This window comes from Amborella trichopoda, chromosome 13 (genome assembly GCF_054954075.1).
Source record: "Amborella trichopoda isolate Santa Cruz 75 chromosome 13, AtrichopodaSantaCruz75HAP2 v2.0, whole genome shotgun sequence".
Classification (NCBI taxonomy): Eukaryota; Viridiplantae; Streptophyta; class Magnoliopsida; order Amborellales; family Amborellaceae; genus Amborella; species Amborella trichopoda.
This window is the reverse complement of record NC_142348.1, coordinates 41859865-41927269: the sequence shown is the minus strand read 5'-3', so window position 1 is coordinate 41927269 and position 67405 is coordinate 41859865. Positions and strand designations below refer to the sequence as shown.

The 67405-nt window shown below is 35.5% G+C and overlaps 2 protein-coding genes and 1 long non-coding RNA gene across 7 annotated transcripts; 2 read left to right on the top strand and 1 right to left on the bottom strand.

Annotated features, from left to right (window-relative positions):
* Positions 1 to 20968: 20968 nt before the first annotated feature.
* LOC110007957 (uncharacterized) lies at positions 20969 to 24089 on the bottom strand. Its single transcript, XR_002282347.2, has 4 exons — positions 23719 to 24089; positions 22666 to 22803; positions 21616 to 22472; positions 20969 to 21299 (listed from the first exon to the last, which is right to left on the bottom strand). It is a non-coding gene; the product is annotated as an uncharacterized LOC110007957 (long non-coding RNA).
* A 4978-nt stretch (positions 24090 to 29067) lies between these two features.
* Positions 29068 to 54807, top strand: LOC18442456 (Transcriptional coactivator/pterin dehydratase). Of its 5 annotated transcripts, none has more exons than XR_016046979.1 (9): positions 29069 to 29310; positions 29404 to 29468; positions 33837 to 33928; positions 40813 to 40898; positions 40986 to 41109; positions 43969 to 44037; positions 48356 to 48473; positions 48637 to 48744; positions 54371 to 54807. XR_016046979.1 is itself a non-coding variant. In XM_006852671.4 (8 exons), the coding sequence occupies exons 1-7, from the start codon at positions 29263 to 29265 to the stop codon at positions 48445 to 48447; spliced, it is 576 nt and encodes a 191-aa protein (XP_006852733.2). In that variant the 5' UTR covers positions 29068 to 29262; the 3' UTR covers positions 48448 to 48473; positions 48637 to 48946. The 5 variants fall into 5 exon arrangements, 2 of the variants coding, with proteins under 2 accessions (XP_006852733.2, XP_088711161.1); XR_016046978.1 differs by lacking the exon at positions 54371 to 54807 and adding an exon at positions 51869 to 53835; XM_006852671.4 differs by lacking the exon at positions 54371 to 54807 and having other exon boundaries at positions 29068 to 29310; positions 48637 to 48946.
* On the top strand, positions 52028 to 53835 carry LOC105421284 (pentatricopeptide repeat-containing protein At2g42920, chloroplastic-like). Its single transcript, XM_088855034.1, has one exon. The coding sequence runs from the start codon at positions 52028 to 52030 to the stop codon at positions 53690 to 53692; it is 1665 nt and encodes a 554-aa protein (XP_088711160.1). The 3' UTR covers positions 53693 to 53835.
* Positions 54808 to 67405: the final 12598 nt, after the last annotated feature.

Sequence of the window (67405 nt, the reverse complement as noted above, 5' to 3'; positions counted from 1 at the left end):
AGGTAACACATTTTTCTCTTTGCTGCTCGAATCTCATCTCAAAAAAATGGTCGTAACTCATCTTTCACATCCCATCGTGAATCATAGACCTGTTGTCGCAAAAGACCATCACGTACCCTCATCGCATGGGGTTGTATGTTCATGGCCTCAAAAGAGTTCTTCAAATAAGTTGCTCCATTTTGTAACTATACAACCAGCACCAAACATTTGGGTTCCATAGGTAAACAACATTATAGTCTGTTGTTTTATTTAGCATGTCAAATACTAGCAAGTGCTCCCACTGGAATATTTAATTTATCTGGATCTCGATCTTTTTCAATCTCACCTCATTCTTCAGGTGATAAAAACATGGTTTTATATGCTTGGAGTTCTTATGGAATCATGGCTCATTTAATACGCATATCATCATCGTGATGTCGTAGAAAATTCTTAATGCCTCACAACACATGAGGTGAAAGTCAAATCAATTAAGAAATTTATTAATCCATACGGCCTCCTCAATCACCAAACAGCACGCCACATACTCTGCCTTCATGGTGGAAAATTTCGTCACATCCTGTTTCTTTGATTTCTAAGAAACTACACCCGCTCCAAGCATGAACACATATCCAGATGTAGACTTCGCATCATCTGGATCTGTGAGATAGCTTGCACCTATATATCTGAATATCCAAGTAGCTAAAAAACCGTGGGACTATAGCAGCTCCCACTCAATTATTGCACATACAACATATACATTATCAACATTCTTATGCATATATCATGAGGTAGCATATCAAGTCTCATGCAATATGTAATTCAATACCAGTTGGTTTCACAATATGCAAAAACCTTCATGAACGACAAATATTCAACCACACTAGACATCTTGGTGGTAAATTCATACCAACCAAGTTATCTTATCAACACAGCATGTGTTAGGGAAGCCCAGCATGATGGCATTCCTACAACATTCCTTATGGTTCAAAGTCTTAGGTAATCGAGAATTTTAAATAATTAGAAACATGGGTTAAAACATATAGGTATTTAAAACAATACATGATAGTTTTTCTCCCACTTTTATAAATACTTTCAAGACACAATGTTTTTCTTTTTTAAAAAAATTGACTTGGTATATATATATATATATATGCATCCACAAGTAATAGTTATATAATAGTATGATGGTTTAAAATGATTTTCATAAAGACTTAATGAATCTTGCAAGACTATGTGGTTTTTTCAAAACCATATTCATAGACTTAGGTTTTTTTTTTTTTTCAAATCATCCAATTTAATTTTAAAATATATTATTAGCCTTCATAAATCATGTTACTGCATTCACCTTTAATTTCCGACCAAGTCAAGGTCATGACCACAAAAACAAATCATATATACCATCTTATAATTTTATCCAAAATAAAGTATGACTAAATAATGTCTATTAAAGCTTTGACAAAATACTTCTTTTTTGGCAATTATGGAGAATTTATCAAGAGATCATCATCACATACAACACATCATATTATAGACATTATCGAGAGGATGGTCACTAAGACCGAGTTCCATCAGAACGCTCCATTTGTGCTTACATATTTGAATGAACCACACCCATCTCTCGTGTTTCATCCTTAGAGCTCAAAGCCCTTGATCAAATCACATCTCCATGTGTATCACTACCTCAAGTAGTTCATACTTAAGTACAAGGAGGCACAAAAATACAAAGTATTCAAAACCGACACTTTCAAATTTGTTAGTACTTATCACTTAATATCCATACACTTCATACATATCATAAAATAATTAGCCAAAATATAACCAAAGCACATTAAACAAATTTATTGAATCATCTTTCCCTATATGATCTTACCGTATAATGTGGGATAGATTTCATACCTCAGTACCTAGGCTTTCTTGATTCATCGCTTTTACTTGTTTGACAAACTTTGTGATCTTGAAAGTGCACGCAACTGATGGAAAATATATTAGTCATCGGTTTCATATGTCACGAAGTGTCCATCTCTTCGGTACTTGGATTCTCCTGTCTTACACCGTGAAGAAAATATCTTCTTCATCCCATTATTTCAAATATCACAATTTCGATTCTCCCACTAATATTTAACAATTCTATGCTACCACCAAGTCTCTCTAGATATCCCTTCATTTCAAAGAAACCAAGATGCTTTTATATGTATTATATTTCTTCTCCTTTCTGTTATTTTCAAATCGAATGCTCTTCATATAAAGTTTTTTATCTTACTAACTTTGTATTACATCTCTCTGAAGTTGTACTATAATAAACCATACTCATGGCAGACTATAAAGCCTTTAAAAAAGAGTCTTAAAGGTCTCTATAATTGGGAATTCAAGGATGTGTCTTAACATGCCACATCTTTTAATTTACTGCAGCATAGAACATGAGCATCCCATGATAAAAATATGATATCTGTCAACTCATAAAAAGTTTATCTCCCAATCCTTTTGAGTAGTGAAATAGACTCAAAAATATAAAATAATGATCAGTTCCATTCCTAAATCATGCTATATAGTAAGTCTTCGTTTCAGTGACATTCAGGTCACAATGCAATTTTTTCAGCAGAAAATCATATTGAGCACCTCTCAATAAAGAATTGTATTTCTTAATTCTCAAAGAATTTCTTCTAGAAATATTTTATGTTGGAAACTAGACTCAAAACCAAATCATAACATCATAGTTTGAATCTTAAATAATACTTTCCTTCAGAGAAATAAATAAGTGACATTCACATCACAAAATAAATCATACTGCAGAATTCCAAGATAAATACTATCTAGTAAAATTGTATTTTCTCTATACCATCATAGAGTTTCCATTTCAAACCAATTTTGTTTGTAATTAGACACATAATAGTAACACATATATTTTCACAAACCTTAGATCACTCTGTTAAGTAGGCTTGATAAATTTAGATATTCATGTCTTCAATGAATAACATACCAAATTGCAGAAAATTCAGGATAACTTCTCCTCGATCCAAAATTTTTATTCCTCTCGTCCCATAGTTATTTCTCTTTCAAATAAATTTTATTAGAAAATAGACTCAAAATAGAAATCTATAAATTTTATGTGGACCATAAAACATTCTGTTAAGTATAGAAATAAAATCATGACTTCTAAGTCATAGAAATAGTTTTTGTTGTAGAAAACAACATTTACACACCATTCAATAAATTGATCATATATTTCAAACCACAGGGAATTTCTTGATGAAACATTTTTTGCTTAAAAGTAGACTCAATTTTGTGCATAACCATAAAATTTCAGTAAGAAATAAAATCATATAATTGGTAGGAAAAATCACGGAACTCAATAGACAGTTCTTGGATTTTACAAGGAGAACTGACACCCTTCATTGATGATTCCATAACTCTCAATTCCTTTAGGAACTCCCACTGAAAGTTTTCAGGTAGATCCAACTCTTACATACACAAAATATCATTGAAGTTTGTAATAGAAAAATACATCATTATCTTATTCATATCACTACTCCAAAATAACCAAGAATACTTATTTTACAGAGTGCCTTTTCGGTGTTGGAGTATTTCAATAATTCTTAACCATGGATATATTTATTGACTACAAAGGTCATTAGTTTTCTTATATCACATTCCCAAGCTTCATCAAAACTCAATAAAGGAAAAGATAACTAATAGCATCAAGTATCAATAGCTCTGATACCAATGAAAAAAAGATCTATGTGATCTTTTACCGGGAAATACTTTTTTTTTTTCTTCAACCTTTTCTTTTGGCAAAAGACCACTTGCATATGATCTTTATTATAATAAGATAAATTTCAAAATAAAATCAACATAACAATACAACCAAGATCTTAACAACTTAATGCCATTGAAACAACTGTGCACTATGATTGAGAATAAAAGATAAGATTGCAAGAAATAAAAGGAAGAGTACCGGAGATTACCTCAACCAGGCTTATTACACCCCCAGACCGAGTCACCACCATCCGATGGCGCGGGATCATCGATCTAGCTTCAATCTCGAACCGGGAAAGCAAATTTCGGCCAAGCCGTACTAATGGAACATGAATCCCTTTGATCACAAACTCAAACCATAGGTGAATTCTCTTGACAACCTAATTTGAGAGAAATGGATTCTCTTTTTGCTAAACCCTTAGCCATAAATCCATATTTGAGAGATAGGAGAGAGAAGAACTCCACAACCTAAACCCTTAGGTCCTTTTACAATGTGAGAGAGAGATCAAACAAGAGAGAGAGAAACTTTATTCAGAGAGAGAAATAGAAAGATAAAGTGTAGATATTTTGGGTAGAGACAATCTCTTTTTATAGGCTTTAAATAAGATTAGGGTTTTTTATGGTTTTCTTTGGCTTGCCTCTTCTTGTGAGATTAAACATAGACTGTCGATCAAGGGTGACTTGTGGGGTGAGAGATCTGAGTCATCCATTCCACAGATGGGGCATCGACATTATGGAAGGTGCATGGACCATTATCCCCCTTTCTTAAACTATTTTCATATCAATAGAAATTAAATAAATTAAATCTAATCAAAATATTGTGCATACCATAAAATAACACAAGTCTACTCAATCTTTCCACAAAATCTTTCAAAGATATATCAAGTCAATATTTAGTCAATATCTTCCAACCATATGGCCACATGCCATATCACTAAAAAATAGAAAAGAGAATTAGGGTGGGGCTTGCCACCCATAGGAGGCACTCATGGGCCCCACCTTTTAAAAATATGGCAGACCCATATGCACAATGGGCCCCCATGATATTTTTATATATTTAAAATTAATAAAAAGATTTTAGAATATTATTTGAATATTTAAATAGTTGTAAAATCAATATCTTTAATTTCATAAATCCAAAACTTATAAATAAAATATCCAGGGGTTCATAAAAATTCAGATAATAATCTTTAAATAATTTCCATCTTAAAACAAACACAATTAAATTAATTTGATGGGAAAATGATCCATATGGTTTAGGAATCAACAATAATGGGGTACTCCATCTTCAACTGTAGACTACATACCACACTTCCTTTATCAGACCGACCCAGTGTTCTCCATGACCCACAGTCTAAGCAAGGGCTCATTAGCGCAATCCCAGTCTGTGGATTTCAGGTCCTCCCCTAGAGACGAATCAAGGTCATCTAGACCTGATGCGACCATAGCTCCTATGGTGCATAAGGGTATCTCTCGTACATACATAAGCTTCACCCTAAAAGGTGGATTTCTGGCTTTCTCAAACGATCTATCGATATGCATGCCGTGTGATGGTACATGGATGAGGTTTTTGACCCCTATCTCTGTAGGCCACCATCATACACAAGGGTTACACAGTCCATCGGCTCACTCATCCGGGCATGTTCTCCGACCTCATCAAGGGCTAACTCATAAACCCTCATCGGTTTGTTCTTCATGCCAGGCAACATGAGTTTTTTCCAACCGACTGGCCTAGATCGTTCAGCACAGATCGACATCAACAAACCATCATTTGCTTAGTATGGTCCACGAGGGACGACATTCCCATTGAGTTCATGTTTCACTATATCATTTCATTTTATAGGCACTCATAAGGCTTTTAAAGGCCACATTAACCCAACAGAGAGAACATGGGGTACTTTTGTGTTCATGCAAAATGTAGTTCCCATGATATGTCACAAATGTTTTACCGATTTCTCATCATCTGGGAAGGATCTCAACACAGGACTTGGTGCATTGCAATCATAACTCGCTAAGCATTCTAACGCCATATGGTAAACCACAATCAAGAGGCAGATCAGAGGCCGTTTTGAGGAAGAAAAGTGTCTGATTTTGTGACAAAAGCTGAATTGCATAGTTTTTCAGCATTAAAGAGGTCAAATGTCACCTGAACGATAGAGTTTTTGGATGACTCTCAACGCAAAGTGACCGGGACGGTGGGATCTTTCAGTTTTTGGACTCAAATAAGGAATACCGGCAAGAATTAAGTGGAATGAAGTGAAACATGTAAATGAAAAAGAGCACGAAACTCTAGATTCTGATAAGGGGCAAAACATTCATCAGATATTGGTGTCTTGGCACCAAATTTAGTGCAAAACAATCGTCTTATACCGATTTACTTTTCGGGAGCAATCGATCACCCATTCTTGCACCAAAAGATGGAAATTAAGGACCCTATACTCTGGATATGGATTGAGGCTCCATTTTTAAAGACCAATAATGAAAGTGGGTGTAATGTAAGCCATCAATAAGGTTGGATTGTATGGCTTGATCTTATGTGTCATTTCCTTTATTTATTAAAATATTTTTGGAGTAAAAAATTTTCACGCATTCACAGTCAATCGAAACTTCCTCTGCCAATTCTATGTAGCAAAGACAATCCTGGAAAATAGGTCCTCACTACTCAGGTAAACAAAAGGGGATCGGATGATTTTATTTGACCCTTAAATTTTTTGCAGTATGGGATTGTGTGGGATCCGAAGTTCTGAACTCATACCCAAATCCGACTGGGCCCGTCTCAAAATTTAAAAAATCTATGTATTTAACTATTTAAATATATTTTATATATTGGGACCTGAAAAATATTACTAGACCTAGATCTAGACCCGAATAGTGTTCAGGTCTATGATTTGGACCTCGACCCGACCCACCGAATTGATTTTTTTGACCCATACCCGAAACAGGTCTACCCCTTAGGTCCTAAGTCGGGTCCGGGTCCATTGCCACCCTTCCATTTGTTCAACAGGACATCTCTCTCCAAAAAGCTTTCTCACAACAATATTCCGAGAGTTGGAAAATCAGCTTTGTACCATTTCTTTTAATTAAAAAAAAAGCATATTCAAGGTAGGGACCTGCTTTTCCAAGAAATACAACTAATTTGTATTACAACATTCTGTTTTTTCACCAAACAAACATGGGAAACTTGCATGCTAAAAGCTGTTGCTCTTTCCTCACGGTTTGTTCCTTTGCTTCTCAGCAATATTTTCTCTCTCTACCTTCTTTGGCTCTCTCTTTCTAAACAAGTTGGGTTTCTTGTGTATGAGATATGCAGTGGGTGATTAAAAGTAAATGGGTTCGAACGATAACAGCCGTCCGATTCCATAATCCAAAAAATGGAAAAAACAGGTCACATTAGCCTATTCAACTCCAAAAATTGAGTGAGCAACTTCAGGAAAAGTGATCAAGAAAAGCAAAAGGATGATTTTTCATCCAATTTTTTAGCAATTCAGAGTTCAGACTGGTTATGTGGGGGTGATGGAAACAGAAACGTCTCAAGTGATTCCTTTTTTTGGAATGTTCAAAGTTCAAACCAATGGTTTAAAAACCGGATCGGTGACCCGGATCGGGCTTTCCAAAAACCGATCCGGATCGGCGAATCGGCGATCCGGATCGGAATCGGGTGAATCGGTCAGAATAAAGCTTCAAAAAAATCCGAAAAAATTATTAAAATTCATTATAAATATTGTTTTTTAGGAATTCAATAAAAAATGAGGGTACTCCATTAAGAATTTTCATGTTTTTGAATGAATATGCGAATATTGATATGTTCTTTCCCTGCATGAACCGCCATTCAACATTTAATTTACATCACACAAAAGGATAAACATAGAATTATCATGGAATAAGTATATCAACATACATGGACTACAATAAAGCATAAAATTAGTAACATACGATCTAAAAATAAAATGATAGACGACGTTGTTGTTCTTCTTGGTCACGCTGGTGCCATTGATTGAATTCGTTTGACAATTCATTGATTCGATCTAAAAACGAATCATCGATATTAGCGGGCGTCTGACTATTTTCAAATCCCTGAGTGTTAGTGTTTTGTTGTGTTCCCAATCCAAAATCCCCGAAGCTTGTCCATCCTTCATGCTCACCTGCACTGTCGTGCTCATCCCTATACTGTTGCTGTTGGGACTCGATATGTGAATAATATGGCTGGGATAGGGTGGCCTCAGAATCATCATCTCTCTCATTTTCTCTTAGACCCCCTTCCCACTCTCCCTCATTAGGTGCAATATCACCGACATATTGTGGATACATTGGCTGACTGCTTCCTCTTTCATGCCGCTCATCACTTTCTTCAATATCTTCATCACCGATAGCCTCAAGGAACGCTCTCTTGTGTAACACTGGCTCCTCCTCTTCTACTACCCATCGGTCTGCTGTGTCTGTGACAAATATTGTGTCTAAGTCTATCGGCCCATAGTCTTCAAGCTTCCTTCTTATTTGTCGCTCTCTAAGGTTTAAATTATAATGAACGTAGACTAGTTTATGAAGCTTCTCAGAAGCGAGTCGATTCCTCCTAGTAGTGTGCAACCATTGGAACGTACTCCAGTTGCGCTCACAGCCAGTAGCAGAATATGTCTGGGAGAGCACCTTGATTGCTATCCTCTTTAGGTGAGGTGCATCAGTACCATATATCTCCCACCATTCAGCTGGATTAAAATGTAAAAAGCATTGTAAGGGCAAGAACAATTTATAAGATTAAATATATGAATAAACAAAATATTAGCGAGGGGATAACCTGAATCCATCATAGTTCGAGAATTTCTGGCAAGTCTAGTTCCGAAGGATCCTATAGCATCCCTATACATAGCAAGCTAAAACAAATATATTACGTTTTAGTGCATTATTCCTCACAAATATAACAACTCAATGAAGTTCTTACCCAAACATTAAATAATACCTCTTGTATTGCTGCTACTTGGTTTCGATGGCTTCTCTCCAACCTTGCAATAATGTATCTGACCCCTTCCATAATCTTGTGGGGTTGTTCAGGTGTCAAATAGAAAAATTTTGGGTTGAAGTAGTAACCTAAAAAATATATAGGTAGAAAAATGTCATTTACAATTTCATAAAAAAATGATTTAAACTGAAACATTGTAATGATATAAATATATATTTACCAGCATAATGAATTGGACGTCCGAATTTGGTGTTCCACCTCTTTTCTATAATCTCGATCACTTTGCTAGCAAAATTACACTTCTCCTCAATAGCTGATTTCGCCCTCTCAATACCTTCATAAAGGATACCCATGGTAGCTTTCTTATCAGCATCCACCATTCTTAACACCGTGACCAAAGGGGCAGTGGCTTCTACAACACTGGAACATCGAGACCAGAACAGCCTATTTGAGATTATGTTGTCCACTTTTATACCGGTAATGGACTTCGAGAGGCAGTCATTTAACCACTCTTCACAAGTAAACAATCTCTTTAATGCACCTTCAGATTGTCGAATGGAGTCCACAGCTAAGTAATCGGTCGCAAAGCGGGTTATGGCAGGCCTGATTATCTCTTTTTTCTTAGAGTGTTCTCTAAAAAGAAATAATATTTTCAAGTGGTTGTATATAAATCTCGACACCAACCTTGCTTCATCTAGAGTCTCCTTCACAATTTTGATCTCATCGATTTCCTCTAACATAAGATCGATGCTGTGTACAGCACACGGGGTCCATACTAGATGCTTCCTCTTATCCATCAACTTGCTGCCCGCAGAAACACATGCACGCGCATTGTCCGTAATAAACTGGACTACATGCTTATCCCCCACCTCCTCCACTATCTGATCATATAGTCGTACGTAGAAGTTTGCATCCTTCTTCGTCCCTGATACGTCTTTGCTAGACTAAAAAGCTGTACCTTTTGGGGAATAGGCCAAGAAGTTTAAAAACTCTTTTGTGCTAACTTTATTCAACCAACCATCACTCATGAGAGTAATTCCTGTCCTTGGCCAACTCTGTTTATATTCTTCAATCCACTTTTTAACTTCCTCTACCTCTTCGTCTAATATTGGCCCACTGAGCTCATATGCCGTCGGGGGTTTTACCCCGGGCCCGGCTCTCTAGATTGCACTAACCATAGGTGGAAAACATGGGCTATTGGCTGCATCAAAGGGAATCCCTTTATCGTAGAACCATTTACCAACATATCTCCCTAACATGTTTCTTGTACCTTTAACCATGCCTTTTAGGATCATCTGTTGTGACTTAGGCGTTGAGAGAAATGGGTCTTTACGACCATGACCTGCAATACTGGCACTCTTAGGTAACTTAGAAACAATTTCTTCAACAACTGATTCTTCTTGATACATATTGCCACCAACCCCTCCATACATATTTGAGCTGGGCTCGCCATACATGCTCGAGCTGGACCCGCCATGCATATCTGAACTAGGCCCACCATGCATATCGGAGCTAGGCCCACCATGCATGTCTGAGCTAGACCCACTAGGCATTCTAAACCCACATTCCCTCTGATATTGTTCATGTAAACTTAATCTTGTGGCCATGTCCAGCTCATTATTATATTGCTCTTCTAGGTCATAATTATATTGCTCTTCTGTATCATTCCTGCTTGATGGTGTATATAAACTAGCTATCTCCTCATTCATCCTATGTTTGGCAATTTTTTTACCTTTGCTAGCATTAAGAATTGCCACCATCTGTTTTTTTACATTACTAGGGACACTAGTGCATGCAGAAACTTCTCCCTTAACCCCTGCCAAGTGTTGCTTGAACCTATGTACCCCACTACTTATCACTCTTTGACAGTAATTACAAATAATTTTGTCTTTCTTGTTGGGATCAAGTCTGACCCCATGTTGCCATGCAGGGTCTTCTGTAGATCTTGACATGATTCAACTGTTTTAAGATGTAAAAAGTTTAAATTAACCTGACAGTTCAAAAAGAAAAATAATCACCATATGTAGTGATAATATGTTGCGGTAGTTCATGTAGTCATATTCGTTGTTATTTGTTATTGCAAAATACCTTTTTTGACAATAATATTTTAGTACATATCAATTACAAACATTTAGAATAATACAAAATGCAAGCTCCAAACATGGCTACAACTCAATTATCAAGAACATACATTTTTTGCATTAAAAAATTAATAATAAAAACAATTCTTCAAAGAGCCGGCTAAGATCAGTCATTTCAACTAAAAAATCCATGAACAACAGATAAAAAAAATACAGTTTTGTATTGAAAATATAATAACATGCATTTTTTTGCATAAATAATCCATCAACATACAATTTTTTCAACAAAAACTTTAACAATAAAAATTTAAAATATGGTTTAATACCTCATGATAATTAAAACCTTGTCACGATTTTCACATCTTTTCGGAAAATCATCAAATTTCAAAAAATTCGATCTTGAAAAAAAAAAAAAAAAAATTACAGCAAACTCAAACAATAAAAATTAAAAATTGGGTTTAAATGTTTAATACATCATGATAATCAAAACTTTATCACGATTTTCACATCCTTTCGAAAAATCATCATTTTTCAAAAAATTCGATCATGGATAAAAAGAAATAAAAAAAAAAAAAGTACAGCAAATTTTCAAAAAATTCGATCATGGATTAAAAAAAAAAATTAACAAATTTTCAAAAAGTTTGATCATGGATTAAAAAAAAAAAATCATATATTTTCTAAAAATTCGATCATGGATTACAAAAAATTCGATCATGGATTACATAAAATTCGATCATGGATTACATAAAATTCGATCATGGATTACAAAAAAAAAAAAAACATAAAAAAACAAAAAATTCGATCGTGGATTACAAGAACAGAAAAAAACAATTCGATCATGGATTACAAAAAATTCAATCATGGGTTACAAAAAAAAAAAAAACACAAAAAATTCGATCATGGATTACAAGTAAAAAAAACAAACATTTCGATCATGGATTACAAAAAAGTCGATCATGGATTACAGAAAATTCTATCATGGATTACAAAAAATTCGATCATGGATTACATAAAATTCGATCATAGATTACAAAAAAGTCGATCATGGATTACAGAAAATTCAATCATGGATTACAAAAAATTCGTTCATGGATTACATAAAATTCGATCATGCATTACAAAAAAAAAAAACAAAAAATTCGATCGTGGATTACAAAAAAAGAAAAAAACAATTACATCATGGATAACGAAAAATTCAATCATAGATTACAAAAAACTCTATCATGGGTTACATAAAAAACAAAAAACAAAAAATTCGATCATGGATTACAAAAAAAAACAAACATTTCGATCATGGATTACAAAACATTCGATCATGGATTACAAAAAATTCTATCATGGGTTACAAAAATAAAAAATAAAAAATAAAATTCGATCATGGATTACAAGAAAAAAAAACAAACATTTTGATCATGGATTACAAAAAATTCGATCATAGATTACAAAAAATTCTATCATGGGCTACACAAAAAAAAAAAAAAAAATTGTTCTTCACAGAGTCGTTTTACATAAGCGATTTTAACTCAAAAATTCACCTCCAAGTGAATAAATTACATCCAATTGACTATATTTTCTGATAAACAACAATATAAGGAATCAAAAACCTAAATTTTTAACACATTATTTCTAATATATCATGAAAACAAAATCAAAAGGCGGAAAAAAAAAAAAAAAAACAGCGGAATTTGGTTCCGCAGACATCTCACTGTTCATATCAAATTTCTTGCTGTAATTGACCAGATTACGTAAAATTGAAAATTTTAAATCATACTAGACACAATAAAGATTAAAAACCCTAATTATTGAACTCATTTTGTTCAAAATATGCCGTGAAATAAATCAAATGGCGGAAAAAAAAAAACCCAAAGTTCTTACCTGTTTTTGTGAACCGAAGCCTTCAATCTCCGAAAAACTATGTTTTTCTCAACGATTATCACAAATTAGTAACAAAAGCTTTTGATTCACAGCTTTAAGAGCAATATGCCTACGAATTTTGAAAGATTCATGCCCTATTTGGCATGAAATTTCAGAAATGGCGGAAACCCTAAACCCCGAATTTTTCTTGATCCAAAAACAACCAATTTTTCCACCATTTAATCCTTGAAAAAGCTGAATAAAGCTGTTTACAGCCTGCAAAACAGATCACATGCCGAAAAAAACAAAAAAAATGATCAAAAAATGACAAATTTGAAAAAATCCGTGAAGAACACTGTGCAACCCGTGTTCTTCACGGACTCGCCGATTCCGCACAGTGAATCGGCGAGTCACTGTGCGGAATCGTCCGGTTCTCTCTAGAACCGGACGATTCCCGGTTTTTGAACCGATCCGGTACCTATTTCGTGAATTTCGAGTCGAACCGGGCGAGTCCGGTTCGACTCGGCGATTTTTAAAACGCTGGTTCAAACCTCTCAAGTAATTGCTAAAGAAGTTTTACAAGACCGATTATGTAAGACAATGTGGGCTATATAAGGAGCTTGGTGTTTTTCGTAGAAATTGTTGACTTGAGAAAGAATCTCTAAAATCGAAAAAAAACAAGAGTAGGGAAGAAGTTGTTGATCTTTGGAGTTGCGAAAAGTTTTATTGAAGATTATTAAAATGAAAGGAAATTCTCATTTAATGGCCATAAATTCTTAAAAATTATTAATGGGTCAAAATACCTCAATTAATATTAAAAAAATATATCTTATTATCTTTTATTTTTAACTTCTATATCTCATCACACCCAAGAATTGAAAATATTACTTGTAAGAAAAAAGACTCCATTTTTTTTATCTTTCAACCCCTTAAACCTTTTTTACCATGTATCATTGACCTCAACAATTTATAAAATGACTCTATATCTCTCTCTAAAACCCAAACTCCATCTCTCTCTCTCAAACTCCATCTCTCACACATAAGAAGGTGTGCTCTTGTTCGAGCTCAAACTAAACCCCTTGGCACGTAAACTCACTAAGAAGCGAAGAGAGAAATAGAGTTTTAGAGAGAGAGAGAGATGGTGTTTGAATAAGGTGTTATTTTAGTGTTTGTTTGAGTAAAAAATTTATGGTAAATAATATCCAAGCGAATGTAAAATCTAAAAGATTGAGACTTTTTACTTACAAGTAATATTTTCAATTCTTGGGTCTCATGAGATATGGAAGTTAAAAATAAAGATAAAGAGATATTTTTCCTCAATATTATAGGTTCTAATTAATTTTTTGACGTATCTCATTCTAAATTATTCTAAATAAACTAAAATCGTCTATGTTCATAATTGGAAACATAGCAAGTATAGGCAATTTAGCAATTTGACCCACTTAAAAACCCCATATGCTGCTTGTTCAAAGCAAGTTGGATTGCTAAAATCTCTTGCTTAGTCATGGTAAATAAAATTGCTAAAATATCATTGGGAAAAGTTTATATAGAGCCGAGGCTCTAAACAATCAAATTAGAACCTACCTTAAAAATTTCACTAGAAGAGGTTGTTTTGATGTCTAAATATCCTCAAATTGATCATCTTGATATCAAGATACATAGACATAAAAAAAAAATTGGATTTCAAGTTTTGGAAACAGTTTATTTTGTAACGCATTTTTGGAGCGTTAATGTTCAAGACTTTTAAGTTTTGGTAGATCTGTCGATTTGCACTATTTTTTAAGCTTTAAACTTTATAAATAAAGATGAAAATATATTTTAAAGCCATCACAGAGTTTTCTAATATTGAAACCGTATTTCTCGACGCTATTTAAAGGTAGGCTCTAATTTGATTGTTTAAAGCCTAAGCTCCATACAAACCACACCCTCATTGTCATTTGCATATTTAGGATTTTCACCCTCATAGGCAATTTCAAAAAGTAATGATTTTGCTTATCCAGGACTCCCAACCCTGATTAAGTTTTTGTCACGTAACTTAAAATTTCATTTTTCTAATTTGAGAAATTAGGGAAAATCAATGTTCACACCATTGTACCTCCTAATTTCAAAGGCCCTGCAAAATGAAAACACTTAGAGCCATTGTCTCCTACTCGCCCAAACTAAAAATTACCTCAAAAACCTTTTAAAAGGATTGTATATGATGAGACTATTTGTCTTTATTGTGAGGAGGTCTTGTATATGATGAGACTATTTATCTTTATTGTGAGGAGGTCACAGTTAGATAGTGTTCAAAAAATTGTTAATCCAAGTCACAATTGCCCCAACAAAATTGGAAATTAGAAATCGTACAGAGCAATCCGGATCTTCATATATAATAATCAGGATCTGGGTTTTTCCATTTCTTTTTAATAAAAATTAAAATGGTGACCCATTATTGTGGGTGAAGTCACCCGGGGGTTCCTTCCGCACCACGTATACCTGTCTCTCAACATCATTGTTTGGAGCGCCCCATGAGCATTGAGCTTTTGAGCGCAAAGTGAGGACCATAACTTTCCCGAAATCCTCCGATGTGGGATAACTCCAACATCCATTTCAAGTGTGAACGTACGGAGTGTGCATTCAATTAGCTCATTTGAACCGCCCCAGCTAAGGAGAAGCTTATGATGACAAAATACCTTCCTTTCTCTAGCTTTTCTTTCTCTCTACTTCATGCCATTTTTTCAATTTTTTTTTGGTTACAACAATAAACATGCTTGGAGTGGGTAACGTAGGGTAACAAACATGCCACCTTTTTTATTTTTTTGAATTTTGATATTTTTTTATTTTATTTTTTAGAGTAAAAATCTTTTTTATTTATTTTTTAACGTCATAATAATAAAATTTATAGGGGGCTTTGTTTTTGTTTTTAATCACATGACATGGAAGCATTTTCTAATAATTTTTTAATCATATTTATTATAATATTATAAATAATAATTGTACATTGATAACAAAATCCTGTATTTTAGTTATTAATTTATTTACCTTATGAATTATACAATGTATTATTTTTTCTTATAGTTGTAAATAGGATTTTAAAATTAAATAATATTAAAAAATATTTTAGATTTGTTCTTATTTATATAATAAAATAATTATAAAATATAAACCAACGATTTCAATTTCAGTAAATAATATTATAGTTAGTTAGGTTGTGATAATTTTGGATGAGTAAAGCAAATTAATAAATATTTGATACATTGATGTGATACAAATTTCACTTTATATGAGAAGTTATAATTTTTAATCTTATAATACAGAAGTGTTTTCTAATAAATTTAAATTATTTTGTTACAATATTATAAGGGTGCAATTTGTATAGAGCGTAGACTCTAAACAATCAAATTAGAGCCTACCTTCAAATAGAGTCGAGAAATGTGGTTTCAATACTGAAAACCTTTGTGATAGCCTTAAAATATATTTTCATTTTTATTTGTAAAGTTTAAAGCTTCAAAAATAGTGTAGATCGACAGATCTATGAAAATCTTGAAAATTGCCAATCCAAAAATGCGTTACAAAATACCCTATTTCTAAATCTTGAAATCAATTTTTCTCTCATGTCCAAGCATCTTGATGTCGAGCTGATCAATTTGAGGATATTTGAGCATCAAAACAACCTCTTTTAATGAAACTTTTGATGTAGGCTTTAATTTGATTGTTTAGAGCCTCGACTCTATATAAACTTTTCCCAAATTATCATATTATAATACAATTAATAATTATGCAGACATCTAGACATGAAAATATCTCAGTATTCACCTATTTTTACAAAGTAAAGAAAGTACGTATGCAATACTCCTAATTTCTTTTTGAAACTAAAAGAACACTATTTTTAGAGTTATATTTATTTTTTGAAAAAAATTGGGACCAAAATTGTCCATTCGACTGATTCTCCGATCTGACACACAGATCCATTGATCAGACATGATTTTTGAGGTGAGTGATCCAGATCACCAATTTGTTTTTTTGACCTTGTAGTGATAAAATGTGAATTTCAAATGTTTTTTATGTGTTTCAATAGAATGGAAATATCGAAATATAAACAAAAAAGTTACACATTTTTCTCCATGAATTTGGGAGGTAAATATGGAGAGATAAAATACATGATGCTCTCCATGAATTCGAGAGGTAAATTTGGAGAGATAAAATACACGATTTTCTCCATGAATTTAGGAGGTAAATCTGGAGAGATAAAATTGACTTTTGAATAAGTCTAATACTCCCCCTCAAGTTGGAGTGTGGAGGTTCTTGATGCCCAACTTGGCAAGTGGGAATTTGAAATTTTCTGGATCCAACGTCTTGGTAATGATATCAGTCACCTGGTGTGAAAAACCAACAAAACATATCTGAATAAGGCCTTGTTGAAGCTTTTATCGTACAAGATGACAGTCCAGTTCTATGTGCTTTGTGCATTAATGATGGACTAGATTAGCCTCAATGTAAACGGGCGCTTGGTTGTCGCAATAAAGAGCCATAGACTCATTACGAGAAATACCGAGGTCTTGAAGTAAAAATTTGAGCCATTGAAGCTCACAAGAAACTGATGCCATAGACCTATACTCGGCCTCCGCAGATGAACGTGAAACTGTGATTTGTTTCTTGGTTTTCCAAGAAATTGGAGAGGCGTCGAGGAAAGTGCGGTATCTCGTAGTAGACTTATGAGTCATTGGACAACTGGCCCAGTCAGAATCACAAATAGGTTGTGACATGAAGTGAGATGGAAGCAGATAATAAAATACTTTGGCCAGAACTGCCTTTGAGATATCTAAGTAATTTGAAGGTAGCATCCATAGGAGGCTTGCAAGGTTGTTGCATGAATTGACTGAGAATGTAAACTGAATACACAATATCTGGCCTTGTTATCGTCAGATAAATGAACTTGCCCACAAGTCGATGATATGGAGAAGTATCGCCAGGCAATTCACCATCCGAATTGTTAAGTTTTAAATGTTGTCCCATTGGTAAGTTACTAGGGCACGCTCCAAGAAGTCCCACGTTGTCAAGTATATCTAAAATGTATTTTCTCTGTGTGAGATAAATACACTTAGATGAACAAGCCACTTCAATCCCCAAAAAATATTTTAGGGGACCCAGTTCTTTGATATGAAACTTACTATGTAAATACCACTTAATAGTCTCAATGGAATCAACATCATTACCAATGATTATAATATCATCGATATATACAAGAATAAAAACAGAGTGGGATCCTGAAATCTTGGTGAAAAGTGAGTAATCTGCCTTAGATTTCTGCAAGCCATTTATGTGAAAAGCAGAGGAGAACTTAGCAAATCAATTTCTTTAATGCTTGGTTTATGCCATATAAATATGTATTTAAACGGCAAACTTTGCGCTCCCCTTCTCTGGAAAAACCGGGAGGAATCTTCATATAGACTTCATTGGCAAGGTCCCCATGTAAGAAGACATTATGAGCATTGAGTTGTTCAACATACCATCCTTTTATAATGGCTAGAGCAAGCAGGCAACAGACCGTGACCAATTTTGCCACTGGGGCAAATATCTCGTGATAGTCGAGGCCCTCCATTTGCGTATAGCCCTTGTTAAGTGGGATTGAGTTTTGAATCACAACGTGATCTTTTCATTAATGGAGAGAAAATATATAAGATGTAAACAAAATTGTTCCCTAATGAATAGGGATACAAATATTACATGGTAACAACTAAAAGAGACTCAGTCTCTCTAATTTGAAATTCAAAATCTTGATATGCTGGCTTTTGTAACTATAATACTCCACTTCAAGCTGATATGTGTGACAAAAGAACACCCAACTTGCTTAACAAAAATATAAATTGTTTTTTACCTAAAGCCTTAGTCAAAATATCAGCAAGTTGATGCTTTGTAGGGACATAAGAAGTGGATATGAGACCAACTTGAATTTTTTCTCTGATGATCTGGCAATCAATTTCAATGTGTTTCGTTCTTTCATGAAACACAAGGTTGGCTGCAATGTGTAGAGCGGCTTGATTATTACAATGGAGGTGCATTGGTTGTGGATGGTGAATCCTCAAATCTGAAAATAGAGTTTTTAGCCAAATTAATTCACAAGTAGTGGTTGCCATTGAATGATACTCAACCTCTGCTGATGACTGAGACACCGTAGATTGTTTCTTTGTTATCTAAGAGATCGAGTTGTTTCCAAGATAGGTAATATAGTCAGTCGTTGAATGCTGGGTAGTAAGGCAACTGGCTTAATCAAAATCACAATATGCAGAAATTTGGAATGAGTTTTTAGATGAAAGAATGATCCCTTGGTTTGGTGTACCTTTGAGGTATCTAAGAACGCGATGTGTCACTGCAAGGTGTGGCTCTCTTGATTGATGCATATATTGGCTGAGAATGTGGATGGCAAAGTTGATGTCTGGATGGGTTATGGTGAGATATATCAATCTACCAACTAGCCTCCTATAGGATTCTGGGTTGCTTAGCAATTTTCCATCTTCAGAGGAAATCTTTAGGTTTTGTTCCATTAGAAGATATAAGGGTTTGGCCCCCAGAAAACCAGTCTCCTGTAGAATGTCAAGGACATATTTTTGTTGGGTGAGTAGAATTCCTTGAGACGATCTTGCAACTTCAATTCCAAGAGAAATTTTTAACTTTCCTAGATCCTTGATATTGAAGCGTTGCATGAGAAAGTGTTTGACTTTTTGTATTTGATTTCCATCATTTTCTGTGAGGATGATATCATCAACATATACTAAGACAATAGTGATGAGATTTCCAGACTTCAAGGTGAATAGAGAGTTATCGATAGTTGATTGGTTGAACCCAGCATCTAGTAGAGCAAGAGAGAACTTTTGAAACTAGTTTCTTGAGGCTTGTTTTAGCCCATATAGAGACTTTCATAGCTGGCAGACTTCGTTATCCCCTTCTCGAGAAAAGCCTGGTGGAATTTTCATGTATACGTCTTCATGTAAATCGTCATTCAAGAAGACATTGTTGACATCGAGTTGAAAAAGAGACTATTGCTTAGATGTTGCAACTGCAAGAAGACCTTTGACGGTAACTAATTTGGTGACGGGTGCAAAAGTTTCATGGTAATACAATCCCTCTGTTTGGGTATACCCTTTTGCAACTAGGCGCACCTTGTACCATTCAATGGTTCCATCTGCCTTATATTTGATCTTGAATACCCATTTGCAACCAATGGGTTGTTTAAAAGGTGGTGGAGATTTTATGGTTCAGGTCTTGTTTATTTCAAGGGCTTTTATCTCTACTGCCATGGCTTCACGCCAAATTGGGTCCTTCACAGCCTGAGAAAAACTTGTGGGTTCCTTGTGAGAACAAATAGTGGAAATGAAGGTTTTGTGGGATAAAAAAAATTGGGTTAACCAAGGTAAGGTTGGATAGGATACTCTTTACCTGAGAAAGAAGGTTCTTGCTGTGATGGACTGTAGTTGACAGTGGAGCAAATGTAATCCTTAAGTTTGAATGGCTTAATATGAGAACGTGAAGATCAACGAAGAGAAGATAGAGGCTCTTTGACGGGTTGGTGAAGTCCTGCATCTTGTTCAAGATTGGATGGTGGTAAAACACTTGAAACAACAGGTTCATCATTTGACAGACTAGGTGTATTGTTGGTGTCAAGTTCTTGTATAGGTTTTGGAAGGACAACATGAGTATGGTTATGCTCGGATGGCATGGCTTAGAAGAGAAACTCTTCCTCGCGAAAGATGACATCTTGACTGGTAAAAATAGTTTTAGTATCGAGATCAAATATACGATATCCTCACTGGCCCAAAGGATATCCAACAAAAATGGATGGTTTTGAGCACGAAGCAAAGTGTCATTGTTGTGCATATAACAAAGACACCCAAATACTCTAAGATGCTCATAGGTGGGTGGCTTTTTCATGAGGACTTCATAAGGGGTTTTTCCAAAGATAATTGATGTTGGCATTCGGTTAATGAGGTAACAAGCTGTTAAAATGCAATCACCCCAAAATTTGATGGGTACATTCGCTTGAAACCATAAAGCACTAGCAGTCTCTAAGAGATGGTGGTGCTTACATACATTGAATGATGCCGTTTTGTTGCGGAATATGGATGCAAGTTTTTTTGGTGCATAATGCCACAATTATTAAAAAAAATTTGCATGACATTAGATAAAAACTCAACACCATTATCAATTCGAATTTGGCGAACCTGATAATGAAACTGAGTTTTCACCATATTAATAAAATAATAAAGGAATTTATAGGTTTCTGACTTATATTTCATCAAATATGTCCATGTGCATCCTGAACAATCATCAACAATAGTAAGAAAGTAATGTGCTCTAGACTGAGAAGTAGTGGAATAGGGTCCCCAAATGTCACAATGGATTAACTCAAAAGGAACGTCACATTTACTTGAACTAGAGGGAAAAGGAAAACGAGATTGTTTTGCAATAGTGCAAATATCACAAAAAAAAACATCACATGAAGAAAATGAAAAAAGATAATCATAGCTCAGATGAAAACTAGAAAGCTTATTTCGGGATGGATGACCAAGCCTTTTGTGCCAAATGAGAGGAGATATAATAGTTGGCTTTGTCACTGCGGCAGCAACAGGCAGTTGGGTGAAGTAGTAAAGTCCATCACGCATTTCCTCTATTCTAATCAGCCTCCTCGAGGTCAAGTCCTGAAAGACACAAAATGTACAAAAGAAGGTAATTGTACAATTAAGAGAATTGATGACTTTGCTCATAGACAATAAGTTAAAAGAAAAATTTGAAACACACAAAACATTTTCTAATTCAATGGAAGGGGATAGAGAAGTTTTACCATATGTGTTACAACAGTCTTACTTCCATTGGGCAAGCATACCGGCTTATTTTGATGGCTAGTAATAGGTAACATTGAAGATGATAGATGGGGTGTGAAATGGTGGGATGCTCTAGAATCTAGTACCCATGAATTATGAGTGGTTTTAGAAGCAGAGAGACAGAATAACATACCTTCAAATTTTGCATTGGATGGCTAGGAATCAATGCTTAGTAAAGACAGAAGTTGCTGATATTGACTTGGAGAGAGAGCAGGTAAAGGTGGTGTTCCTCTCGACTGTGAAGTGTAGTGAGAAGAATTGGCAGCAGAGTTGGCATTATTAGCATGTCTTCCTCCCCTTTGGTGATGATTATGACGTCCATTTAGATGTCATTTCTAATTTCTTTCAGGATACCCATGAATATCATAACACTTGTCACGAGTGTGACCTGACTTTTTGCATTGGTCACACTAAGGACATTCTTTGAAGCGGTCACTGTGAATATCATAACATTTGTCACAAGTGTGACCCGACTTTTTGCAATGATTACACCAAGGGCGCTCTTTGAAGCGGCCTTTCACTTGACTGTTGTGGGAACTATTGACGGCGAGAGCAGCAGCCTCAGAGGAAACTAATTGGTGTGCTTGGAGGCCCTTGTGTCTTTCTTCTTGAAGGACGAGAGAGTAGACCTTTCTGACATTGGGCAAAGGTTCCATTGAAAGGATTTGAGTCCGAATAGTCCCAAAGGATTCATTTAGGCCCATCAAAAATTGATAAACTCTTTCGGTCTTTTGATATTCATGATATTCCTTAAAAGATCCACAAGTACAAGTAGAGATCTTCGAATATGAAGTCAATTCGTCCTATAACACTTTCAGATAAGAGAAATAAGAAGCAAGTGACATGCGTTCCTGCTGTAAGGTGGCAATGAGACACTTGATTTCGTAAATACGTGGCCCATTCCCTTAGGAGAAACGGTCCTCAAGATCGAGCCAGAGATCTCGGGCCGTCTAAGCGTAGACTACGCCGTCAGCAATATCTTGCACGAGGCTATTATACAGTCAAGACATAACCATCAAATTACATCTTTCCCATACTCGAACTTCAAAAAGTGGAGCAGTTGGTTTGGGAAGAGTAACATCTACAAAGCATAACTTGTTTTTTGCTCCAAGAGCAATTTTCATGGCTCGTTTCCAAGTACCAAAATTATCACCAACAAGAGCTTGTGAGACAAGAACATTACCGGGATTATCTGACGGATGCAGGTAGTAATGAGATGGCATATTGGTGACGACATTTTGATTGTTGTTTTACTCTTGGTTGCCCATTGTCATGATGAAAGACCATAGATAGATGATTTGGGACTACAACCGTAACACTTCTAGAAACACACAGAAAAACTTTAGAGACTCGCGAGTGCTTAAAGACTGCTATCAAAGTTTGAGCATTGTGTGTGTGAGAGAGAGCAACAAATCTTTTATTGGATCTTCATTACCAAGATGCCATGGGTCGTTTGGCTGCTTTGGACAGATGATCATATATACTCTAGAGAGAGAGAGAGAGAGAGAGAGAGATCGGGGAGAAAATAGAAAGTGTGAGAGCCTAGATAGAGAGAGAAAGGGTTTCATGGGCTGATAAGGTCGAAGAAGAAGAGGCCATAAACCTACAACACCAGCAACAAAAACATGAAGAGCAACCCATTAAAAGGCCCAAGCCCAACCCCTTTGCCACCACTGTCAGCCACAAAAAGCATGAGAGTGAGTGTTTATCAACATGATAACACTCCAAAGTATTTCTCACAGAAGAAAAGCATAAGGGAGAATTTCTCTCAAAGCAATAGCAACCTTATACCAAACCCATGCAAGAAAATGGCCCCAACAACCAACCAGCTCAGCAAAAAACAAACATGGAAAATAAATTTCACTCAGACTAAAAGCATGAGAGAAGATTTCTATGAGAGAAAGGGCATAAGAGAGAAAGAAACTTGAGGTCACAAGAAAAAAAAACAACTTGGTTGAGAGGGGAAAGCCATTGAAGATCCAAAACCCAATTGAGAAAGAAAGAAACTATCATGAAATCCACTCAAAAGCCACGAAAATAGAAAATTCAGGGGTTAGAACATAAACCCATATGAGGAAAGCAAAGAAACTGAAAGAGTTAGCATTAAAGAGCTCCTTTGTTTTCAATTGATGACTTTTGTAGGGGATCCATGGTCCACTGAACTCTAGAAAAACTAAAGAGAGATAGAGAAAGAGAGAGACATAGATTCTTTAGAGAGAGAAAAAGAGTATTGTACTTGGTGATTGGAAGATCGGTGGAGGCCACTGGTAGAAGATCCCCAAGCGAAGTTTCTTCAAACAAATTAGTCGTTTCTATCTCTAATATTTCGTTTGCAAAAAATGGCGTCGGTTGAAAACCTTGAGCCTCATGTAGACATGATTGCCTCCTCTAAAGCTCCCGTGGGGGTTGCAGTCGCGGCTGAGAAGCCACCTTCTAAACCTGTGAAAGAGAAGAAGGCAAAGGTCCCAAAGGAGAAGAAGCCCAAGACTACTGCTCCAAAGAAGCACAAGGCCTTGAGATCTCTCCAAGTCTGTATTAAAGAAAAAAATGCCCACTTGATCGCTCTGATACCATGTTAAGTAGGATTGGGTTTTGAATCACAACGCGATCTTTTCATTAATGGAGAGCAAATATATAAGGAGTAAACAAAACTGTTCCCTAATAAATAGGGATACAAATATTGCATGGTTACAACTAAAAGAGACTCGGTCTCTCTAATTTGAAATTCAAAATCTTGATGTGCTGGTTTTTGTAACTATAATAGCCCTTAGCGAGTAGACAGGCTTTATACCATTCAACACTTCTATCAACATGGTATTTAACTTTGTAGATCTAGTTACAGCTAATCGCATGTTTGTCAGGTGGGAGAGAGGTAAGGATCCAAGTATGATTATCTTCAATGGCTTTAATCTCCTTGGCCATTACCTCTCGCCATTTTGGGACTTGGACCGCTTGAGAGAAGGTAGAAGGTTCAGGAATGGTCTAAATAGCTGCAATGAAAGCTTGATGGGAAGGTGAGAAATTATGAAAATCCATGAATTTGGAAAGAGGAAAAATTGTATTTATAGTGCATATCGCAAAAGGAGACGGTGTGGATTGGGTGCGGAAGGAAGGTTGAGAAAAGAAACAATAATAGTCTTTAAGATGGGTAGGTGGTTTATGGGCTCTAGTGGATTGGCGAGGTTGGTATTTGATATTATTAGTGAATAAAGGAGAATTGGACAGCTCGGTGGGTGGGGTACATTGGGGTAAAGTGGAAGGGAGGGAAGATTGTAGTAGCAGGTGCAAGGGAATGTTTTGAGAATGAAAAGAGTGTGTTGGGTTCGAAATGGGTGATGTGGGCCATGGTCAGGGGCAGGTAAATGTAAGACATGGCTGGGGTTTGTGGCATGGTGTTGGATGTTGGCATATGGGAAAACATGCTCATGAAAAATGACATCACGACTGGTGTAAGTTTGATGGGTAGCAATATCAAAGATTCAATAGCGCTTTTGAGCAAAGGGATAACCGATAAAAATACTCGGTTTTGCACGGTAATCAAATTTGTCACGGTGATGAATATTATATGTAGAACACAAGCAACCGAAAACACGACGATTGTTATAGTTGGGTTTGGCATGGAATAAAATTTCATAAGGGGACTGATTATGCAATAGAGGGGATGGAATGAGGTTGATTATACAACCAGCTACGAGGACACAATCTCCCCAAAATTCAAGGGGAAGATTTGCTTAAAACCGTAAAACACATGTAACTTCAAGTAAGTGACGTTTACGTTCTACTTCATCATTTTGTTATGGTGTAGCAACACAACTGTGTTGGTGTATAATTCCTTTTGAGCCATTGAAGCTCAAAAATTCTCGGTGCTTGGTTTTGAGAGAATCATTCTCACAGTTCAACCCAAACATCATGTGATGAAACACCATTGGTGATGCTGTTAAAAATGTCTCCAGAGACGGCCTAAATTAACCAAGATGTGACCATATCATTGGCCCTATGGTTGAACATAGAAGAATTCGTAGTAGGTTGAGGGAGAGAATCATCTATGAAACCTAATTTGTTTTTCACATTCAATGTCATACGCATAGCACGAGACTAGTTGTAATAGTTGTCGCCAGCAAGAACTTTGGAGAGAAGAACAGTCCCAGGACTATCCGAATGGTGAATGTAATATGGGGAAGATGAATAGGCATTCGCAGATATTCCAGAAAGAACATTGGAAAACCCTATCTCAGGATATGGGGGTGGTGGGGATTCATGAGAAGAACCCAATGGGAGAGTAGGTTCTGTCATGATGGTTGAAGAGGAAGGAGAGCAGAGAAAGGAAAGCCAAATAGAAGAAGGGCAGCCCGCAGAGAGAGAAAGCAGACTCTAGGTAGCAACAACACCAGCGGAGAGAGAACATCATGCTGTTATTAGAAGTTTAGAGAGAGAGAACGATAGCCAGTATGGAGAGATTTATTGGATTGGCTGGAGATGCTTAAACCAAAGAGATCAAGGGGCAGAGATAAGAGAGATTTGGGGGCAGAGAACCATGCTCTGATACCATGATAAAATGTGAATTTCGAATGTATTTTCTGTGTTTCAATAAGAGGGAAATACATAAATATAAATAGAGAAGTTACACGATTTTCTCCATGAATTTGGGAGGTTAACTTGGAGAGATAAAATACATGATTTTCTTCATGAATTTGGAAGGTAAATTTGGAGAGATAAAATTGACTTTTGAATAAGTCTAATATGTAGTCTTATTTATTAGATGTCAAATTAGATGGCTTGGGCTAATCACAAAATCTAAATTTTTTTTTTTGAATTTAAATCTTTTTAATGACTCTCTTACAATCTTCCAATTTGAAATTTAAAGAATAAAAATAGTTATGACCTCCTTATAGAAAAAATAAATAATTTTTGTATACTTTTCTAACCAAAATCTAGAGTTAGTGTGGGGTTTCGGGGTAAGTTGGTGAGATGCGGTGAGAGGGAGGCCACGTGCGCAAAGCCCTCTTCTCCTATGACACCATGGAATGCCTTGTGCTCTCAAATAAAGGTGTGTACTGGTTCCACTTAGAAAGGCTAAACATCAAGGGGCCTATTGGATATATGGAAAAAGATTGACAAATATTATTTCTTTGAAATATATTTATAGGGAAAAGTATTTTTTTATAAAATAAATTTCTGAATTTTGGATAGTACATGGATGTATAACATTGGAGAACTAGTATTCATATTGCTGATCCTAATTAATTAGAAAAAAGCTAAAATGATGATGATGACAGAGATGTATAACATTTTCATGAAATTTTTTTATTGTTTTAAACGATTTTTATTTTATTATTTATTATAATGCAATCTTTTATTAAATTTGAGATAGTTGCGTTCTTTAAATTTTTGAAATAGTTTCTCTCTCTAAATTTTTTTAAGTACTATCTCTGTCTAAAATTCGATATATTTTATCTCTTTAAAATTTTTTGAAACTCTCACTCTAAAATTTGATATAATTTCTCTGTAAAAATTTTTAAGATACTTTCTATCTCTAAAACTTAAAATATGAGATAGTTTCCTTTCTAAAAATTTTCAAGTAGTCATTCTCTCTAAAATTTAAAGATAGTTTCTCTCTCTAAAATTTAAAATTTGAGATAGTTTCTCTTTCTAAAAATTTAGAGATAGTTTCTCTCTATAACATTTCAAGTACTTGCACTCTCTAGAACTTAAATTGAGATAGTTTCTCTCTTTAACAATTTTGATATAGTTTTTCTCTCTAAAATTTTTGAGATAGTTTATCTCTCTGAAATTTTTTAAGTACTTTCTCTCTCTAAAACTTATAATTTCAGATAGTTTTCCTCTCTAAATTTTGATATAGTTTATCTCTTTAAAATTTTAATATATTTTTTCTCTCTAAAATTTTAATATATTTTTTCCCTCTAAAATTTAAAATTTGAGATAGTTTGTCTCTCTAAAAATTTTCAAGTACTTTCTCTCTCTAAAACTTAAATTTGCCATAGGTTTTTCTATTATTTTGAGATAGTTTTCTCTCTAAAAATTTTGAGATAGTTTCTCTCTGAAAATTTTTATGTAGTTTATCTCTCTTAAACTTAAAATTTGAGATAATTTTCCTCTCTAAAATTTGATACAGTTACTCTCTAAAATTTTAAGATACTTTCTTCTTCCAAAACTTAACAATTGAGATAGCTTTTCTCACTAAAATTTTTCAAGTACTTTTATTTTCTAAAACTTAAAATTTGAGATATTTCTATTTTTAAATTTTGATAAAGTTTCTCTCTATAAAATTTTAATTTATTTTCTCTCTCCAAAACATAAAATTTGAGACAGTTTATGTCTTTAAAAATGTGACAGTTCCTCTCTCTAAAACTTTAAATTAGTGATAGTTTATGTCTCTAAAAATTTTGAGATAGTTTCTTGCTTTAACATTTTTCAAGTACTTCTCTCTCAAAAATTTAAAATTTGATATATTTTCTCTCATTAAATTTGAAATTTGAGATAGTTTCTCACACTAAAACTTAAAAATTAAGATAATTCCTATCTCTGAAATTTTTGCGATAAGTTTTCTCTCAAAAAAAATTTAGATACTTTTCTCTCTAAAACTTGAAATTTTAGCTAATTTCTCTATCTAGAAATATTTTTCTTTCTAAATTTTAAAATTGAGATGTTTCTCTCTTTAAATTCTTTTGAGATAGTTCTTCTCTCTAATTTTTTTTACGAATTTTCTCTCTAAAATTTGATATAGCTTCGCTTTAAAAAATTTTAAGATGCTCTCTCTCTAAAACTAAAAATTTGAGATGGTATCTCGCTATAAAAAATTTGAGATAATTTATCTCTAAAAATATTTAGATAGTTTCTCTCTCTAAACTTTTAATATAATTCATTTTTTTAAAACTTAAAATTTAAGATAATTTCTCTTTCTAATTTGTGGGGATATTTTATTGGTACCAATTATATTTTGGGAAAATTTTGTAAAGAACCATAATTCCTCGTATTATTTCATGGTAGACACTCTTTCAATTTTTCTTTCAAGTGACATAAAAAAAATCTTTTTTTTATTGACTTTTTTATCATAAGAAATAACTCCAATAAATCTTTTATATCATTTCAACCAAGAAACGTTTTTAATGGGTGGATAGAGAAAAATAGGTTGAAAAAGTTTTTGGGATGAAATGGCATAAAAAGATTTGTTGGAGCTAAATTTTATAATAAAAAGTAAATAAACGAGGGACCAAAAAAATGAAAAGAGAGTCTACAATCAAATAATACAGAGTTCTATACCAAATTGTCCCTTCTATTTTATATGATGGGTGTATGGGGAAATCTGACTAGAAATCAATTTTTGATGGTTCAGGCAAGGATTGATAATTCTTTATTTCTAGCTTAAAATGAGGTTAACTCTTTGTTTTTGGCTTGAAATGAGAAAAATGATTTGTAAAAAAAATACTTTTCTATCCCAAAATATTTTCATGCAAACCAAAAAAGGCACCATCTCCATGGAAAAATATTTCTGGAAATGCCATCTCCACGGAAACATTTTTCAAACCTTTAAAATAAGTCTCAATTTTGAGATACACGGGCCATTTAGGCCTCTGATGCATGACAAGTACTATCGTTTCAATTATACACCTCACTACCGAAATCACTGTCCATCCCATTGACTGATTGGTGATAATCTCTGTATCCACATTGCTGTATGGATCATTGTGTACTTTCCGAGAGACCATTTATTGGCGATCAAATGAGCCACGGTCCTTGTTCATAGACCCGCCACGATACGATGAACCGTTTGTTACAAGCTTGCCTCAGTTCCAGCAACGCTGCGCGGGTTCTCTCTCTCTCTCTCTCTCTCTCTCTCTCTCTCTCTCTCTCTTGCTGAGTATAATTTGTTGATTCCTCGGCGCATTTGTTATTTCTGCAGGTTCCTCTGGTTTGGTTTGGGAAACATGTCTCACCTGCGAACCGTCCCGGATTCGTTGGAATCCGGTATTCTTCTTTCTTTTTCTTCTCAAGCATTTCTTCGATTGATTTTAACTCCAAAACCCACTGTTTGTCTTAGGAGATTCAACATTTTTAGTTTGAACAATGGGTTATATTAGTATCTGTACTACTTGTTGTCTTTATTTCCTGTTTTCCATATTATGGTTTATTTTTTTGAAATTCAAGTGAAGGGCTTGATTAGAATTCGTATGAGAGCAAAGAGGAAGTCGAGCTTATGTTATTCTGCGTGAAGCTTTTACCATATGGATGGATTGATTGATTCCTTTATCAGATCATCGACTGTTGCATATAATCCAATAGGACCATGCTTTGGTTTTGCTAATTAGCTGATGATGTTGGATGGTTACTTGATCGGGCCCATATATGTATCCTCTCCATACTTAGCCCAGAGATATCGAATACTAAAAATCGTTTCGACCAAGGTACTTCGCCCTTGACCAGGCTGAGTAACTCGGCCAAGTCATGCACTTGGATGAAAAGCCGTCAATAAATTGAAAAAAATGACAAACACATTAAAAAAAAAGAAGGACAATGTATTAAAAGAAAAATAAAAGCCAAGTAAACTTTAAAAAGTATTGGAAAAATGAATTTAGACAAAACAGATATATAGTTGGGGGCATTCTAAAAAAAATCCAGAAAAGGTAAATATAAAAGTAGGGATTTATGGAAAAAAACGCTCATCGACTTCTTTGCAAAAAACATATAAATTATGTACAAAAAGTGATAGATCAATTCAATATTTTTTTTGAATTTTTTAGAATTGTTTTAAATTTTTTTGTTTAATATCCTTGAGTTGTACACAAAACTTGGGGAAACTCCCATCGGTGAGGCTGAGTTACTCATTCGAGTCCCAGCACACTGGAGATAACCATTTCTCGTTCTTGATGTTCATTGTCGATCGGAACAAGAACATGATAGTAAAACTTATTTCAGATGGGATCATTGTCTGGATATTCCTTTTGATCTCATCATAACAAGTTGTTTCCTTGGTCGAGGAAACTAGCTTAGTTTATCGAGTACAACATGGTGAAATCAATACTCTAATTTTGTGGATAACTGATACTTTGCTTTCATTTTTTTTTCCCCTTGTTGTTGGCTGCAGTCTCAATAGCCATCTCAATGTCGTTTGATAACGTTTGTAGTGATGATCCATCTATGCTTTAGTTCTAATTTAAGGTCTGCTTACACCCTTGTCCTTATTACAAACGAAAGAACAATATGTAGGTTTGACTCTCTATGCATTCCTTAGTGCATGAAAGTTTGAGAAGAATCTTTTGAGAAGAATCTTCTTTGAATGACTTGGCTTTGTAGTCATGATATTTAATGCTAGAAAACTAGTGTTCAAACTCAAACTCCGTACCCAATTAATCTCTGCCAAACCGAGTCAAGTCACCAACTTAAGCAGTCATCATCATCATCAAAGCCTTTTACCAAGTATTTGAGGTTGGCTTCATGAGTCTTGGTCCGCCATTCTACTCTATCAAGGGCCATATCCTTAGCGAGGCCATAAGTCCTCATATATTTTCTCATTATTTTTAACCATATCCTTTTGAACGTACCCCTTGCCTATTTTTGAGCTTTCTACTTGAACCAACTTGCACCTCCTAAAAGGTGTTGTAGTGGGTCTGCACGGCACATGGCCAGCCTACCTAACTCTACTTTCTTTCATCTTATTGCCTATTAGAGCCACACCTAGGTTCTGCCGAATGTATTTATTTCAAATTCCATCTCTTCTTGTCTTGCCACTCATCCATCTCAACATCCTCATTTGAGCTACACTCATCCTACGGGTATGTTGTTTCTTAACCGCCCAACAATCTGCCCCATGTGTTTTGTCAAACTTTTCTATGTAAATGGAAAAGCACATTTTCAAGGCAACATGTTGCCATGTCATTCCACAGTCCCACCTAATTGGAAAATGAATTGCCTCGGGTGAATTTTCCAGAGTTGGAATTAGCATTTATTCAGAGTTGGAATGAGCATTTATTCACTGTTTGAAACAAAGGGAGGGCATAATTTCCTGTGGTGAGAACTACTTTTTCAAACAAAGTAGCCTAGCAGTACAACTGCATGAGAAGCGGTCATGATTTGTGCAAATTTTCTGTTGTCTATGTCTATCTGTGGTTCAACTATTCAATGTTCAATGTGGCAGGTAGGTTTATATACTCTCTGTAGTTCTTGTCTCCAAGATTTTTTTGGTCTTGGGTCTTGGTATTTGTCTTCTTTCTAATGTGCTTTTGTTACTGTCCCGTATTTGGCTTATACATATACAGACACACATATGTAATCATGTAGATACTTCGCTTTTAAGGAAGCCATCAAATGCAAAGTTCTCCATATTAACCATTCATAACTTCAATAAAAGTGCTTGTTTTCTGTTGTCACAAATCTAATATTCGCTGTTTGAAACTGGGACAATGTGAATCTCATGCCCATCATTGTTTCAATTCCCGCAAATGTAAACCTCTCATAAATGTTGACCAACAAATATTTATACTCATAGAGATAATACAAATTTGGTGATTGTCTCTATCACGCATTTTGGAATTGGGACAATGCATTTCATGTATCACAGTTGGTGACCATGCAATGCAATGTTTATTAATCATTACTTTATCCATTGATGGCACAATTCTCAATGTTCAGAATTACAATAGTTGGCGACATCTGGCCAACAGCCTTCTCTTGAATCCTTATGTTGGTTACTTCTATTGGGATTCATACTCATAGAGAAAATGCCATTGGTCAATGTTTGACAAAGTTTCTTTTTCTCTTCTTACAACTTTGAATCAGCTCCAACAGCTGAAGTATTGGTAGATAATCTTCCGGTTTGGAAAACATTCTTTGAACTGTCTCAGTACTGGGCTTCTATGATAAACCATCTTCTATTGCAAGTTCAGATAGCAAATAAAAATGATAACTTGGTTTATCCCTGTAAATCCATCCTAACAATTCTTTCCTGATATTTCCAAATTTGGAACATATGGGAAGGTCCCTATCACTATAAAAAACACTTACGGTCCTTAATGACTTGTCTAGTTTTGAGTGTGGACTAACTTAAGAGTGCTTTGAGAGACAACTTACAGCAATTTATTATGTGATGCCCAGAATTGGATTTCTGGAGTAGGGTTGTGCTTGGAGTTGCTGTTGCTGGTGTCTTGCAACTCCTCCACCCACATTTTTCCTTGCTACTGCACTATGAATCTATGAACTCTATGGTCTGCTGCCACTGATGTTCCCTATAACCTATAATTTCCTATTGTCTTATGCTTCCTATTGCTCCTGGTGCCCGTCTTATGCTGTTTTGAGGAATCATCATGTATTAATTCTAGGCAATTAACTTTATAATGGCTGCATGCCGGTCCCAAGCCCCAATGAGAAAAGAGGAGGGTTGTGTTAAGTTGGCAGCTAATGGAAAACTTTTGCCACATCCTATTATGAATCTTGATCCAATGCATTTTAGGTATCATAGTTGGGGACTGTGTACAATGCAATGTTTACTAATCATTACTTCTGCCATTGATGACACAATTCCCATTGTCAATGTTCAGAATTACAATAGTTGGTGACATCTGGCCAACGGCCTTCTCTTGAATCCCTATAAGCGACACGTTGTATGGCATCTGGGTGCAGTGTGCTAATTGAGGGTACTCTTGATAGCGTGGAATTGTGGAACAAGATTCATGTAGCTGAGTCCATATAGTTGGGATGAGGCTCCGATGGTAGATGATAATGATGATGAACTTTATAAGGATGCATATTATGCCATTACTTGTCTTCCTGATTTGTTTTTTACCTTGTACTCATTTTCTTTATCTAGCTAGCCATTTTCTTCATCTAGCTAGCTGCTTTACTCAATAGTCTTCACAAATCATTATAGCTCCCAATCTAGTAAATCATTATGAAAAGTTGATGGTGAAAGAATGTGAATGATTTTCGGTTCATTTGTATATTGTCAATATTTCTTTAAATTCCTTTTTTCTGTTTGTTTGGAAAGTCTATGAATGGTTCGTGAGTCTATTTAATGTTCAATTCCATTATAATCCCATGATCTTGAGACCATTTCTTAGTTTGATAATCTTGACGTTGTTGCTTGCAATTTGATCCTACATGAATTCGATTATCATCCAACCAAACTATTATGCTATGCTGTAAGCTAATTGTATGTCCTTTCAAAATTGGATTTTGGAAGCAGCCTCCACATCTTGTGCCCTAATATGGTTGTCCCAAGCTGGTTTTACATATTTTATTGCTAGTGATTGCATACTGTCGATGACTTTTGTCCTAAAACTCCCTCTCATGTTTCAAAATTTCACATAATGTGATTTGAGATTAGTTGTTTTACTCGTACAGTTCAAATTGTGGAGTTGATAGATTACTTCACCTGGAATTATCATCAAAATGGAAGTCATGTTATTGGTTCAATACATATTCGGAAGCCGAAGGTGTGTGCTCGCATTTCATGGTCGAATTTCTTGTTTCCTTGTCCCTTGAGTTGATTTGTTATGTTGATTGGATTGCAGAATTGTTATTAGAGGGTTTCAACATTCTAGCTTACGATATATGATCTATTGTTTGATAAATATGATCTTTATAAGTTTGATGACATTTTGGGCCACGATGATCCCTAATTTATTGCCGTATAGATTATTTACATGTTATTCTTGCTGGGGTTTTGTGGCCATTTAAAGGCCTTACGAGAGCATATAATGAATTTTGTGATAGTAGAACAATGAACTCCAGTGGGAGTATGGTCCAGAGGGACCGAAGTTGATAATACTGATGCTAAGACTCACATTAGGCTTGATGAGCAAGGCCGATTTGAGTTCTAAAACCCTATAATACTTGGGCATATAACACATGTGAGAAGGGTCAGCAGGGTTGCCCCTTGATGAGGTTGGAGAGATGTCCATGGTAGTCAGCCAAGGGACTATGTGACCCGTGTGTGTGATTGGTAGACCCAAAGGGATAAGGGCCAAATCTTCATCATGACCATCATACGACATATACATATGATAGCCTTATTAGGAAGTGAACACCATTGAGGGTGTTGCAAGTACATGTACAAGAGATAGCCCCCATGCACCATTGCGACGTGTGTGAACAAGTCTTTGTGACTTGGGCTTGTCCCTAGGGGGAACTTGTAGTCCATAGACTAGGATTGTATTCTCAGCACCTGTTGGCTGGCTTTGGTAGTCTAATCTTGAACCCCTTTGATGGACTGTAGGTCATGGGAGCTACTGAATCTGTTTGAAAAAGTGAGTGTGGGACATAATTACTAGTAGAGATGGAGCGCCTTAGTTTTTTCACATTTTCCTTAGTGAAATTGGATCCGATTCCCATCAAATTAATTTAAAAATACTTAATTTTGTTTTAAATGATTTTTAGACTATTAAAATAAATTTTTAGAAGTCTTTGGATATTTTATTTCACCAAAATTGATTTTTAAAATAAGCTAAACTGAATTTTATGGTATCTAAATATTCAGAGAAGAAAATAAATTAGTTATCTTTTTCAAAAAATCATTTTATAGTTTTAAAATTATTAAAAAATATGAGGGTCTATTATACTCTTTGGGCCCCACCATTTTAGCACATACTTGATGAGGGTGTGGGGCCCACTATGCCCATGAAGAGGCACACCCCACTTCTCTCCCTCTTTCTATTTATTTTTGACTTGTCTTATAAGCCATGCAATTAATATAAGAAGAAAATGAAAGTTTTGTAAATAATGGCTAATTGACTTTGAAAGATGCATGTGTAGAGATTGATTAAAAATATAAGGAAAGTGCAATATATTTTCTCTATGCTAAATATTTGATGGGATTAGGTTAAGAAAGCTGAGGGATAATGTTCTAGTACCTTTCCTTAAATCATGATAGTTGATTTGTGAATTGTATGTCTAAGATCTCTCATAGGTCGCCCATGATCAATGGTCTAGATGGAATCTCCATAAAGATGGCCAACCCTAGAAATCCTAACCTTGGTCGCATCTCTATAAAAATTCTTATTGGAGGTCATCTCACCACCTACACCTAGAACTCTCTCTCTCTCGCTCTCACCAAAGGTGGCACGCCACCCTCTCTAGATCTCTCTCTATCTTTCTCTCTCTCTCTCTCATACCCTCTAAGAAAAGAAAAGGGGCATGCCCCCATTGATGTAAGCATAGAAGGGAATGCCGTACATAGAGAAACAAGAGAGAAGCCCCTTGTTTGTTCCACATGCTCTCATATCTATTGAAGGGTTTTAGCCTAAGCCTCCCAACTTTGTGAGATTCAAGAAAGACTTACATCCCGTGTGCCATCGATGGAGGAGACCCGGTGTGGGGTGTGCAAAGTCCATTAGAGGTTATCTTTTGGCATCTTATTTACTTTATTGCTTTCTTATGTGTCTTGTTGCCAAATTCAAGTTGATATAATTTTTTATTATGTAATGAAGAGTTTTTAGAAGTGGTAGCAAATTAGAATCCAATTTTGAATTTTTATTTACTTATTTGAGATCTTATTGTAATCATTGGACTTATGTAAGTGTTCTAGCGAGACTGAGCTAGTTCACATTGTCCACTTTCAGTGCTTTCACTCATAGATGCTGGGATTTCCCAATCTTTATGATGACCCTGCTCTAGCATTTTGGAAGGGGAATCTTCAAGTGATATTAATTTTTAAATTTTGAGATCTTGATCCCAATTTTTAGGTACCTTGATCCCCACGTTAAAGATCATGGTAACAACCAAGTTCATGATTTTCTTTATTTATAGCTTGCTAGCAATGCAACTATACTTTGAATATAATTGCATTGTTTGCTGGCTATAAATAAAAATATCCATACTTTAAAGAGTTTATATAGACATACGTTATATATACTCTTTAAGATTTTTAATTTTTTGGGGAATGAATTTTATATACTCTTTAAAATTGGGGGCAAGATCCCCAAATGATTGGGTTTGAGATCTCATGAGTGTTGGGAATGAGATCCCTAACATTTGGGGATCTAGATCCTAACATATGCATTGTACGGACGACACTCACAGCCATAAGGATCTTTTAGCCTTTCATGATCCCTCTCGATCCCTAACTATGCTTTCACTAGAAGGTGCATGCATAACACCTATTTCTTCATAAGTTTATTCAATCATGTATGAATTTGATTTAAATCTACATATTTAGGGTTTTGGTATTTTCATCAAGGGGGTCTAATAAGGGTGAGGACCTTAAACTTTTCCTTAACCCATCCCAAGCCATGGTAAAGGGGTGGGTTGCGTTAAGTAGGCAGCCAGTGTAAAACTTTACCTCATCTTATCATGAAGTCTGAGCCTACGTTGAATGGAGGAACATGATTCATGCATCCGACCCCAAATCATTGGGATAAGGCTTGGATGATGATGATGTATTTTCATCACGGGATCCAAGTAATATTGAAAAATAGTGGTACGAGAATTTCAATTTAATTAGGAGTTCTGTAGGTAATCCCTTTGTTCTGTTAGTTTTAAACCTTCCCTGTTAAATCACTGCAATTACAAAAGGCAGGGGCACTATTTTTACTTGCATCATTTTCTGCATAAACAGATTGAAGAAGTCCCTAGAATGGGATGTGTAATGCATACATGTGAAGAAACCAGTGGTTGGATTTCATGTTATCAGTACAGTTTGTTTTCATAACTGATTGCAGTTCTGGAATCCTTAAGAATGTAGGTTCCTTCATGCTGCCGGGCAAGAAATAAAAGGAATTCATATATATTTTTATGGGGTATATATATATATATATATAATATATATGGGGTATATATATATATATATATATATATATATATATAGAGAGAGAGAGAGAGAGAGAGAGAGAGAGAGAGAGAGAGAGAGAGAGAGATTTTGTTGGGGTAAATAAAGGACTTGATAGTTGAATAGTTTAACTGTAATGTACCATTGTTCATGTTGAGATGTCATGCCAAGGCAAGCGGTAAGATAGACGTTGATGTTAAATGTTGGATTTAGAAAAGTTTCTTATTTTTCATAATAGGAATCAATGTTTTGGACCCTGTTTCGGTTAGGTGGGGAAGATTACTTCTGAACTTAGGATTTTGTTAAAAATAGGAAGACTTCTATTTGTTTAAATTTGGGGGAAACTCAAAAGGATAGGTGCAAAATCAGGGTTTCTTCCTCTTTAAAAGTTCCATTTAAATAGAATGGATTAATTTAGCCAAGGGGCAGATATTTGGCCCTAATTTTTCTCATTGCTGTAAAGTGAAATAATAAACAAAAAAATATTTTTTCATCCAATGGGATTGACAAAGCATTTCTAGTGGATTTGAGTTGAAGAGGTTGAAGCAGTATCAGAAGAACCAGGGAGCATATGCTAAAGAGCTTCATTGCGTGGTTTTGCTTGGGAAGCCAGAGCTGAAGCCTTTGGCATCTTGGCTGTAGCAAACTGAAGTTTAAAACTTTGATTTGTATACATAAACTAGTTTAGTTGTCCGTTTTGAAATATCAGACCTCCTTTATTTTGTTACAATTGCTAGGATATATAAATATGTGCTTTGAATCCGAGATCATGGTCGCAACTTAACCACTTAATCATTGTTAAAAAATTCTGCCGCTGGGCTGCCTAGGCAGCCTGGAAGACAAAATGCCTAGGCGCCTCTTTGGTGGGCTTCCTAGGCGTCTTGTGTCTATGCGGTCACCTAAAAGCAGGAGCCTAGGCAACTCCTCAATGCACTAGGAGCATTTTTGACATTTTCTTCCTGAAAAAGGGGGAAATGTAAGATTTTTAGAGAGTGACGGGAAAAAAAAAAAAAATCTAAGATTTCTAGATCTTTATCAAGATCTAAAAAAATTTCAATATTTTCGATTTCGCAAGAAATCGAAAGATGTGCTTCCTCATACTTTCTGGAGTTTGGAGTGGTCGCATAAGAGGGTTTTTAGGGACAAAAAATCACCGGTTTGAGCCTATATAGATTTCATTTTGAAAAGGTTAGTGCATTGTATTATTTGAATTAGGGTTTGGTATTATTTTTGTATAATGTGTTATGATTTGATATTCTTTTATTATTTGTTTTTCTTTTGTAGTTGAAATATTTTCTGAATATTTACCGATTTGGGCCTATATCGAATTCATTTTGGATCAGTGCATTACAATATTTGAATTTGGGTTTGCTAATTATTGTTGTATAATGTCTTATGACTTGATATTCTTTTATGTTTTTGTTTTTCTTTTGTGATATTTTTACATTGGTTGTAATTGGAATATTTTGTGAATATTTACTGGTTTGGGCCTATATTTTGTGAGTAGTTCGAACTAAATTGATATTTTGTGAATGTTAGGATTGGAAAATCAAATCTTAGGGAGATTATCTTTTATTATATTATGTGATTGATTTTTTTAGATTGACATTATGTGATTTTTGTTTGATTGGAAAACCAAAATATTAGGTAGTTTTTATATTTCATTTGGTTTCCACATATTAGGAAGTTCGTTTTTCGATTTGTTTCCAGTTTTCGTATATTTTTGGTGGTCTTTTCGAGTTTGGTTTGTTTACTTCACAGTCTTCATTTAAAACTTGAATTTTTGATGTTTATTTTATCAGTTTATGTAATATGTACTTTGAATTTTGTTGCCATTTGCCAAATGGCAATTTTTTTGTTTTCTTTTTATGTGAATGTGGTAAATGATGATACCCGTGATTTTTTATTTTTTTTATTTTTTTATTTTCAGGACTTTTAGGGCCCTAAAACTGCTTAGGGGGCGGCCTAAACCCCTGCTCTAAGATAAGGGTGGCAACTGTTTGGGTCGGGTCCGGGGTGACTCTGGCCAGGACCCTATCCGACTAGGTTTCACATGGACCTGGAGCTAGGTTGGGTCCATGTCATTTGGACTTGGATCCGACCTGGACCATGGTCAGCTCCAAGTCATCTAGACCTTGGCCCGACCCAGAAAAAATAAAAATATTATTTTATATAGTGACCTCAACCTGGACGGGACCCGGACCTTGGACCTGACCTGCCAGGTCCAGCACATGGACCCGGACCGAGAATGGTTTGGGTTGATTCACCCGTTCAGCAGGTCTATCCACACGGCCTGCGGGTCAATCCACCCGGCCAGCAGGTCAACCCACCTGAGTGCCACCCTTACCCGAAGAACTCCCTAGGACTCTAAACCCATTTGCGGTGGCCAGGCCCACGGCCTTTTTCCCCAAAATGCCTATGCAGGCGCCTTCGAGTTTTTGAACATTGCACTTCATACATGAAACAAAAACTTCTAAAACATTATTATCCCTATGATTTGCTGCTAATATGTGCTGTCTACTGATGTGATTTTGTTCCATGTGAATTGGAAACATGATTCTTTTGTCTCTTCTTCAAATTTGATAGCAGTTTTTAGAGCACTAAAGCTACCCTAGTTGAAAGGTTCTTAATGGTCTACAATTATGATACATCCTCTGCAACCAATATCAACAAAATTTACTTCAATTCTTTAGGAATAAATTTATATTGTCCTATTTCTATCAGTTTTACTTGTTATTCTGAGTTAGTGAATTTTACATGTTTCTTGCAGTTTGCCATTTGACCTATAGCTGATTTGAATTATAAATGTGTTGGTTTGGTGTATTTTCCTATAATGTTTATATTTGTAAGATAATGTTTTTAGTTTTTTACTCTGTTATATAAGGTTTTGGATTGGTGAATGAGTTCTGAGTTCAATCAATTAAAACTTTTCTTTTTTTGGAGTTATCTTTTTTATTTTAGTCTAGTCATCTAGTATTATTCAGTGGGTTCAAGAAAGTTATGGTTTCAGAGATTGGGCAGCAACTTCTTACATATTTATAAATATAAATTGCTACTATCAGGATCTGTTGTGCATTAAGGGGCTTCATTTTATAGTAACAACTGACATATGGGTAGGAAAATGGAAGCAATGATGTGGTAGCTAACATTAACAAACCAAAAATGAGATTAATAAGAAGAAATGTGCTAACTTTATAAGAACCTGAACTTCCTATAAAATGTGTGGAAGGAAAGTTGGGAACTCATTCCATTTCCTTCTCTACAGTGTGCAACTAAAGGGGATAACAATGCCATCCAATCTATATACACTTCTAAAATTACAGGATTCACATGATGCACATACCAGTTGGAAAGTTAACTTGATTCTCTTAGATACAATCTGGCTTTCAGAACTGTTTATATTCCAGTATCATCTTGCTTTCATAGATGCTTCCGAATTACATATTCCATTTAGTGGTGCATACATGGAAATCCATAACTTTTTTAGAACTAGTAGAATTGTGGTTCCTAGGAGTGATATATCTCACCCATACTTGACATTATATTCTGAAATAGATCTGTTGAGCAAAACGTGTGTACCATGTAATGCGAAGGACATTTCGTCGATGTCAGAACAATCAGCTCATGAGCTAACGCCAAAGGTACTGACTTTTTATCCATTCATAAGATGGCTATGGTCCATATTACAAGGGCTATTTATTTATTTAATTATTTTTTAATGCACTTAGGTACCAGGATGGGACCTCTCAAGTGAAGGTGGCACCTTGAAACTTCATAGATCCTGGAAAGTGAAGAGTTTCACCAAAGGGTTAGAGTTCTTTCAGCTTGTGGCGGATGTTGCAGAGGCAGAGGGTATACATACATAGTTCGTTCTTTAGGTTCCTCATCCTTAATAACATGCATTCTAGGCTGCAAATATTTGGCTAATGTATCTTTTAATTGCTCTGAGAATGTTATTGATATATCTTAGTAAAGGATTTTGCTTCTTTCATAAAACCTTGATTCATATCCCTTTCCCGGAGTATTAATTCTTCAGGAATAGATGCCTTCTCCTTCCTTGAGTTTATTTCACTTTTCTTCATTTTAGGATGGGTTCTCTTGAGGTCATCCATGGGCTGAGGGTGGTTGGCTGGGCCTATTCCCCATCCCTGTCCATGTTGATTAAACCTTGCTTGAGAAAACCAGTAAGGGCCTTGAACTGTGACTAAGTCCATCATATTAATAGTTTTTGTATATATTGGCCTTTGAGCCAGCGACCTGAAATCCATGTCGTCTTTTTCCAACCGGCAGTTAAACTTTGATATAATTTTGGAGTAGGCTTGTCTATATCATATGCTCTTGAGGAAGAAAAATAAGGAGGTGAAGAAAGGGATTTGTAGGAGCAGAGAAACTGCTAACAATCTCATAAAGTGATCTAAAGAAGACTGCCACAGGGACATGCATGTCCTAAGGAGCTCAACATCATCCATATCCTCTCACTTTGATTTTAGGGTTTTGAATATAACATCACTCGGTCATGCCAGCAGCAATGCACTGGATCAGAACTCTGAAGGTAAGATTGCATGGGCAAGAGCATAGTTGTTGGGGATTAGAAGCAGCATTGTGTGTGGGATCGGGAGTGGGCACTTGTGAAACACTTGAAGAACCCTATTGTTGGGAGTGTTGTCCATACAATGCATTTGTTAGGGATCTAGATCACCAAATGTTAGGAATCGAGATCGCAACCTTGTGGGGATGTTGATCTAGACCTTTTGGGATCTTAATCCTGATTTTTTGAGGATCTTGCTTCCAACCTAAAAGAGCACGTAAAATTTTGGACTACTTAAACTCTTTAAAGTAGGGACCTCTTTATTTATGACCAGCAAACAATGCATATTAAAAGTATAATTGTGTTGCTAGCTGGCTATAAATTATGGTGCTATAAATTAAGAAAATCATCGGTTTGGTAGTTGTCTTGGTCTTTAAGGTTGGAATCCCTAACAATAGGAATCCGCATCCGTAGAGTACATCAAGATCCTAAAATGCAGAAAACGAGATCTCTTGAAGATCATTTCCTCAAAGTGCAGGAGCGAGATTTTGGAGTAGAATCACCATCTATGTTGGGAGATCCTGACAACTATGGGCAAGAGTACTATTAGTGGGTGACCTCTTTGGAAGCCTTTCTGACAAGCCATCGCCTTTTTCTGGTGGAGTGACAGATGATAGCATTATAGGAGAAGCAGCTTATGACTTGTAGCATATATACTCACAGAGAGTTCGCATAAAAATTAATATATTTGAGTTTAATATAACAATTCTAGAAAATTTAGGGTTCTTCACTCTACTTGCTGGATTCTCAAATAGAGAATTGCATAAAAGTCTATAATTTGATTTTATTAAGAGGGAGAGGAAAGAGGACATAGTTGCTACAATCCCATCCATGGAACCATTTCTAAGGCTGTGATTGATAACTGTGACAAGTAGAGAAAGTTTTTGTCTTTTCTATCTCCTATAGTTTTCCTCAGTTTGTTTCAGGGGCAAGCTGGGAAAGTCGGAACCCCATGCTTCCCTCTTTCATTGTTCCCTTAAGGAAAGTTGTAGTGCATGGTCACCCCTCTCACCACAACTTTCTGGGAAAATTTTATCGGGATATATTTCTTCTAACCCTAATTTCTACATTCACCTCTCTTCCTTTTGCTGCTGCTCCCCCACCTCCTCCCTCTCTCTCTCATACCACTGCTCCCCTCCCCTCTTTCTTTTCTCCAGGTATAAAATATCTCTCTCTTTCTCTCTCCATAGATCTCTGCACTCTCTTGTTCCCCACCTTTCACTCTCTTCCAAAGTAGGCTTCACAGGGGAGGTTCTCTCTTCTTTTTCTCTCATCTATGGGCTCTGAGCTGTGTATTCTTTTTGAGGTTCCATATAATTTTTGGGGCTTTTGTTTCATGGATTGAGCTTGAGATTGCATAGATGAATTGAGTTTTAGGCCCCTTTCTTGCATGGATTGAACTTTATTGTTGGATATATGAATGTTACATTCATTTAAGAATGAATACCGTCATTTCATTATGTGGATCTTTGCGGTTCTTTCCTGTTTTACTTGCACTCTTGCCAGTGATTCCCTGGCTATGATCATTGGTTGGGTCTTGGAAAGGCATTGGGGTGAGGGTGGGAATTATAAATGTCTTGCGAGACAGTTAGCATTCTAGTGTTCCTTGTGCTTGGTGGTCACAGTTTTTCTTGTCCTCTTCATTATTTATAGCATTCATGGTGTATGACCAAAATGTCCAGCAGCATTTTTCATCCGTATTAGCAACTATCTTTATGTTGGTGAGCACAAACCATTCAACATGCCCAGTGCATAGTCTGATCAGAGCTTGCCCCATACTTGCACCAGGATAGTATCTAGTACCAAACTGTAGATTCTGCTATTTTGTGATTGAGTTTCTATGATTTGCATTTGTTGGAGGACAAGATTGCTTTGTTGCAATTCTAAGGTTGTTACCACCTTGCATTAAATCAAGAACCCTTGCAACAGAATACCCATTTCAAGTTGCAGAGGATACTGATCCTTTTGTACCCTTAAGCATGCATCAATTTTATGAAAATTGTGCTCATAGTTTTGCTGATGTCTTTCAGATGTGAACATTTTCTTTTCTGGAGTCTTATACATGATTATGAAATGAGATGATAATCCCTACAATTTTTTTGACCTTTGATTTTCCTCTGCAGGTCACCATCCTGATCTTCATCTTGTTGGCTGGAATAATGTGAAAATTGAGATATGGACACATTCAGTTGGTATGATGTTGATCTGGTTAGATACTTAAGTACCAAGTAGCATTTGTAAATCCTCTATGAGAAAATATGGATTCTGTTTTTGATTGTTTAAGTTGATAAGGAATCTTAATAACCTGTTTTCTTAAGAAGCTTAGTCTTGTAGCATGATGAGATCATTAGTTGATGTTTGACTAAATGTTATGGGTTTTATGATCTAAATATGTAACATGCAATTTACTATTAAGAAAGAAATTCTAAAAATAGTGGTGTAAATCACATGTTCTATTGGAAAAGCCCATTTTTCTGAATTTTTGTTTTTATTATTTACATTATTCTGAGGTTTATGCATGGGTAGGAACTTTATATTTCTGATAATTATGATCATTCTAACGAGTAATTGCCAGAAGTTCAGTTGTATGCTATCACCGCCGCTGATTAAGAAGAACAACTTTTATCAATTTTTTCACTATGACAATCTGACATGCATGTACTCATGTACTCTTATCAGGTTCTAGGACTGAGTATTCCGTACCCTATTTCCTGTTGCATCCAAAATATTTGCCTCAGAAGTTGGATTATTTTGACTTGGAACTCTAAATTCTCTCTTGACCCTTCGTAAGTCCTGAATTCTTTGACCTTGAAGGACTATAGTGACCCTTCATAACTCTAAATCAATAAGGGTTTATGTCTGGTGTGGGAGACGAACTTATGAAGATTGTTTTGCAAACTTTGAGTGTGCACATAGGGATCAGGTTTTTCATTAACCCCAAGGTCAGATACTGGTACCATTCAAAAATATTTATCAGTTTTGATTGGTGCCATGGGAAAATGTTAAGCAGGAATGAATGAGAACTCCATATTCGTAGTGGGTCATCTTCTCAGTTATGTACAGAAACCCAGTAAAGACGATGTTACAAACCAATCAGCTTATGAAGAGAAACAAAATAGAAGAATTACACTACAAAATTGAAGGTACAATTATCAAACTTCACTTGGGAATGTAATATACATGTCCATAATGCTAAGAAGAACATCCATGGCCACAATAACTGCATCTTTTTGGCATTCTCAGCAGTTCAATAAGTGAAGGGGGTTGTTTTCCTTCTTAATGACCAGTGATGTTGAAGGAAAGCAGTCAAGATTTCGAAAAGTGTTTGATGTGTCAGGGGATGCAGTTATGGACTGCATCTCCTGATGCATCCACCATCCATTGTATCATGCATGTATCGCAATTGGGGCATGATCTTCTCCATCCTTTGTAAATGAATGGTGGTCGCGTCAATAACTGCTTCCGTGGCGCATAAAAACTGGACCTAGTTGGAATTTGAGGTTAAAATATTGCATAGAAGCATACTGACTAAATCGAGGCATTCCCAGATGGAAGTGCTCTTCTCTTGAATGCTGAAGCTCTTGGCAAAGTTGTGTTAATCTAGATGTGATTGTTGGGAAAATATTGCATAGACTCGCCTTTCTTTTCTTCGTAAGTGGTGGGCGTAAGAACATGCCTGAGTATTAGAGTGGACTTCAGAAAAAGTTCTGAGAGTTGGTTATTGGGAATGCAAGTTTAAATATCTGGTCTAAAGGGCGAAGTAAGTTGCATTTCCATGATCCCTAAGCTGCCATGACAGTGCCATTAGTACATTGAGATTTTGATTTGGATGACCCAAAGAACCTTTCATTGAGACCATACCTCTTTGTGTTAGTTATAGACGACTTAACTATACAGCTACAAGATGAGGTATTGTGGTGTATGTTGTTCGCGGAGGATATAGTTTCTATTAATGAAGCGGCGTCAACACAAAGTTAGAACTTGGAGGGATGCTCTAGAATCTAAAGGTTTTAAAATTAGTTAGACTAAGACAGAGTATATGGAATGCAAGTTGAATAATAATAGGAGTAGAGACGAGGAAAAAGTTAAGATTGAGGGCTAAGTAATACTAAAAAGAGCGCGCTTTCGATATCTTGTGTCGATAATCCAAAAAAAATGGCGAGATTGAAGAAGATGTCTCTCATAGAATTAGAGCTGGGTGGACGAGGTGGAGATGTGTAACCGGAGTTCTATGTGATCGCTACATACCTATAACGCTGAAGGGGAAGTTCTATAGGACAACTGTGAGACCAGTTTTATTTTATGCGGCGGAATGTTGGGTAGTCAAGAAGCAACTTATCCATAGAATGAGTGTAGTTGAGATGAAGATGTTGAGATGGATGAGTGACAAAACAAAAAGGGATAGAATTCAGAATGAATGCATTTTAGGTGTGGCTCCAATAGGTATTAAAATGAGAGAACGAAGACTTAGGTGGGCTGGCTATGTTCATCACAGACCTAGAGGTGGGAGTTGGTTGAAGTGGAAGGCTAAACAAAGGCAAGGGGTAGGCTCAAAAAGACATGGTTGGAAGCAGTGTTTCAAAAAACATCGGGCGGCTGGGGTCTAGGCTGCCTAGCGCCTAAGTGGCCACCAAGAACCTGGGTGGCCTAGGTTCAAAGGGGGACAAATGGGATTCAGTAACCCTATTTTAGGTACATATTTTGTACAAAATATGCATACTCATTCAATTTTTATAATCCAAACAAAAAAAACACCAAAAATACCTCACCCGATGGGCATTTTTTCCACCTAGTAGGTGCAATCCCCTGGGCGCATGCCCTAGGCTGGTACTAGGCGGGTGCCTAGGGTCCCTAGGCTGGTGCCCAGGGACAGCCTGCCTAGTTGGTTTGCCTAGGCTTGGGCAGTGTGCCTAGGCCCCCCATCCCGCCTAAGGGCTGGGCGGATTGCTTTTTGAATCAACGGTTAGAAGTAGTGAGAAAAGATATTGCGACTTATGGCCTCATTGAGGGTATAGTCTTGGATAGAGCAGAATGATAGACCAGGATTCATGTAGCTGACCCCAAATAGTTGGAAAAAGGCTTGGATGATAGATGATGACCCAATGTACCTTTCATATCATCAAGTTACTGTACTGAATCTAGTGATTTACTTGTAAGGGTCAAGCAACCAAATAGGGCTTATAAGAAGTTGAGGGTAGATTTCGTGGAATGAGTGGGCTCTCTGCGCGTGTGTGCGTGCCTGCCTGCATGAGAGATAATATGGGTTAAAGATGAAGTAGATGCTTGAAAGGTTAATAGAAAGCGCAGAAGACCTACTTAAAAATATCTAGTTGATCGAGGGAGGGAGGGAGGGAGGGAGGGAGGTGGGGGTAAAAAATTCTCATTTAAAAGCATCCTTGAATTCAGTTTAAAGCATTCACTTGATCCAGTGTTTCAAAAAACACTAGGCAGGTCCAGTGCTTAGGCGGGCGCCTAGAACCTGAGGCCCAGAAGATAGAAAAATGTCTCTATAGTCTGTAACAATATAAGTATAACTGTATAAAAACATAAGAATTAGGGATTTAGGGCACATCAAAATTCAAAAGTATACTACACAATACATAAGAGCACACACTCCATAAGAACATAACCACAAGTCCATTTCCAATTATGAATTATCCAAGCAATAAAAAAAAAATCACTAACTTTGATTACTTGATCTCCAAACTTCTACCTAAGATGTTTCTAAGGACTCAAAATCTTCTAAAAAACTTCAAATAGATTTACAAAACATCTAAAATTAAATCTAATATCAATGGGTGATGTTTAGATCAATTTCTCATGACTTTTAGAAACCCTTCGATCCTATAGAAATCACCAAATACCAGTTTTTTGGGGTTTTTCTCTCTAAATTAGGCTCTAATTGGTTTTAGGTTTCAAATGAACTTAAAACCCACAATTTTGCCCCTTTAGTATTACAAAATGACAAAAATGTCCTCAACAAATAACTTTTCTGCCTTTGGGCGAGTCACATGCCCTCGGCAAGCACCCAGCGGCCGCCCAGGGCTGGGCGCTCGCCTAGGCGGGTTCCCCGGCAACCAAGGATTTCCATCTTTTTTTTGTCGCTTAGGCTTGGGCGATGTGCTCAGGCCTTCTGGACTGCTTAGGTAGCCATGCAAGCGCTGGGCGGGTCGCTTTTTAAATCACTGATTGGATCTTCAGTTTTACTCTTTTACAAATTTTGACCTTATTACTTTGGTCCCCCATAGGAAGTTGTTGCATACATCCTATACGCACTCGTGGAAAACCTGATTGAAGAAGAATTACATGACCACTTGGCTATCGCAAGATACGTTAGTGGAGCACACAATTAGATTAGCAATATCTTGAAGCAAGTAAGCAACTATTTCAGCCAAACCATCTTCACAATCACAATCTGGCTAAGTGATAAGAAACATGCCCATGCACATTCATGGATGCGTTGAGTTCAAATTTGTCATGCTATTCTGACTCTCGCTTATTTTTCAACAGGTGGGCTTACAGAGAATGACTTCATACTTGCTGCGAAGATCAATGCTCTTGACATTGAACCACTTTTACGGCGAAGGGCAGCCAAACACTAGTTTAGAAATGCATAGCTCCGAAACAGGTAATGCTTCTCATACATCTACTTCGAGAACAAATGGCTTCCCTCCTTTTTTCTCAATCTTAAGTCCGTCCAGTATGAGATCATATGCTGATGCTCATATAAGATGGACTAACGACTTACAAATTGAATCGTTTTAGAAATCCTTTACTTTCTCCATGAGCAGGACATTTTCCAGTTAAAATAAAGAAGCCAATCTTCTTTACTGAAGCACTTATAGCATACAATATACACATGTGAGGTGTTATGACAACTGTTGTAAAATGGTTGAAAGGTAATTTTGCCTTGCTTGTGTACCTTCTTTTTTTTTTTTTTTTTTTGTGCAAATGTGAGCATACAATATAAATCATTTTGCCTTGCTTGTGTACATGTGAGCATACAATATAAATCGTTTTGTTTTGCTTGTGTAACGGATACAAGGAACCTGTAATATTCTAGCACAAGTGGAAGGAGAAAATATATATTTTGTGGAAGAAGATAATAGCGTAGAATCCATTTAGTGGTCCATCCCATAGTAAGTCTCCTATTCAAACATGATTAAAAAAAAAAAAAAGACGAAAAAAAAACTCAGTTTTCAAAAAAATTTCAAAAGATCAACTTTTTTTTATTAAAAAGATAGAGACTCGTCTTTTACATTTTCTTCATAAAATTATTCTAAAAGAACTTTATGTTTTACTTTTCTCAATTTCATTCCTTCTCGTCATTGATTTGAAGTACTCAAATTTTGGTTTTGAGATATGCTTACTGAGAGTGGGATTAAATCAAGAGTCATGATTTAAAATAGAAATAACATAGAAATTCATAAAAAATTTCACCAAAATATTCACAAAAAAAAATGTTCCAAGAAAAAGCTCCAACAGAAAAACAATATTATCCCCAAAAATTATATTTCCCCAAAACTGTAGAGATAGAGGATGAGTTCAGTGGAAAATCTTTTTTTTTTTTTTTAATTAAAGCAAAAGCTCCATTGTAAAGAGGAAGAGCGGGAGATTCTACTCGAGCAAAATTTTCAGGGTGAGGTTTGAATATGTGGGTTTGCTTACCGATATTGCTTGGTACATGTTAGCCTTATGTAATTTATCTTTGTATATATTTGATTAATTTCTCATTTTTTAGAGTCTTGTGTTATTTCATTGGTATACACAATACAACCGTTTGGATAGCCCAGTGTTTCATGATTTTCGATATTTAGTTTTTTTAACCATAATCATTCTCTATTCTCTATTTTTCTAAAATCAATCTTAGACCTTGGGTTGTTATTCTTGTTATTTATTAATGTAGTTGTGTTCTATTGCTGTTGCATTTTATGTTTTGTGCCATGACGGCGGAGAAAGCATATTATCTTTCTATAATATGGATGTGATTGCTGAAAATTGTCTAATACGATTTTAAAATGCGACCAAGTCTTGACATAAAACTAGTGATTAATGACTTTATTATATTGGAGGAATGATGCAATGTAATAGTTGTATCATAGTATAATGCAACGATACTTCTAGAAAATCATGTTTATGGTATTTGTATGATCCCAAATTTTGTACACACACTCTCTTCATTTCAATAATCAATCTCCCCCCAAAAAAAAAGTTAAATTTGAACTTTAGATGTGGTAAAAATGAGTCATTTTCAAAAACAAATTTAGACCATTCATTTTATGAATTTCAAGATCTTAGCCTGTGTAAACTCAAAATCATTTTTTTCCTTTTTAACATTGTTCATCTGATGATAATAAAGCCATTCAAAAAAATTAGAAATGAAAAAAATCCTTCTAAGGTTGAGATCTAAGCATCTCACCAAAATAAAAGGCCTATGTTAATTGAGCTAAAAAAGTACTTTTTAAGTCGTGTTATCAAAATTTTTTTTTTTTTTATTGTTCATTAGAATGAAAAGAGTGTGTATTTCAATGTTTGGATTAAACAAATGGCCACAAGATGGTTTTTTAAGGTTGTTGTATCATATTACTCTACCACGGTGGCATGAAATCATTGCCCTATAAGTACGAGTGATAAATTGTGTCATCTATGTATATCTGGCTTTTTTGACTTATTTTTTTTAGCAAAAAATATTTACGAGTTTTTAAGTTGATTTTTTTTAATCATACTTTTGCCCTGATTTTTAGCAACCGTGTTTTTGGACTAAAACCGATTATTACGGATTTTCTAGTGCTGATATATTATGCTTTGCCGGCGTCCTAACCATGGTCCATCACCAAGGGCGGCCTATAATTGAGTCCCCTGGCGGGCCTTTCTCCTAACTCATGCATAATAGCCCTTTCTCCAATTAGCTCATGATGAATTGCCTCTCTTATCTTTCCGTGCTGGATAAAGTTTTTTTTTTTCTTTACGGTCCGGCAGACGGGGAGGCAGGGAGAACAAAAGCTACTGAATTCACTAACAGGCTCCATACTGAATTCACTAGCAGGTCCCAATGGAGCATAGATTTACTCCCTTGCTAAACCCATATTAGTGGTATACGTTGGACCCCAAAATTTTGGGATGCAACTTTCTCAACTCGTATGCCGAACTCAATGAAAAAAATTTCTATGGCCTTGAATAAAATAATTCCTTAGGATTGAATAGAAACCATCCAATGAAGTGTGTTTTAAATGTTAAAAAATTCAAAATTTAAATTTTTTTTATTTCTTAACATAATCTCATAATCTAGTGATTTTTAGATGGTTCAAAAAAATTTATTTTTAAAAAATACTCCCAAATAAGGCTTTTGCCCGAGGGAATATGTGTACAGTATTAGTATGAAGGAGTATAGTATATGCAATCAAAAGCTAAAAGATTTCATGCCCCCTGGGGCATACTGTAAATTTACTTTCTCAAATGAAATCCGGTCTAGGAATATTTTTAGGACCACCCCAAATTTGTGTATGCAACCTTAATCTAATTTTGGATGTGACCTTAATCTGTGTTGCTTGTACAAAATAACTAAAGGATTTCCTACTCCTACAGGTGTATACTATCCATTTATTCCCTCGAGCAAAAGGATATCTTTTTGACATGAAATTTTGGGGATGTGATCCTTAGAATTCGGCAAATGATATCAAAGAAAAAGAAATTAACTTACTCTTTAGGCATAGCTTTAGAATTCAGCAAATGGCCTAAAAAAAAAAAAAAAATTTTGAACTCTCACTCTCTAAGTGCTTAAAAAAAAAATATCATCTGAATATTGCACCTGAACCATCTAATTTTTAGAGGGAATAATCTAGATGTTTATGAACTGAAAGTTTTAAATTTTTTATTTAAAAAATAATCATCTCGTTATAATTAGATGGATCCCGAGACTTCAAATCAAGAAAAATCTGAGTGTTTTACTCAAGGGAGTGAATGTATAGTATTGCTCTCGAGGGAGCATAATATGCTCATAAAGTAGCGTCCCTTTTTAATCAGGAATAACAATGTGCAAAAGCAACAAAGTTGAGTGCTTGAAGAACCTGAATATCTGCAACCCGAATATTCCAAGTCATATTAAGATAGGTGAAAACAAAAGTACAAGCTTCAAGGATCTTATTGCAAAAAGGATTTGTCTTGCCGTATTGTTGCTTGTTAATGGCTGCTTCTCCTCCTTGCAAAAGTAGCAGAGACCCGCTCTCCCCTCCCATTTTCACAGCCCAAAACCCCTCTCTCTCCTCACAATTGTTCCGGAACTCGTCCTCATGGTGCCACAACATGAGGGACCTCAAACAACTCCATGCCCACTCCATCAAGACTGGCCTCATCGCAGACCCCATTGCTGCCAGCCAGCTTTTGGCCTTCTGCGCCACCTCCCCCTCAGGCTCCATGCCCTACGCTCTCTCTCTCTTTGCCCAAATCGACCACCCCAACTCCTTCATCTACAACACCCTCATCAGAGGCCACTCTCTCTCGTCCACCCCTCAAAATGCTCTCTGTTTCTTCCAGCGAATGCTCGACTCCTCTGACATCTGCCTGGATCGCCGCACGTACCCTTCTCTCTTTCAGGCTTGTGCCCAGTTATCCGCATTCGTGGAAGGGGCACAGCTTCATGGTCAGGTAATCAAGTTCGGTCTGGACCCTGATGCTTTTATCCAAAATACGATCATTCATTTCTATGCGTCTTTGGGCCTTCTTAGAACTGCTCGCCAAATTTTCCGTAGAAGTTCGAATAGAGATGTTGTTTCTTGGAACTCGCTAATTGTGGGGTGTGCAAAGTGGGGTCTCCTTGAAGAGGCGCGTCAATTGTTTGATGAGATGCCAGTTAGAAGTACTGTATCTTGGAATGCTATGATTGCTTGCTATGTGCATAATGGGCGATTTATGGAGGCCTTAAGGTTGTTTAGAGAGATGCAAGAGACAAGGATAGAGCCCACTGTCTTTACAATGGTCAGTTTGTTGAGTGCGTGTGCGCAGTTGGGTGCTCTCGAGCAAGGTGAATGGATCCACAAGTATACAAAACAGAGAATCATTGGTTTCAATCCAATCCTTTTCACGGCGATCGTGGACATGTATTCCAAGTGTGGAAACATCGATAAGGCCCTTGCAATCTTCGAGAGTGGCCAGTGCAAACCACTTTCATCTTGGAACTCAATGATTGCGGGGCTTGCAATGCATGGAAGAGGCAAGGAGGCAATTGGGCTCTTCTCGAGGCTTGAATTCTCAGGTTTAAAACCCGATAATGTGACTTTTATCGGTGTTTTGAGTGCATGTAACCATGCGGGTTTAGTGGAAGAAGGGCGAGAATACTTCTTGCAAATGCAAGAGACTTATAAGATTATACCTGATATCAAGCATCATGGATGCATTGTTGACATCCTCGGTCGAGCTGGTCTCTTAAAAGAAGCCGAGGAACTAATCGAGAACATGCCTATAGAACCAGACATAGTTATATGGGGGTCCTTGCTTTCGGCTTGTAGGAATCATGGAGATGTGGAGATAGGCGAGCGAGCTGCAAGGAGACTTTCAGAGTTAGATCCATGGGATAGCTGTGGTTACATACTTCTGTCAAACATATATGCAGCCAAAGGTCGATATAGAGATGCTCTTAGTGAGAGGAAGAGGATGAAAGAAAAGAAAGTGAGGAAGAAACCTGGGTGCAGTTTGATCGAATTGGATGGTGTTGTTCATGAGTTTATTGTGGGAGAGAGATGTCATCTTCATGCTGAGGAAATCTACACTATGTTGAGGGACATGGCTGTCAATTTGAGGGAAGAGGGCTATGCAAGTGATCCAAATCAAAGGTTGATGGATAACTCATGAAGTGAGAGTATGGAAAATTTGTCTTTTCAAGTCCCAACAAAAACAGAATTTGATGTGGATAACCTGGAAGCATAGAGAGAGAGAGAGATTGAATTTGTACATCCCTGTAAAGTTAATACATTTTTTTATTTTCTTACATTTAACTAATTTTGTAGAGATTTCTCATGTGTGTATGACTTCTCATGATCATTTGAAGGGTGCAGTTGACATACGGATGCCTCCGTAGGTGTAGAGGTACGGTGCCCTTCAAATTTTATCATTTTATCATGGTATATAATATTAATGTAAATGTTATTAGGATTATCTCAAAATCTATTTTTGTATCTAATTATAAAATTTTAAATTTCAAAAATGGTTAAAATAAAATAGATCCTATAAACATGTGAAAATCTTAAAAAATGAATGGTGTAGATAATATGTCGTAAAATGCACTATTTCTGAGACAAAATCTTTTTATTTTTCATAGTCATACATCTTGATGTCGAGTTGATCAATCAAAGGGTTTTTCAACATTAAAACTACCTTTTCCGATGGATTTTTGAGGGGCATCTGTAGTTCTACATAATAAGGTAGCATCCTTATATAAACTTTTACCTTATTTGAATCATCAAAAATTATAATTGCCATTCTCTTTATCAGTTTTACATCATTAACTAAAATCTTAAATCTCTTCCTCAGGTTAGCCACCATGAGAAGTCTACCATCCACAGAGATAATAACCCAAGGAAAGCCTACACCTACAGAATCGTCCATTTCCAAATCTCAGCTAAATCAGGCCTGAACCAATTAGCCAACAACACACATGGATATAAAAGATTTAACTGTAAAGAGGCCCCATGAATTGTGCTCCTATACAACTTCCGGACTTAGGTACACCTGCTGTAACTCTTGCATAAGCTATAGAAACTGGTCTGTAATAACGTCTACCAGTGTGGTATTTGAGCTGGCTATTCAAGGCCAGTTTCGGCTGAGTGCGTCACTTTGCACCCCGCACCTCTCGTTTTTTGAATAATGTGTAAGTGCCTGCCGTATCCCTTCCATGAGTGAGGGCCGGTAGTTGAAATAGAAGTTGTTGGCGATTAACAAATTAAAGAGTTTTAACGTCAATTCAAAAATTGAACGAGCAACATATTATGAAAGTTATAAGAAAAAATGGAATTGAGTATTATGCCTTAGGGAAGTTGATTTAGATGTGCAATTTTTCTCCATAGTTTTCTTTAGGGAGAAGTTTATATAGAGCTGAGGCTCTAAACAATCAAATAAGAGCATACCTCAAAAATTTCACTAGAAGAGGTTGTTTTGATACTCAAATATCTCCAAATTGACCATCTTGACATCAAGATGTATGGATATGAGAAAAAAATGGATTTCAAGTTTTGGAAATGGTATTTTGTAATGCATTTTTGGATTGTCAATTTTTAAGATTTTCAAGTTTTCATAGATCTGGCGAACTACACTATTTTTGAAGCTTTAAACTTTATAAATAAAGATGAAAATATATTTTAAGGCTATCACAAAGATTTCCAGTATTGAAACCACATTTCTCGATACTATTTGAAGATAGGCTCTAATTTGATTATTTGGAGCCTAGCTCTATACAAACCGCACCCTTTTCTAAGTTGTACATAAAATGGGTAAATATGAGAAGGTCTAAAGAAAAAATATTAGAAGTTAATATACCACTTTTCTTCATTAGTTTGAGTTGTCCAAATTTTGAAAACAAGGTTGTTTTTCCCCTCCGACTAAAAAAGAGTTTGTTTGTTCGGGTCCAACATGAATGCGACAAAATTAGAGCTTCACTTGTAAACTAAACTACAGATTAACAAATTTAAGGATCTAGAAAAAAAATGTAAATCTCTTGATGGATACTGGAAATGAGAATATAAATAATAGATCTAAACATTCATGCCATGAAGAAAATGAGTTCTGGTGCTGATATCTAAACAATTGAACTGGTCTTTTCTTGACCCTAACCCATCATAAGGAGTTATCCTCAAGAGAGAGTGGGGAAGGTGGTTACCACTAATCCTTATCTTAATGTTGAATACTTAACTCACTTAAATTGTGAACAATATTACTCTCCTATAATTATTATTGGACCACAAGTTAGGAAATTTTTTCTAACATTCTTCCTTTTGGGTTAATAATAATTATAACAAAAAATACATCCTCAATTCAACCAAATGCAAAATACTCTCAAAATCATGACTTTGACCAGTGAAACTACTAATACCAAATCATGAAGGCTAATTGCATTTTATAAATCACACAATGACATTCCATGGTTATAATATTAGCACCATCACTCTCTACAATTTCCAACATATAACCTTTATGGTGGACAAAAACCTTATGATATGGTAGCATCCATATCATACCTAAAAGTGGTCCAAATCTTTATATCATGTTATACTTATAGTTATGTATATATATATATACCAAACCGAAACTTTGATGCATCACATAATACAAATTAAATTGAATGTGTGTCATATAACAATATGACTCCCACTAACCAAGTGCATCCCATATGCTTGTTAAACCGTTTTAAGCAATACCGTCTACAAACAATTTGGGACTCAAACCCTTGGTCAAGGTAACAACGATCATCAGTTTTGCACTTATGTGCTTAATTATACTCCAAGTTCCCATACATTCTCTTTTACAACAAGATATTTCATTTTTATATGTTTGGAATTGTTCGAGCTCTTGTTGCTGTTAGATAAAAAAACTGTAGCGGAATCATCACAAAAAATTCTCAGTGATTTGAAAATAGAATCCACTACCCGAAGCCCTATGATAAAACTGTGCTACTATAGCGCTTGCTTGGTAACCTTATACCAAGTTACAAATTCTGCTACCATAGTTGACAAAGTTATGACTTGCCACTTCGTACTCTACCATGAAACGGCTCCACTAGCCATCATGAAGATATAACCTAATGTCGATTTCCTATATTCTAGATAAGCAGCAAAATCTATGACTGAATATCCAATCAAATCAAGATGATCATATTCACTTCATGTTCTTCATCCCTTGCAAATATCTCATTATTTCTTGAGCTACTTTCCAATATTCTAGCCCTAGGTTACTTTGATATCTACCCAATATATTGACACCAAAAGCAATATTTGGATAGGTGCAAACCTGAATACATGATAAACTTCTCATAGCTGATGCATAAATAATATTCTTCATATTGTTCCTTTCCAAGTTTTTATTTGCTTATATTTATTTTTGGACATCGTAATTTGTTGATTTTATCACCCTTAAAAATAGGTGCTACATTTAGAGGTTGCATACTATACCTCTTGAAAACCCTCTCAATGTATGTTGTATGTGCTAATCCTAAAATACCTCGAGATGTCTCGATGATTTTTATGTCAATCATACATGAAGCTTCACCTAAGTCCTTCATATCAAATGTCCTTAGACAAAAAATTGTTTTGTTTCATGCAGCAAATGAATGTCACTACTAGGCAATACAATGTCATCAACAGTGAATTTGCTCCCACTGCACATGAGGCAAATGCATTCACCTAAGATTCTCCACAAACCCAAAAGACCCATAAGTAGCACCTTCAATCTAGTTTCTTTTCAAAAAGGTTATAAAATTTGGCTTCTGCAGGGCATCCCCATACATCAAATGTCTCCTACCAGCCCATAACTTCAAATGGGGTTTTTAACACAACTTATTAGGAACACAATTCAGTATATAAATTACAGTATTTAGGACTCCCCATAATGAAACAAACAAATTTGAGTCACAAACTATGCGCCTTACTTGACTAATCTCTGAAATCCTTTCTCTTGGGATGTGCCCTAGCCTTCTATGCCACAACATAGAAGAATTTTCATTCATATTTTTCATATTTCATATTTCATACATGTAGGGATAAAAGAGATTCAACAAATATAGAATCCAAATTCAATTTTTAGAGACCATCACATAATTTTCCAAAGTTCACAATACATTTATTATGAAATAAGAAGAAATTTATATTACCAAAATTAAATTTAAAATTATAAAATTTTTATACTATTATAAGATATGCCTTAAAGTTGGCACATAAAGAGTATCTTTTAGGTCTAATACAAAACTACCATTTAGAACTAATCTAACTATTCATATCGCCTTTATTATTTTTAACTCCATTTATCTCACAAGCCTCAATTCCCAATTAATGAATCTCTGACTGCTTATGAATTCTTTTATTTTTTAACAACTTATGTTTGTGGCAGTCTCTCTTCAAATGCCCCTTCTTCCTGTAAGACAATCACTTTCTTTCCCTCCAGTCATTTTGTTTTTGAATATGAGTAGTAGTCCCTTTTGATTGATAATTTGCATGCATTCCAAAACCTTTATCTTCTGATGCTCTGAAGGGTCATTTTCTGCTTGAGCTAGTCTCTGCTAAATGGGCAACTTCTAGCTTATTTTGATTTAGTCTTTCTTTTTCTTAAATACACATAAGTTGAATCTCATTCAAACTCCACTTCTCTTTCTGAGTATTATAAGCGAGCTTGAACTCTTTATGCTGCGGAAGCAAATAGTTAAGAATGAAATGCACTAGATAACCTGTTGATATCTCCATGTCCATGGACTTCAATTGATTTGTGATGTCAATCATCTGCATAATATGGCCCTAATAGAGTTATGGTCATCGTACTGCACGTTCTACAACTTTGTCATAAAGATGTTTGCTAGGGCTTTAGTAGGAGCTACAAATTATTCATACACCTTGCTCATGAAACTCTAGCATTATCCTCATCAGGAATAGCACCTTGTGTAGTCTTACCAATGGACCCCATCATAATCATGAGGCTCATCCTGTTGGACTATTCTTATTTCTCATATTTAGCTTAATGTTCGGTAATGCCCTCACTGTTGGGTTTAGGAGGTCCATCTTCATGTAGAGCTAAATCTAGATATGAAATGCTTAGAGTGATCTCAATATTTTGCTTCCAATAAGATAAGTGAGATCCTTCCAAAATTTCAATACTAGCTAACTATCCAGTAATTGCAGTGGGATTTAGAGCTACCATGATTTTCAAACATTTATGCTCCCAAATTTGTATTTATCCCATAAAATTGAACAATTAACATTTCATTATTTTAAACTCAAGTGCCTTTAGTGAATCGATGCATCATCACAACCACAGCTTTAGGTTGAGATTATGACATGCAAATGGTCTCCTGTTAGTTAACAATCACTCCTTATGTCCACTATAGGGTTGGCTGATCGTAAACATTATAGATATCGAAGATGTTACTCCTTTGAGTTTAACACCTTCTTAGATTTCTATTAGCCAAGTCCCACAGATAAAAGATTACCTTTGGGTTTGATTTCTATCTATAAGGCTGAATCCAAGTTTGCGGGCTCCTTTATGATTAAAACAAATTTTTTATTTAACAAAATAAATAAAAAACTATTATTACGAATCATCAAATATTTTAATACCATCCAAGTTCTCATGATTGCACCATTGTGGTAGTTATACAATCATGCTTACTTGGTTGGTTTAAAATAAGGAGAACTCCCCCTTTTTATTTATTTACTCTTCGCCTTTAAAATGCCGTCTCAAACAAAAAAAAAAACAAAAAAAATCGTCCTCATACAGACCACATTTCTTTTGCTAAATCGAAGGACAAGCACGCCCAAATGAAAAGCCAGGTGCAGAGAGGTAAATAATATGTGCCAAAAAATAACAAAGAAATAAATTTGCAGTTCTCACGACAATACAGTTGGCGTTGCATGTAACTTGTAGTTGTTGCTGCTGTATGTAACCATCGCTACAGTGAATACGCAGCCAACTTGTGGCTCTATATAACGGGTACCTTTTGCCATACGAGATATATACTTTTCACAACCCTTGCATCTCTCTCAATAGACCATTCTCTGCAATTTCAGCAATCAAACCAGTAGGCTAAACTCCCTCGCTACTCGATTTTATCTCTTCCTCTCTCTAAACTATCAAGACTCTGGTATCTTATGTGTGGGTTCCAATCGCGTGCATAGAGCTTAGGAATATTGTAAAAGACCTTCCTGTTTTTTCTGTATCCTAAGGAAGAATTGTCCTTCTTATGCATATCAAATTCCATATCTAAGAGGGACAAATATCGTCTTGAGATAGTGCTCATGCGTACTTGAAAACAATAAGAGTTTGAGATCTAATTGTTTTAAAACGTATCATTTTCTGCCCCCATTTCACCCAACCAATTTCCAACAATTCAAGGTGATATTTCATGGGTGCAAAAAAGAAGACCACCGTGGGTTCTTTGAAAACCATGAATCACGATTTTACTCGACTCGAATACTTCAACGAGCTGAATTTCAGGAGATGACATCAAAAAGGTTCTCTTTTTGCTTACCACTTTCAAAGTGGCTTAAATAGTCACCGATTCAATGCTTGCACCGCCGCGACCATCGAATGACTCCACCGACGAGCAAACTCATCATACATGAGATGGGTGGAGGATGACTATATATGTAAGGGTCATATCCTAAATGCCTTAGCGAATCCTATCTATGACATGTATGCCTTCATTAGCATGGCGAGAGAGTTATGGAAACTACTTGAAACCAAGTACCTCACGGAAGATTCTGTTAACAAAATATTTCTAATCTCTAACTTTTTAGATTTTAAATTCATTGAAAAAAAGCCTATACTCTTTCAAGTATATGAGTTGCAGCTTGTAGTCAATGAACTTAAATGTTGTGGTATTTCTTTGGATGAATACTTCCGAGTAGGCTCAATAATTCATAAGTTACCTCATCTTGGAGAGAGTACCAAAAGAAGATGAAACACAAGAAAGTTGATCTTGATTTGGTCAAACTTTAAAAATCTCTTTGAATTGAAATGAATCAAGTAGCATGCAAAATAAAAATAATCATGAAAATGACGAATATGTTGATAAAGAACATGTAGAAAATAATGATGATGAAATAATAGACCTAAAAAGAAATTAGAGAATTAGAAGTGATTCATCTTATAACTTTGGACCTGACTTTTATATTTATATTGTTGTGGCTAATCAAAATAAAATTTTAAATTCCTTACTTATAGTCTTAAATGTAGAGGAAGATCGTAAATCTCTAAATGAAGCTTTGGCATCTCAAGATGCAATTTTTTCGAGAGAAGCTATTAATAATGAAATGGATTCCATAATAGCTAATAAAACTTGGAAATTAGTAGATCATCCACCTAGTTTTAAATCCATTAGTTGTAAATAGATTTTTAAAAGAAAAATGAATTTTGATGGTTTTATTAATAAATATAAAGCAAGATTAGTTGCTAAAGGTTTTAAACAAAAAGAAGGCATTGATTATTTTGACACATATCATCTAATCTTACATCAAATGGATGTAAAAACTGCTTTTTTAAATATTGACTTAGTTGAAGAAATATATATGGAACAACCCAAAGGGTTTGTAATATCAAGTCATGATAATAAAGCTTATAAATTGGTTAAGTCTCTTTATGGACTACAACAAACACTTAATCAATGGCGTAAGAAATTTGACCATGTGTTGATGTCAAATGATTTTAAGAGAAATGAGGCTGATAAATGTATGTATAGTAAAAAAATAAATTACTTATGTGTCATAATTTGTTTATATGTAGATGACATGTTTATCTTTGGCTCTAATATACAAATTGTGGGGGAAACTAAAAAGTTCATCGCATCTAACTTTGACATGAAGGACTTAGGACAGGTTGATGTGATACTTAGTATCATAATAGTGAGAAAAGAAAAAGTACTAATTTTGACTCAATCTCACTACATTGAGAAAATGCTTAATATATTTGAGCATATTGATAATAAGCTAGTCTCTACACTTATAGATCCTCATATTAAGTTAAAGAAAAATTATGGGAGATATATATCTCAACTTAAATATGTTAGGGTAATTGGTAGTTTTGAAAGAAAGACCTATGTGATCTTTTACCGGGGAATACATTTTATTTTATTTTATTTTCACCCCTTTCTTTTGGCAAAAGATCACTTACATGTAGTCTTTATTATAGTAAGATAAATTTTAAAATAAAATCAACATAACAATAAAACCAAGATCTTAACGACTTGATGTCATTGAAACAACTACGCACTATGCTAGAGAATAAAAGATAATATTGCAAGAAATAAAAGGAAGAGTGTCGGAGATTACCTCAACCGGACTTATTACACCCCACACCGAGTCACCACCATCTGATGGCGTTGGATCAACGGTCTAACTTCAATCTCGAATCGAGAAAGCAAATTTCGGCCAAGCCACACCAATGGAACATGAACCCCTTTGATCACAAACTCAAACCTTAGGTGAATTCTCTTTGCAGCCTAGTTTGAGAAAGATGGATTCTCTTTTTGCTGAACCCTAAAACCCTTAGGTTCTTTCACAATGTAGGACAGAGAGATCAAACATGAGAGAGAAAAAGTTTCTTAAAAGAGATAAATAGAAAGATAGGTTTTGAATAAGATTAGGGTTTTTTAAGGTTTTCTTTAGCTTGCCTCTTCTTGTGAGATTGAACATAGACCATCGATCAAGGGAAAACTTGTAGGGTGAGAGATCTGAATCATCAATTCCATAAATGGGCCATCAACATTATAGAAGATGTATGAACCATTATCCCCCTTTCTTAAACCATTTTCCCATCAATAAAAATTAAATAAATTAAATCTAATAAAAATATTATGCATACCATAAAATATCACAAGTCTACTCAATCTTTCTACAAAATCTTTCAAAGATATATCAAGTCAATATTTTATCAATATCTTCCAACCATATGGCCACATGCCATAGCACCAAAAAATAGGAAAGATAATAAGGGTGGGGCGTGCCACCCAAAGGAGGCACTCATGGGCCTCACCTTCTAAAAATATGGTGGGCCCATGTGCACAATGGGCCCCCATGATATTTTTATATATTTTTAATTAATAAAAGGATTTTAAAATATTATTTGAATATCGTCTGACATTGCATATGCGGTTAGCAAACTTAGTAGATGTACAAGTTGCCTAAGTAAAAAGCATTGAAATGCTATATCTCGAGTATTAAGATACTTGAAAGGAACTATCAATTATGACATGAAATATATGGGTCATCTCGATGTGTTGGAAGGTTATAGTGATGCTAATTGGAATAAAGAAATCCAAGATTCACTATCAACATCCAGATAGATATTTAAATTAGCGGATAGTGCGATATCATGGGGATCAAATAAACAAACGTGTACTTGACACTAGTTTGGAATCTAAAATTATTGCTTTAGATTGTGCTGACAAAGAGGTCGAATAGCTAAAGAATTTGTTATATGACATTCCCATATGGCAAAAACCAATACATGTAATAACAATATATTGTGATAATCAAGCTACTATTACGAGAGCTTGTAATGATGTATATAATGAAAAGTTTATACATATTGTGAGAAAGCATAACTCCATTAAAATGTTAATTGGTGATGGAGTGACTAGTATAAAATATGTAAGATCAAAGGAAAATTTAGTTGATCCTTTGACTAAAAGCCTTACAATGGATGACATTAGTAAGATGTCAAAACGAATGGGGCTAGAGTCCATTGAGTAATCATCTACAGTGGGAACCCAACTTCTTCTTTTGTAACCTCAAAATTCTAGGTTCAATATAGTAAAAGCAAATTATACGTATGATTAGTTTGGTCACTAGACGACACAATATAAAAAGCACCCATTCATAGAAAATCTAGACGGTGGATAAGTCTAGTAATGACCTGTAAGTTAGTAGGATGAGTTATGGCCTTAATTTTGTCTATAGACCATATTTATAAGTCAAAATGTTTTATATACAGGGGCATTATTGATAGACACGCCTATATAAGTGTGGAAGTGAGTCTGCTTCCTATGAGATGGACTCTTCTCTAGAGCACTTATGAAATCGGGATATAAGCATAAGGCTCAAAACGTACTAGTAGCTAAAAAAATACCAAAATTGAATATTATTTGTGAGTTATACTACCAGTCTGTTAGATAAACAACCTGGTTCAAAGCTATATGCTACCACAGTATTTGATGGATTTTGTAGTGTCCTCTAAGTGAAAGTTCAAATCGAAAGATACTTTCATGGTATACAAATAATATGTTTCCTATGTTTTGTTTGTTATTTTAAAATAGTAGAGGAAATTGTTAGTATTTTTTGTTTGAAAATGCTTAAGTGTAGTTCAAAACAACAACAACGATGATTTTATTGTTCTTTCCTACATTGCTTTGTAGAGAGAGAAAGATATGGGTTTCTGTCCCACTTTGAAGAGGAGAGAGTTTGTTGAGCTATATTTAAGAGCACGCATTGCCATGCAATATACTTTAAGTACAAAGGAGAGAGAAATTACATGTGTGGAGCATGCAAAGCGTGTGATGTCACGCACGTGTGCATGTACAAGAGTGTGGACGCAAGGGCGTTTGATGACGCATTTTGCACTTCGCTCGCATCGGCGCATGAGGCACCCCTCGTCTGAGTACTTGTGTGGATCGGGCTCATGGCTCGTTCCCTTTTTATAAGGCCAGCTCGTATGGGATAGCCAAGGGTCATATAGCCGTTGATGAAATGGAGGCAAAAGGAGGCCGTAACAACAGCCATCAAGTGAGTTAAGGGGCTGCATGTAACTTGTAGCTGTTGGTGGTACATGTAACCACTGTTACAATACATATGTAACCACCTGTGGCTTCATATAAATGGGTCATTTTGCCATACGAGATATATATTTTTCACAACCATCCCTCCCAATAGACCATTCTCTGCAATTCCAACAAGCAAATCAGTAGGTTAAACTCTCTCTACTCGATTTTATCTCTCGCTCTCTCTAAACTATCAAGACTCTGGTTTCTCATGTGTGGGTTCCAAGCTCGGGTGCATAGAGCTTAAGGACATTGTAAAAGACCTCTCTATTTTCTTATATCTTGAGGACGAATTGCCCTTCTTATGCATATCAAATTCTATATCGAAGGGGGCAAATATCGTCTTGAGATAGCGCTTTTGCATGCCCAAAAACAAGAAGAGTTCGAGATCTAATTTTTTGAAATCATACCATTTTCTGCCCTCATTTCACTCAACCAATTTCCAATGCGGTCCGGAGGTATAAAGCATCCATCTTAAAGATCGATGCAAATTGACAGTCCAACTAAAAACAATTGAAACTAACGGTCCAAACATTTTCTTAATAGAATTATTATTTCTAGTTTTCAAATTTTATTTATTTTTTCATATTCATGATCTCCATATTGAAGATTATATATTTTCTAAAAATTAAGATCGAATTCTATTTCAAAAATAAATTTATTAAGGGGCACACATTTCTACATGTGCGGGCTTGGCTACATGCTAACCGCATCCTTATTCTAATCATGGAAATCTATACTTAATGCTACCCAAATAGCAATCACATTTTAAAAACACAAAAATGAAGATACATGCAAACATGGAGGGTCCAAATGGATGGCGTAGGAGGGAAAGCAAAAACCCATTATCGGATAAGAGCATACCACAAACATTGTCATGAGGGTTACTATGACAAGGGCATTGCCACATTGAGGGATAGCAAAGCACTCCTTTTTTTTTATATTGGAAGACAATAAATTATTAAGAATATGTAAGTAGGGTTGGCAATGGACCTGGGAACCAACCTAAGTCCGGGTATTCCAAAAACATGGACCTGTAGGGGTCATATTCGGGTCTGGGTCCATGTGGTCCAGACTTGAATAATATTATTATTTAAATAATATTTAGAAATATTCAATTAAATACAATTATATATTTTTATATATAATATTTAAATAATACATGTATATATTTAATATAGTACTTATATATTTAAATATATATATTTTTATTTTTGGGTCGTGTTCAATTGGGTTTGGGATTGGGTCTGGGTCCTAATCAGATAACTTTTAGGTCCAGTCAGGTTCGGGTCAGAGTCCCATATTTTTTTATTTTTATTTTTTTGGGGTTTGGGTCCTAACGGATAACTTTATGTCTAGTCAGGTCGGGGTCTAAATCCCCTTTTTTTTGGGGGTCTGGGTTCAGTCGTACCCGACCCTTTGTCACCCCTATGTACATACGTCATCGAGCCAGAGACCTGCCCCTATGTAAGTATGTCATTGAGCCAGAGACCCTCCTCTTGTGATGGTGCCCTACATCAAAAGAAAGAAGAAAGGAAAGAGAAAAAAAAAAACAAAGCTGTGTTGGATTTTTGATGGGAAGAGATAAAATATACCAAAAGAAAAGAAAAAAAAAAAAAAAAACCAAAGCTGTGTTGGATTTTTGATGGGAAGAGATGAAAAACACCAAGCTCATAGAATTAATGGCAGTGTCGTGATGCTAGAAATTGCAGAGGTCAGGCTTTACCAGAACAACTGAGAACTCAAAAGATTATTCTTTATGAGTGCCTCTCCATGGCCATAAAAAGCCTAGTTATAGAGGGATGGAGGAGACCATTCTCCAATGTTTGGCTTCCTCTTGGAATCTCTGAGAAACATGACCCTCTAATCCTAGGAGATGGGTAGTTATCATCTACCTATTGGATAAAGGTATATTCTCTCTCTAAAAAGCCTTTTAAGTAATAAATATGAAAAACATTAAGATAAATAATAAGAGAAATAAATATGGGACATGTGAGGCCCCATGACCACTCACACGTACCAATATCTCCCACTTGGCCATGAGGGCTAGATACATTAAAATATCATAAAGTTTATATCGCTTGGTGGGTTTAACATTTATGATCATATCCTTGTTATGAGGTTTTTCACACTAGTGCAGTCATACATCTCATAACAAAAAATATCCAAATGTCATGTGGTTTTTCACGCTAATGCAGCTTTTTTTTCATTACCAAGACATCAAAGAAAATATCCCATGTGGGAGTTATTGTCTTAAATATTCTTAAGTCCTACCAAAGCTTACATGCTTTGATAATATTTCTGCACTCAATCCCTTTGTTAAAGGGTTTGCAATCATATCTGAAGATGGTAAATAACTTACAATTATTTCATTCTTTTCAATAATATCGTAAATATGATGATAATCAATTTCAATATGTATACCCTTAGAACTATAGGCTCCATTTCTAATTGATGAGATGACAACCTGATTATCACAAAAAAATTTAACAGGTCTGTCAGCTACATCTAACTTCAAATCATTTATGAAGCGTTTAATCCAGATGGCATAAGTTGTAGCTGTCACACCTCAAGTTTATGACACTAAAATTTCCTAAGATGTGACAGTTTATTATTAAGGAACAAATACAAATTCTAACTTTTTATTTTACATTATATTGCTGCAAAATAAAATTTCCATTCACAAACTTTTATACTTGTACAAACTTTATCCATGACTAAAAACTTCTTCCAAACACCTCTCGCTATACATACGAACTATACGGCTCCGTTTACTCTGAAATTTTTTTACCATAGTTTGATAAGTTTAGCTACTCAGTAAGTGACCATTATTATCCTTAAAAAAATAATCATAATTGACAAATCTAGTTATTTTCTAATATAATGCATATTAAGCAAAATTTCGACGTATTGATTTCTTACATTCTAATACATGCTATTACGCATATTCATTTCTGATCTTGTACATATCTTGTATTCGTTATTAGACAAAGCAAATAAGCATGATACATAAACCATATGGACACGATTTATGTTAAGATCAACATTAAGTATCAGAT

Coding starts and splice junctions, on each gene's coding strand:
- LOC18442456 (XM_006852671.4), top strand. CDS start 29,263: ATGAACCGTTTGTTACAAGCTTGCCTCAGTTCCAGCAACGCTGCGCGG. Junction 40,899..40,985: donor CTCATGAGCTAACGCCAAAG/GTACTGACTTTT, acceptor TAATGCACTTAG/GTACCAGGATGGGACCTCTC. Junction 41,110..43,968: donor GGATGTTGCAGAGGCAGAGG/GTATACATACAT, acceptor TTTCCTCTGCAG/GTCACCATCCTGATCTTCAT.
- LOC105421284 (XM_088855034.1), top strand. CDS start 52,028: ATGGCTGCTTCTCCTCCTTGCAAAAGTAGCAGAGACCCGCTCTCCCCT.